The 72,089-nt window shown below is 40.0% G+C and overlaps 2 protein-coding genes across 3 annotated transcripts in view; one reads left to right on the plus strand and one right to left on the minus strand.

Moving 5' to 3' along the window:
• The first annotated feature begins 5,043 nt into the window (after nt 1-5,043).
• znhit6 (zinc finger HIT-type containing 6) lies at nt 5,044-56,762 on the plus strand. Of its 2 annotated transcripts, XM_079801806.1 has the most exons (10): nt 5,044-5,228; nt 5,508-5,573; nt 6,049-6,155; nt 6,233-6,321; nt 14,533-14,636; nt 39,617-39,682; nt 40,521-40,601; nt 46,955-47,035; nt 49,757-49,881; nt 56,177-56,762. In XM_079801806.1, the coding sequence occupies exons 1-10, from the start codon at nt 5,137-5,139 to the stop codon at nt 56,425-56,427; spliced, it is 1,062 nt and encodes a 353-aa protein (XP_079657932.1). In that variant the 5' UTR covers nt 5,044-5,136; the 3' UTR covers nt 56,428-56,762. The 2 variants fall into 2 exon arrangements, with proteins under 2 accessions (XP_079657932.1, XP_079657933.1); XM_079801807.1 differs by lacking the exons at nt 49,757-49,881; nt 56,177-56,762 and adding an exon at nt 47,570-48,212.
• Nucleotides 56,763-71,377: 14,615 nt separating this feature from the next.
• The window catches only part of ccn1 (cellular communication network factor 1), a 2,379-nt gene continuing 1,667 nt past the window's right edge, over nt 71,378-72,089 (minus strand). The window contains exon 5 of the mRNA XM_079802589.1: nt 71,378-72,089. This exon is cut by the window's right edge and continues 155 nt beyond it. Coding sequence (XP_079658715.1) covers nt 71,942-72,089 — 148 coding nt within the window. The 3' untranslated portion in view covers nt 71,378-71,941.

The following is a 72,089-nucleotide window of genomic DNA, read 5'->3' on the forward strand; positions in this document are numbered from 1 at the left end:
AAAAAAGAGGTGTGTCAATTGTCTGTGCACAACAGGGTTGATGTTTTACAAGCTTTTTTAGTAAATAACACCAGGCGGAAAATTAATTGTAAAAATACCCTTAGGTCTTAAAGGGTTAAGAAAATGTATTTAGTTTCATAATGTTATTTATTTTAATGTCATCAATTGTTGATTATGAAGAGTGAACAGCATGGACACATCATAAGATGCACAATATGCTCGGAGACATGGAGTGAAGCTCTGACCACTTTATTAAGTTTTGTTGAAAGCCTTTCTTTAAAGTGAATTTTGTTTTGTATACATTTTTATCTTAATTTTAATCAATGTTTCATCAGTCAATTGTCCAAATATAGCAGACAATAATGGGTGCGATCACCTGCATTGCAGAACTAGAGCGCATCTCATTAGTGAACCAAAACTCCACTATTTGCCTCACAGACATGACATATTTCTCTATAGAAATGTATACTTTTAACCTCTGAACTGTCACCGTCCCACAGGGATCATTCGAAAGCTTACGAACTCAAAATTCATCCTGTGAAAACCGTTTTGAAATTGGACGTTGCGTTACCATGGAAATGCTACTTTAAATTATTCTAGGGGGCTCCTCCCCCTAGTGGGCGTCGTCCTGTTTTATATCACAACATTTATTTAAACTACTTTATAATCAAAATCTTTTCCAATCTTGACAAAACACATATCATTGGAAAGGTCTGAGTCTCAAGGGTCCATATTTGGTGACTGTTTTGTGATGGAAGTGACATTTGGACAGAAATTTACAGGAAAATGCATCAAAAAAACAATCAATGGAATGTGAATGACACCCGGTGGCTATTTTTGGTACAGCGGCTAAACAAAATCTCATGGGGACTTAATTTGTGTGATATCAACTTCAAATTTGGAACACAACTTGGTTAGACATATGGCTTTGATTTTATAGTAATTTTAGATTAAAACATTTTTGTAAAATATATATTTTATATAAAATAAAAAATATTTAGTACAGTATTTTTTATTTACAGTAAATGTAATAATTTAGTTATTTTGAATTGCTTCCGTAATCTGCCGAGTGTCGTCTTTAAAACGAGACCAAACTCAGGTCTATATTCCAAAGCATTCTTGAATTACAGCCCTTTAAGTTTGGAAAGTGCATTTTCATGTGTATTCTCAAAAAGGGGGGAGACAGTTAAGGGGTTAAATAAAACAATTCAAAATGAAAAGAAGTTCTGATTATGTAATGTGAATTTCTCTCTTGGTGCGTCCACTACTGCAGAGATGGCGAGTCGTCAACTTCAGAAAACGTGCTATTTTTGAAAATATTTCAACACAAAAGAAGATATTTTGAAGAGTGTTTAACCAAGCAGAGAGAGCAACCATTGACTACCATAGTAGGAAATAAAATACTATGGTAGTCAATGGTTGCTCTCTCTGCTTGGTTACAAACATTCTTCAAAATATCTTCTTTTGAGTTCAGCAGAACAAAGAAACTCATACAGGTTTACAAGTTGATGGTGAGTAAATGATGACATCATTTTTGGGTGAACTATCCCTTTAAATCAATATAGTATCTCATATAATATTTGCATGATTTAACAGGTTGACAGGTGTAATAGGTTCATCCATTTTTCTTCAGTATCACGCAGCTTTACCTCCTTCTACTGTTCCTGTTGTGACAGACATTTGCTTCTCCAAAGTGTCATAAGGTGGTGCACGAGTAGACTATCTTTCTGTTTTGTTTCTCTTTTTGTCATTATATCTCACTTTTACATCTTCCAATTTTTCAATGTTTTCTCCCTCTCTCTTTTTTTTATTTCCCTCTCCACTTTTTTCCCTCTCAACATGGTTTGATGTTGGTCTTGTGTTCTAGAGCAGAGACAGTTTTTTACAATCGCTATGACAAATTTTTCAATACTTTTAAAAATTTTCCTAAACTCTTAACGCAGTTAGCACAACATCTGTCTGTGTAGGCTATACAATTATAGTTTTTTTTTACAGATGCTAGGACACATTTCTCAATACTTAGGTCACTTTTGCAAAACTCTTCACACAGTGAGCGCAACAGAAGTCTATGTGGGCTAAACTGAGGATCGATTATCATCGCTTTGGCACAAAATGCACTCAATGACAACATCTCTCAAATTTCATCAGTTCTTTTCTCACTCAGACACAACAACTGCCAAAACTCTCTGTACGTACATACTGTTTTCAAAACTGTTACTGTAATATACCACAATTTACTGTAGTATATTTACTATAGTATGGTTCAACAACACTATAGTATTTACTAGAGTCATTTTACTGTAATTTTACTATAATATACTATAGTATTTTTTCATGTGGGGATACAGAAGTGGAACGACATGAATCAGAAAATGGAAGTATAAATCGCAAACACTGCAAAAATTCTCCAAATGTTTTCTATGGAATCCAATTTTCGGTACATGTGACATCTCTAATATCAGACCCTTATGCATGATGAAGAGAAGGTTTCATCATATTCCTCATTTCTTGGTAATTTCAGTCACACCCACAACAACATCTCTGACTCTAACGATTGCTATGACAATTTTTTCAATACTTTTAACAATTTTCCTAAACTCTTAATGCACCAACACACCTACATCACACAATTGCCAAAACTGTTAATTTCATGCTCAAAATCACACATTGTAAACTAAACTGCAGCACTAGTTTGCCAAATACAACAATTCACTAACACATTATGTCTACCAAAACCCAAACACATGTTCTCTTCCAACAGGAACATTTAGTCAATCATAGCACACTGTCATAAAAACACTAACACTAGATTGAATTATAGAATCTGCATTATTTTATGTGCCCTTATACAATAGACTGTATATTTTATTGATCATAGATTGTGTGTCACATGTTTGTTTTGTTGGGTTTAGTAAATGCATGCATTTTGTTTCTTTTGCTGCAGAAATTCTCCCTTGCCCTTATCCTGGTGCTCATCTTCCTCTCCCTCATAAAGGCATTTTTCTGACTTTCTTTGTGTTGCTCTATATTGTTCCTTTTTCACAAAAGCCCAAATATGTCCTCTTTTACTGTAAACCATATGGTCATGTGAAAGAACAGCAACACCTGAACAATTCCTAGATGGGAATCAGCTGTGATTTATATATTTGCATAACTTCACTCAGCTGTTTCTCAGTACCAATGGAATAAAACACAGGGGATATATTTGTGTTTCAATTCTCAACATAAAAATCTGTTCACCTTGACTTTAGTCTATAAGGCTAGGTTTAGAACATGATGTTATCTGTTCTGACACACAGTGTTAAAGCATTGGTGAATCTGGCAGTAAAAATCCAGTGTTTTGGTCTTGGTTGAGCTTGTGCGTAAAAGAAGTTCAAGCATTTTAAATTTGTGTTACATTTTTTCTCAATTGTTTACACACAAATACTGGTACTTGAGACCCAATGGCCACAACATGTAACTCATTCACCAACCCCCTGAACTAATTCTGCTAAACTACAAACACAATTCATGCTTTACACTCAAATTGCAGGTCTAAAACTCACTTTTTTCAAAACACTACACACAATTCTCTGCTTTTGGCACAATGTTCATGCAGAAAATCTCATTTTCAAAAGGAACACACTGCCATTCAAATATGCACACTGACTCTTCACATGGGCAAACAGTTTTACAATTAGCAAACAGAGCTTTAGCATCAAAGGGCAACAGGTGAGAAACCGAAGAGAGGATGCAGCATAGTTTAAAAAAAAATGTTTTTACTGTAACTGTACAGTAAATTCTTCTGTTGTTTTGTATGTAGACCACTGTATGTGCAACTTTGTGATGGTTGGGGTGTACACTGTGTACATTGTTTTTGTGAGATATATTTGTTACCGTGTATTTGTGTGATCTGAGTATGAAAACAATATTCTTAAATATTTTACAAAACACTTATGTATGTACTGTCTGTTGTAAGTGTAACACTGAACCAAAAAAAGACCCAAGTCATTATGATGAAGTGTTTTCCATTCATCATAGAGTTTTACATTGAGCACATCAGTGTTCAACTGGTTCTTATAAATGTCTATACATATGATGGTTTGTGTGTGTCCTTTGAAAACAAAATACCATTTTGAGAAGAAATAACATTGTTTTGAATGTAAAGTTGCATTTTGCAGGAGAATTGAGGGGTTTGCCCATTGTGTGTGTGTTTTTGGATTTGTGTGTAGAGTTCTGAGAATATGAGGCATGCAAAATGTGTGTTAACAATCGAGAAAAACTGTATAGTAAAATGACTCTAGTAAATACTATAGTGTTGTTGAACCATACTATAGTAAAGATACTACAGTACATTGTAGTATAGTATTTACTACATACTTTGTTAATTTACTGTAGTATATTTACTATAGTACGGTTCAAAAACACTATAGTATTTACTAGAGTCATTTTACTGTAATTTTACTATAATATACTATAGTATTTTTTCATGTTGGTCTGTAGTGAGAAGCAGGTGTTTTTGTTGCTCTTGTTCGCTTATATCCCTCTATGGTACGCAATACGATATCAATGAGGGAAAACATTTTGTGGTGTTTTTCCTGCTTAAAATTTGACACTATAACAATATCAATGTTTGACGACTCCAATCTTTCGGATAATCCAATCTAATATGACCCCTGACCTGTAAAGTTGTCTGAATCATGGGGGTGCTGCATCATTTTTGTTCATTTACATTGATTCAATTCATTTATTTGTAGTAAACACTTTAAGTGGCCCATTTAAAAGTATTATGTACAGGTTGAATTATGTTTTTAAAACCCAGAACTCTCTTTGTGACATGCTGGATCAAATATAGGTATATCTGAAATAAATAGTTAGGGCTGCCCCTGACTAAAGGTTTTTCTTTTTCTTTTTTTCTAGTAGTTCACTCAGGCCTTGTCCCAAATGGCACACTTCATGTGCACTTTCGGTCTTGTGGAGACCGCAGGGTGTCCCATTTGTCATTTCACTAAGTGGACTTAGTAGACCGCGAGGGTTTAGGGTGCCATTTTGGAACAGGGTTTCAGTGGCGTAAAGTGTCGTAAAGGGAGCACGGAAGACGGCAGGCGTGTGTGCGGAGCGCAGCACATGGTCAGTGTTTTGGTCAGATAGACTAGCATGACTGTGGTGAACATGTTTCCTGTGATGGACAACAGCAGTGGAGCAGATGATGACCGGAGAGGAGTTAAGCGCAAGATCGCTTTGGCCAGGTCAGTGTAAATACGCACAGTTTACGGCAACTCTCAGTGACTGTGTTTGTTTACATCTGTGTTTCTGCTGGTGTTGTCGTGTGTAGAGTTAAAACCACTGTATATTTAACGCTTCACCGTTTACTAACACACTACTGTAAGCACATGTGTTCCGTGTATCTCGTGTGTCGATCATCTGACAGATTTAAAACACACATTCGCTCATTTAAATATCGACTAAACTCATTTGTTGTTGAAAATGAGTAAAATCCTCTTGTGTTTGTGTCTCGACTTCTTCAGTTGTGATGTTTGTGAGACTGAAGAGGCCAAATACAGATGCCCCAGCTGCATGAAACACACCTGCAGGTGAGACACACACACTCTCTCTCACACACACACACACACACACACACACACACACACACACACACACACACACACACACACACACACACACTCACACACTCATGTTTGTTTTTGTGAAATGTGAGGACATTCCATAGGCGTAATGGTTTTTATACCGTACAAACCGTATTTTCTATCCCCTTACACTGCCCCTGCCCCTAAACCTACACACACACACACACACACACACACACACACACACACACACACACACACACACACACACACACACACACACACACACACACACACACACACACACACACACACTGCCCCTAAACCTACCCATCACAGGAGACATTCTGCATTTTTACATTTTCATAAAAACATCACTTAGTCTGATTTATAAGATGTTTTCTTTGTGGGGACATTTTGTGACATCAAAATAAAATGTGTGTGTGTGTGTGTGTGTGTGTGTGTGTGTGTTCTCGTGTAGTTTGGCTTGTGTCAAGCAGCACAAGATGGCGTCTGGATGCTGTGGTGTCCGGGACAAGACGGCGTTTGTGCCTCTCTCTGACTTTAATGAACTGAACCTGCTGAGCGGTGAGGATCTGTGTTTACTGAAGCCCTGATGGTGAACGCTGATGAGTGTGTGAGGATTGACGGAGTCTCTGGTGTAGATTACAGGTTTCTGGAGGACACCGCTCGCCTGAGACAGCAGTCCAACAGAGACGCCGTCCTGCTCAGCAGCCGCAGACACCCCAAAGAGGTCAGTCTGTCCATTATGAAAGCACAAAGCTGCGATTTTAATGAAATAAATAAATGCCCAGTGATCAGGAGGAAACGCTGCTCCGTCTGAAAGCACTGCGAGTTTGAGCAACACGTGTCAAACATCTTCACAAACTAGTTATGCGAAGCGTTCATTAACCTGTTGTCCAACCAAATACAATGTTTAACCCTCTGGTGCTCTTCTGACCGGAACATTTTCTGTTTTGAAATGTTAAACATTACAGCTTCATCAGAATGATATGAAACTTGGTGACTTTTCTAGCATTATTTATGTAAACACAACAAAAAAATTGGGGTCATGATTCGAGGATGCTAATTGGTCGTAAAAAAAAAGTAGCGTTCATTGTCTTCGGTCATAGGAAATGAATGGGAAATCAGCAAAAACACAAAAATTCTCTGAATATTTGTGTGTACAATCTACAAATCGACCACAATGCTAAAACAAGTACACAGCAGTGAAGGGGTGACACTCTAAAACATCACAAGTGTGATATTGACTCCACACACACACACACACGCCTATGAAAAACTGAACCTATGAACCACATTTTGAATTTTTAAAAATCACAGCTTCATCAGAATGAAATGAAACTTGGTGACTTTTCTAGCATTAGGAATGTAAACACAAAAATAAAATTGCGGTCATGATTCGAGCATGCTAATTGGTCGTAAAAAAAATACTCCCTCTTGAGCTTCGGTTAAAAATGACCACCATAGGAAATGAATGGGAAATCTGCAAAAACACAAATTCACAGAAAAAAATCTATATTTCTAACAAACAAACAAATCTAAAACTTTATAATAAATAGTCTTTGAGATTTTTTTAATACATATTCAAATCCATCAACAAAAAAAAAATCATTAAAGGAACTGTATGTAAGAAATGTATTTCAATTAATCATAAAATGGCCCTGATATGTCACTAGACATTAAGAAATCATGTTAATTTCAAATACTTATATCACTGACAACGGTTGTCCGGCCAAGATATTGTCATTTTAAAAGTGAAGTTGCAGCCCTCAACTGATGTTGATGTTGACATGTTGTGTTTTGCCCCTCCACCCTCCACCTGTCGACCAATCACGAAGTCAGTAGTGTTTCTGCATTCGGTTTGCCAGCTCTGCTCTAGTTAACACAGATGCAGCTACACACTTTTTGGATAAACAATGTCTAACTTTACGAAACCTAAACGACCTCGTTATGAATCAGAAAAACGTCGTGACAGTGTCCGAAATAAAACCAGGATTTGTATAAGATGCCTTTGAAAGATGGAGACGGCTGAAAACGGAGAATAATTTGAAGACTGATGCCAACGTTGCTAATTTTCTCCTGGACAGGTAAGGTTCATCTATTTTTGGCTAACTTGTACTTAATGTAAATGGACATTTCAAATATCCATGACAGTCGAACAAAGTTATGCATGTTCGTGCAAAGTAACGTTAGGTTAGCGCAGATGGAGGAGGTGGGTCATTGAATTGAAAAGGTAACGTTAAGGAATTGTTTGGTAGATAAAAACGGCGAGTCGTCATTGCTAACATTAGTAATGCATTATCAGAGCCCGTTTCTCTGTCATTATGCTGGGACGCTGAGGAAAACAACATTAGCACGCCTATTATGGCAATGTGAAAACATATTTGAGACAGTAGCCTAACGTTACCTCGGTAAAAATGATTCCTCATTCGTTCTTCGCATATATAGTGGACAAAACATGCTGCAAGTTGTATTTTTTCATGTGGGAATGTAGTGTCACATACGAGCGTTCATATTTACGATTATATTTGGCTAATCGCCATTAGTAAATTTTTGCGATTCATAATTACTTCACAAAACATCGCTCTTGAAGCATAAACATAATTAACAGAAAGAAAAAAAACGTACTGTGTACGACTCGTCACTTGCCATTGAAAGCTCCTAGCAGCCTATGTTCCTGCTGGATCCTGCAGCCTATCTGGCAACCTCGAGTCAGGGGGAGGGGGATACACCGCTCTACAGTCATTTGAAAGTGATTGCAGTACCAGTTTTGGCCACAGTCCTACATACAGCTCCTTTAAATGTGTTCAAAAGAGAACTAGTGAACTCAAGCCTCTCCATAGAGACCTCTAGTGGTTACACACATGGTTGCATGATTTCTTAAATAATTCCAAAAGAGGCGCTAATCTGCCTTCAAAAAAAAATATTTTGAAGGCCTAGTCTCTATTTTAACCTGAAATACTGCAATAATTAAAAAAAAATAATTTAGATTACAAAATTTTTTTGGTATAAATTTCAATGGCAAAAATAGACCATAATTATTGAATAATATTAAAAAATACCATAAAATCATCTCAAAATACAAAATTAAAAAGAAAAAATATTTATGAAGAAAAATAAATTGCATTGGTTTTACTGGGGTGGAGGAAGTTACATTTTTAGGTGTCCGGTCACTAATGACTGGGAAGACGACCAGTGCAACCCCTAAACCAAGAGCACCAGAGGGGTAATAACAGCACTAGGTAACTTTTCAACCTTTATAATATATTTTCAAACCTCTTGTGATGATACATTGACTTACAATAGGTTGAATGACACGTCTGCCATAGCCTGACGGGGTCTGTATCGTTTTTAATCGTACTTTTAAACTTCGGGTTTCGGGTAGTAACTAGGGCTGTCAAAATTGCTCAAAAATGACGTTCAAATATTCCCTCTAAAAAAAGCACGAATATTCGAACTATTCGAACATCTGGTTGATGTTATTGGCATTACGTCAATAACAGGACAAATGAATACAAAGACACATAACTACTTATATAGGTAGTCTATTTAAGTTTAAACATATTTGACAACGTATTACCTACACAAAAACAAGTAAATCAACTAATGGCTAAAGACCGCAGACCTCACTCTCTCTCGCCCTCTCGCTCTCTGCGCATAACGGTTTAAATGAACAAACACATTTTGAGGCTGATCAAGAGTTTTGTGCAAGCAATTTAAGGTTGCGACTCTTGTCCCAAATATAGCAGGCTTCACTCAGTGATTGAAACAATTATTAATATAAGTTTTACAGCATATTATTGAACGCTCCGAGCGAGCTGTGCTGTGGTAAACATGGAACTTTTCCTTGACATGAAACGGTAAATAATCAAACCAGTGGAAGCAGTGCATTTATCCTTTATTCATGCAATATCTCTTCAGTCAGTACCTCGGTTCCACTGCTTGACAGAACTCCTGAAGCCGCCCCATCCACGACACTGATCGCTCTCATGTCCTTACAAATGAACAAAATTAATTTCTCCGTTATGGACTCTTGTCGTGTTGCAGACAGAGAAGCTTGTGGCGGCGATGCAAAGTAAGGCTGGTCCAGTTTGCACATACAAATTAGTTGCTTATATTTACAAAACGAGCCTACAAAAGCATAAAAAAGCCCGTTTAATAAAGAAAAGTTCACGAAACTAAGTGAAAACTCACTAAAGTGTTTAGTGAAATTAGGAAACATTTAGATATCATAAATTGAGTTGTATAAGTTAACGTTACATTTCTACATACATTTTGTTCTCATGTCACAAGTAATATCAAGGTTTATTTTGATCTGTTTTACATGACTCTTTTGTAGTGTGGTTTTCGGTGAAGTGTACTAAAATAAATATCGTCACCTGTGTACATTAGCCCACTTCTTCTCGACGCTTTTCCTGATAGTTTATAGAACAATTACTCCGAGTCGCCATCTGTCCTTTCAAAGAAAAGCACAACAGCGAGCGCGTATAAACACGTCGTCCGTTTGGGGAGGAGCGCGCGCAGTCAGCGGAGGAGACAGGCCAAAGTACACAAGGCTTCAGGCGCGCTAGTGCGCCTACTCGCAAACCAGACAGCCACGCCTCTACTACCCCGGGCGTTTTTTCCCCACATTTTTTATGTATTCGAATATTAATTTTCACCTTCGAAATTCGTTGTTTAAAAACTATTCGAATATATATTCGAATTTAGAATATTCGTTGACAGCCCTAGTAGTAACCCGAGAAAAAAAAGAACTACAAAATTTGACTGCTTTACGGCCTATAAGTCACTTCCACCACCACCCCCACTTCCTTAAATTCGGACGTGCGAGCCCAACTATCGTTTGTTTGCTGGATGTTATAGTCATGGCCAAAGCAGCACAGAAAAATAAGAAAGCAAAGGTTTTGTCGGAGGAAAGCAAAAAGAGGAAAGGAGAAAGTGATGGGATTAAAGGCAGGAGGATCAACATTGGTCAGCGTTTGCTGGTTGGCGTGAGCTGGAGGAGGAGGGGCTTCATTCTTGCAAGTAAATACATAAGACGTACAAAATCATATTTTAGGATACCTAACATGTCTGTGATATTGGTTTATTTGTCTTGCCTCAAGCTATAATGCAAATCGATTTTTCAAATTTGCAGATTCATCTAGGGTAGCTTGATGTTATAATATTGACGATATATGGTTATTTCCTACCACTCAAACATTGAATTGAAGTATCATATAGATTCTGTAAAACAAGAACCAATAGACTAGGCTACTATAATGACGCTGGCTTGTAAACGTGAGCATCGCGATCATTTGGCGTTTGAAAAAAATAAAACCCATGAAATGATATTCATATGACATGCTGAAACATATGCCACTGTACCTGGGATGAAGACATTTCACACGCGACGCAAGCAGAACACCTGCATGTGAACTCCTGCAGTGTTCAGGGCTATCGTAGTTGTCATGTCAACAAATGCATGTGCGATGCATCCCCTGATATAAGATGATAAGAGTTTACGACAGTAGTAGAGGACAATACTGTTTCCCAACTGTAGGGGGACCCGAGAGCAAAACCTACCTAGTGCTGCTTTAACTCGCTTCATATAGTCAGTCGAGCTGATGTGGCTTCTTATCACAGAATGTCAATCAGCACTGAATACTTTATTATTATGAAAATACCCGAGAAAGCTTGAAGAACTCAAATGCACCATATCTTGTCGCAGTCGTGTGTTTATTATCTTCATGTTTAATCAGTCAAAGCGTTTCTATCTTGGTTTTATTCAGCTACAGCGCGAGCTTCACATTAGGGATTTCATGAAAACAAATGATTACTTCTCTGGTGCAAATGTGCTGTTTCTGCTCGAGGGCGCCCTCTGGCCTCCAGTATGAATTACACTTTTGGGTAGAAAATAAGAAAAATAAAACTTCTCTAAATAAATTTATATGACTATCCATATGTTTTTCTTCAAAGTACAGGAGTTTTAATCCCCACAGTGGATGCATAAGAGGCTCATATTTCAAATTAAAGACATAGACTTGATATCACAGATAAAAAGCACAGATTTGTATAATAATAATTGTTTTTTACAATAAATCCTTAGACCTTTCTAATGATTTTTAGTCATAGGCTGTCTGCATGCTAACAGGTAACACATAATTTTTAGTTTTCTGTAAAATATAAATATTATTATTATTATACTGTTATATTTATTCTTAAATGCGCTATTTTATTTTTTTAATAATGAATGTTATTGTAATAGTAATATTTCTTATTTTTATTTAGCAATAATAATAATCATTATTATTATTATTAGTCACATTAATATACAAACAAAATGTTATATACACACTTTTCATTTGTAAAAATAATAATAATCGCATTTTAAATCGCCATTCTCAATTTTAACCAGAATAATTGCAATTAGATATTTCCCCCAAATCGTGCAGCCACAGTCTGAAGCATGTGCCTAAACACACACCAAATTCATTGGCAGACGTCACACACACGTCTAGGGCTGGGTATTGAGTTTGATACTCTTTAGGCGCCGCCCGAATTGCCTCGATAGTATCGTAAAAGGTCTTATCGTTACTTTATGGTTCGTTTACACCGGACGCGAATGATGCGATTTGCTTGAGTGATTTACATGTTAAGTCAATGCAAAGACGCGAATAGACATTCTGCGGTGCGATTCGCGTGAATTGAGTGTTTGACGCGTATGCCGCGAATCGCCTGAGTTGAAAAATCTGAACTTTGGCGGATATTCACGCCGCGTTAACCAATCAGGAGCTTGCTCTAGTAGTGACAGCAATGAGGAGATAATCTGTATGTTATGCTGCGCTCCAGGCAGGTTTTTGAGCCCGTAAATTACATCTTCAAACCACGAGTCACGACTTCGTAGCGTTCCAGGCAAAGTCACGTCAAACTGCCTGAGCGCAAGGAATCGTAAGATGTAAACAAAGCATTGCGGACCGTATGAGGCTTATGCTAAATTCACAATAATTTCTATCACCAAAGGTGCTTACTTGCTTATTTGAGAAGATAAACGGCGCATACGGCAAGAGAAGCTGTTATACCTTTTATTTAACATTAAAAAGGTATAATAAGCTATACATGAAATAAAGTAAACAATTCAGTCAAACATTCAAAGTCAGCGCTAGTCAGCTGTTACGGTAACGTAAAGTTATAGCCTTAAAATAAAAAAGTAATGAAACTTCACTTTTCCCTCAGCCTAAACGATTTGCCAGGAAACAAATTATAGATCCATGAAGCGAGTAAACTCAAAATGTTCAAGCGTCCAACTTCATGCAAATAGCGCGAATTATTCACGTAATTTGCGTCCGGTGTGAACGCTACATAAGGGGTTAATCGTGTCAACGTCGGTGAGCCAAAAAGCACACAGTGGTGGAAAACACATTAGGCGGTGTAAACTTAGGCATTTACGGCGGTTACGCCCAGGGGTGCGGCTCGCACGTGAAACTGCAGTGTGTAACCCCGTCATTTCACAACATCTGCCTCGACCAAATGCGTCCCGGGGATGAATTTTAAATGGGCCACAGCGTGTTTATTAAAATGTATTATATGTGGCCCGCCACGCATAATTTACAAATCCTGCAGTTTCACGATGTCAGGTGGCAGTACTCGATTTTAGGCCAGAGAAACATTAACCCACCAAAAGCGGAACGAAACAGCGCTACAACTCGCGAGCTCTGACTCTGAACAAATGTGTTTACTTGCCAAGTGTCTCGATCACATGACCACTAAACAGCCAATGAGAAGCGTTCGAGTTCGCCGTAGAGGTCTCCGTTACGAGCTGCGAATCTCTCTGTGATTTAATTTAGTTTAAAGCCAGTTAAACAGCACTGACGTAATCAACAACACTACCGATCCGGTTAAAATACTTTTCAAACAACAATTCACCATCATTTATCATGTTTACTATGATAACACTACCTTTAACCGTGGTAATTTGCCAGAAATGTAGGTTAATATCTAATTTTATTTAATTTTTAATGTATTAAATGAGTAATAAAGGCCAAATTACAGACTATTTTTGTCATAAACTTGCAGTTTTGTGCATTTGTATCTATATAGTACCATAAAGCCATTCTAGATATAGAAATAATATTTTTTACTTTTTACCCTGTGCGCACTGCAAAAAAATGCTCTTATTTAGTATCTTTGTCTTGTTTCTAGTCTAAATATCTAATAATTCTTAAATCAAGATGTATTTAGTAGATCATTTAAATGACAAGATATTTTGTTTTGTTTTCTGGAAAATAAAATGAAATTGAAGTGAGTTTTTGCTTAAACAAAATTATCAAACAGAAACCAGATTATTTTTCTGACCCCATTGGCAGATAATTTTGCGTGTATTAAGCAAAAACGCACTTCATTTGATTTTTTTCCCCCCTCAGAAATCAAGAAAAAATATTACATGTCATGATTTAAGAATGTTTAGATATTTGGACTGGAGAAAAGACAGAAATACAAAGTAAGAAAAGCAGTGTGATGACTCAATAGAGCACTCGTTCATTTAAATAAGAATAGAGTTCAAACTCACTAATAATATTTACATTTCACCCATTAAAACTTTTTGGATGATGAACGTTTTACAGATATTGTTGTATTAAATGTACATCTGTGTCCCATCTCAAGCTACTGTCAGCTCAAGCTTTTGTCAAATCTGTCATGTTTCCAAGAACAAAACTAGAGATAGAGATAGAGATAGAGATAGAGATAGAGATAGAGATAGAGATAGAGATAGAGATAGAGATAGAGATAGAGATATATGTGTATATATATATATATATATAATAATAAAGGAGCCGGCCCCCGGTGTGTCCACAACATGGAATCTGGCCCCCTTTTAAAAAAGTTTGGACACTTCTGCCATGGCGGAAACACCAAGTTCCACCTCAAATAGGGACTCACTTTTTTCTCTCTCTCTTTTAAGAGCATGTGGATGATCAGGAAGGCAAAAGCAGTCAAAGTCACCCTGAAGCTTCTCCCCAAAATGTTCAGCAAACACCGGGAGAACCGCACCGTCTTCAGAAGCGCGTGAGTAATGGGTGGAATGTGTGATGGTACCTTTTTTCTGTACTTTAGGGATGTTTACATCAATAACTGCAGAAACTGTAAGTCATTTATAGAAGTGTTATTGACATTATGCCGGAGTCTGTGATGTTTGTTTACTGTAATATTTACTAGTAAATAGTAGGCTACTAGCTACTTAATTTAACTCATAAAAACAACAATGTTATTATTTTTTCTTTTTAATTTAATTTCTATGAAAATTATGTGTTGTGTATTTTCTGGTAATCAAATGAAGACAAAAGACATTTATTTATCTTTTAATTTAATAACAGACTTTTTTTGTTAAACAAAGTGTTGCACAACTGAGCTTTATACGGTTAAAATTAAATGTTTAAACTTACAAAATTATGTTTTGGTCATTTATTATTATTATTATTATTATTATTATTATTATTATTATTATTACATTGAGACGTATCTAAATACTACTGTTCAACAGTGATGTGTTTGTCAAGTTAACCAAACTTTTATTTTGACGGGTTGCCGTGTGTGTGTGTGTGTGTGTGTGTGTTAGTGATGTGGTTTGTGGTTATATCAACCGATTGGACGTGCCAAGTAATACAAAAAAAGCATTCCAATGAATTGCGGGTGGATGAGAGATAAATCATTGTGTTTGTTTGATAAAGACATTTTGCGAGCCCTGTGGACGAATCATTCCGGTTTGTGTGTGTGTTTATAAATATTATATTTAGCTAGCTACTGTTATGTTGTAATGCTTACTATTTGAAACAACCCAATAAATTTGTAAAACCGCTTACATTTGGGTATTTAAGATGGGTTGGAGGTTATCCTAACTTTAAGAAGTTATTTAAGAGGATTTTAAAGAACATTCTTTTCGTGAATATGAATACTTCTTAAATTTTATCTTAAGAACCATTATAAGCAAAAAAGATAAGAACATTCTTAAGAAAAGTTAAGAAAGACGAATCTTACGACGAACGAAAAGTTAAGGGAACGACGTTGTTGTGGCCTGTGTGCCGAAAGACTGAATTACAGGCCGATTGAAAGATTACTTCTTCATTATGATGTTTCTGAAGGTAAAAACCACGCAAAAGTCATGAGTTGACCTCGGACAACAGTATCAAAAAATGAAAAAAGCCAGTTCATGACCCCTTTTTAAACAAGCCTGACTCAAAATGGGGCATCTCAGGGCTCCAGACGGCGACTAAATGGTGGCATTTTGCAACCTTTTTTCCTGCTGGAATTTGGTTGGAGGTCACACTAGTGCCCGACTGATAAGAGCTGCCATTTCTGTTACATCGCAAGCTCACACACGGGCCGATCTCGATCACGCCACACCATTACTGAACAGTGCTGGAGATCCAGTGAGAGAGAGTTTGAGTTCACCTCAGTGTTAATAACATCGCTACTGCGAGACCTAGAGGAAGCGTTCGGTGTTATAAACCACAGATCTCAGATCAGAGCTGACACAGAGACCAGGAGAAACATCTGAAACATTCAGTCCACAAATCATAAACACTCACCATGGACTTAATGTAGGAACACCCCATGGTATTGTGGAAGAAATAGTCAAATTACATTTTTACATTATTCATCTCAGGGTTTGTACAACCTTCTGAGAGTGAAATTCAAGCACTTTTCAAGTGTTTCACACTTTTTCCAGCACTTCAAAGCTCTAAATATTATCCAATTTTAATATTATTTTTAGTGTGATGATTTGTAAAACTAAAAGTTTAAAGATGCTGGTCACTTTATGGCAAAAAAACCCAAACAAAACTCCACTATAACCAGTAGGTGGCGGCATAGGAGCACTTATTTGACTTATTAGACATTTCCAGTCCTTAATATATGGAAAGAAGTAGAAACTTTTCTTCAAATAGTGACTGGATTACACAGAAAACAAGTAAAGAGTGCTCCTTTTAGTTCAGTGTGATGCTATAGAAGAATAATAGTACTTTTAATAAGAGTGGAATATTACAATTTTAGGTTTTTGCACATTACTACTGTTAAAGGATTAGTTCACTTTTAAATAAACTTTTGCTGATAATTTACTCACCCTCATGTCATCCAAGATGTCCAGGTCTCTCTTTCTGCAGTCGAAAAGAAATGAAGGTTTTGGATGAAAACAGTCCAGGGGTTTCTCCATATAATGGACTTCAATGGGCTCCAAACGGGTCAAGGTCCAAATGACAGTTTCAGTGCAGCTTCAAAGGGCTTTAAACGACCCCAGACGATGAATAAGGGTCTTATCTAGCGAAACTATCAGTTTCTGTGAGAAACCCAGCAGTATTTATGCTATTATTTTACCTCTTATCAGACGAACATGATCATCTCTGAGCTCAGCCATAACTTCCGCTAAGTGAGGTCAAAATACGTATACGTAGATGCCTCATTAGCGACTGCACGGATCAATAGAATGAGGCATCTACGATCAATACATCTATGACCATGCTCGTATTTTGATCTCACTTAGCGGAAGTTATGGCTGAGCTCAGAGATGATCACGCTCGTCTGATAAGAGGTAAAATAATAGCATAAATACTGCTGGGTTTCTCACAGAAACTGATGGTTTCGCTAGATAAGACCCTTATTCATCGTCTGGTATCGTTTAAAGCCCTTTGAAGCTGCACTGAAACTGTCATTTGGACCTTGAACCGTTTGGAGCCCATTGAAGTCCATTATATGGAGAACAATCCTGGAATGTTTTCATCAAAAACCTTAATTTCTGTTCAACTTTAGAAAGAAAGACATGGACATCTTGGATGACATGGGGGTGAGGAAATTATCAGCAAAAATTTATTTAAAAGTGAACTAATCCTTTAATAAAAGTACATTTTTTTCTGCATAACAATTCAAGCTCAGCGCTTCACTGTTAAATTTCCAATAAACAAACATGGACTATTATTAGTAACTGCACTTATTAATAAAACAATGCAAAACAATAGTACATTTTATGATTAAATTAACCATATGATAATTTTTCCTCCAGCGCTGGTGCCACTGCTCTCAGATGATAGTCTGGAGCCCTGAATTACCAAAGTATTATTAGTAGGGCTGTCAAAAGATTAATCGCGATTTAATCGCATCCAAAATAAAAGTTTGTGTTTACATAATATATGTGTGTGTACGCTGTTAATTATTATTTATATATAAATACACACACATTCATGTATATATTTAAGAAATATTTGCATGTATATACTGTATATACATTTATATAATATATATAAATATAAATGTTTTATATATAAAAATATTTTTTTCTTAAATATATACATGTGTGTGTATTTATATATAAATAATAATTAACAGAGTACACACACATATATTATGTAAACACTTTTATTTTTATTTTGGATGCGATTAATCGCGATTAATCTTTTGACAGCCCTAATTATTATTAATACAGCGGACATTAGTAGATTTGGTTAGCATGTTGATTTACGGTGTGCGCCCCTACATTTTCTAAAATGTGCTCCTAGTGAAAAAGGTTAGTCTGGAGCCCTGCATCTGTTGTGATGCTTAATATTTAAAACAACCCAATACATTCATCAAACATCTTACCTTTGGGAAGTCAGAGGCTATCCCACCTTTTAAGTTTTGTCTTTTAGAAAATGTCATATTCTAAGATGAATCCTTTGCCTGTAGTTTTGCATTGAGCCACATGGTGGCGCTCTGGGTAAGTGCAGTGATGTCTCTGATGGACGTGGCTCCTGATGAATGTCCGAGGGTCCCAGCCGGACCGTTTCTCAGTGGGATTGTGTTGTTGAGTGTGTGTGTTTTCAGTGTGACGGCAGAGAGCTGGCAGGACAGTGTGTCAGGCTGCGGGATCCTGGACCGAACATAATTACTCCCTGTTCTTTTTAATAGCGTAATTAATGTCATTGAAGAGGAGATGGAGCTCTACCTTCCCTGTGTGACGTCACCTCATTCCACATATGGAAGCCGAGTGGGCACTGCTGATTGGCTGATGCTGTCGCAGGGATGCTTGTGATTGGCCGAGTTAGTTCCAGGGACGCAGTGATTGGCTTAGCGTGTGCTGATTAGGACTATCAAACGTACAGTTGATGCAACTAAAAATTCGAAAGTGTTCTGTTTACATATCAATAATATTTATTGCCATTTATAGAAAAACAGACTGGAAAAACCTTGCTTTCCTTGTTTCCATGTCAAGTTTGTTGACTTTAGGCAATCTGATTGGCTGTCAGAGTAAATGTTGTGAATCTTTTTCGTTTTCTTGCCATGTGTGTGTGTTGTTCAAGTTTCTAAAACTCCAACAAACTTTGTATATATTTAACATCTGATATCCAACAGTAAACTGGTTATTTTTGAGAAGTTTGGTGACGAACCATTTTTTTGTTTTTTTTAAGTTTGTTTGAGGCACTAAACTAGTTAACTGTGTAAATTAAATAAACATTTATTCTTATTTAAGTTACAAAAGAGATTCAGTCGAGCAGTGAGATTTTCTCTCTTTGTGTTTGATTAGCGTTAATAACGGCGTTATTAATTTGGACGCTGTCACTTTAAGACCGACTGCACGGATCCGATATACTCATGCGTTTTCCTTCTCAACTGTTTACTTTCAGTTATGACATAAATTACTGTGTTTACTTGCAAATATGACGGATAGATGCACTTTTATGACGGATAGATGCACTTTTATGATGGATGGATGCACTTTAATGATGGATAGATGCACTTTAATGATGGATGGATGCACTTTTATGACGGATAGATGCACTTTTATGATGGATTGATGCACTTTTATGACGGATAGATGCACTTTAATGATGGATGGATGCACTTTTATGACGGATAGATGATCTTTTATGACGGATAGAGGCAATTTAATGATGGATAGATGCACTTTTATGACGGATAGATGCACTTTAATAATGGATAGATGCACTTTTATGACGGATAGATGCACTTTTATGACGGATAGATGCACTTTTATGACGGATAGATGCACTTTTATGATGGATAGATGCATTTTTATGATGGATAGATGCATTTTTATGATGGATAGATGCACTTTTATGATGGATAGATGCACTTTTATGATGGATAGATGCATTTTTATGACGGATAGATGCATTTTTATGACGGATAGATGCATTTTTATGACGGAAGGATGCACTTTTATGATAGATGCACTTTTATGATGGATAGATGCATTTTTATGACGAATAGATGCACTTTTATGATGGATAGATGCACTTTTATGATGGATGGATGGAGGGATGCACTTTTATGATGGACGGATGCACTTTTATGATGGATGGATGGAGTGATGCACTTTTATGGACTTCAAAACAGAAACCCATTCACTGCCATTATAAAGCTTGGATTAGTCAGGATATTTTTAATATAACGGTGTTCGTCTGAAAGAAGAATGTCATACACACCCAGGATGACTTGAGGGCGAGTAAATTTTTGGGTGAACTATCTCTTTAAGTTCATCCAAATGAAAGGAAATGAGTTCATATGATTCAAAACAATGAAACGGATCAGTTTACCTGAAATATGTCAGTGCTGTGAACTCAAGAGTTTGAGTATGTAGAACTTTCTTTTGAGTTTGTCCTACTCAAACCAGTTAAGTATTTTGAGCATCAGTGATATTTAGCCAAATTAATCAATATTGAATTAAGATCAGAATCAAATCGCACGCTTATGAATTCCCATCCATAATTCTCACTCCAAGCTAAACTCAAGAGTTGGCAGCTCTGATTTTGTGTGTGTGTGTGTGTGTGTGTGTGTGTGTGTTTCTCAGTGCATTAGATGACATTAAACTCATTGAAAGGCTGGTATGAGCAACAGAAGCAGGACAAATGAGGGAGAGGAATCGGTTTCAGAATGTACCAAGTACACAATATCAGAAGCAGATGTTCTGCAACTGCACATGGTTAGCGACACGCTGCGCTTTGGCCAGATACTCGCGGCTCGCCAGGGTTTGCCGAGGGATGGGCGTGACGCGGACGATGTGGCCAGATTCAGTGGCTTGAAAAAGTGTGTGAACCGCTTACAGAATCTGGGAATAATTTGAACTGAGAGATCATACAAAATGCATGTTATTTTTTATTTAGTACTGTCCTGAATAAGAAATTTTACATAAAAAATGTTTACATAAAGTCCACAAGACAAAAAAAAAAGCTGAATTTATTAAAATAATATTGATTCTCAGTGCTGTGTGTCGTTCCCTGGATGATCCACGGCTGTGTGTTTGTTTTGTGATGGTTGTTCTCGAGTCTCTTGTTTGTCCTGAGCAGTTAAACTGGCCAATGTTCTTCAGAAGAATCCTCCAGCTCCTGCACATTCTTCAGTTTTCCAGCCTCTTTTTCATATTTGAACCCTCTCCAGCAATGAATGTATGATTTTAAGATCCATCTTTTCACACTGAGGACGATTGAGGGACTCAAACACAACTAATAAAAAAGGTTTAATCATTCACTGATGCTCCAGGAGGAAACACGATACTGAACTCACGATACGATACAAATCACGATACTGAACTCACGATACGATACAAATCACGATACTGAACTCACGATACTATACAAATCACGATACTGAACTCACGATACGATACAAATCACAATACAGAACTCACGATACGATACAAAACACGATACTGAACTCACGATACGATACAAATCACAATACTGAACTCACGGTACGATACAAATCATGATACTGAACTCACGATACAAATCACGATACGATACAAATCACGATACTGAACTCACGATACGATACAAATCACAATACTGAACTCACGATACGATACAAATCACAATACTGAACTCACGGTACGATACAAATCATGATACTGAACTCACGATACAAATCACGATACGATACAAATCACGATACTGAACTCACGATACGATACAAATCACAATACTGAACTCACGGTACGATACAAATCATGATACTGAACTCACGATACAAATCACGATACGATACAAATCACGATACTGAACTCACGATACGATACTGAACTCACGATTCGATACAAATCACGATACTAAACTCACGATACAATACAAATCACGATACTGAACTCAATATTCGATACAAATCACGATACTGAACTCACTATACGATACAAATCACGATACTGAACTCACGATACGATACAAATCACTATACTGAACTCACGATTCATTACTAATCACGATACTGAACTAACGATTCATTACAAATCACGATACTGAACTCACGATACGATACAAATCATAATACCGAACTCACGATACGATACAAATCACGATACTGAACTCACGATACGATACAAATCACGATACTGAACTCACGATACGATACAAATCACGATACTGAACTCACGATACGATACAAATCACGATACTGAACTCACGATTCGATACAAATCACGATACTGAACTCACGATACGTTACAAATCACGATACTGAACTCACGATACGATACTGAACTCGCGATTCGATACAAATCATGATACTGAGCTCATGATTAGATACAAATCATGATACTGAACGCACGATACGATACAAATCACGAAACTGAACTCACGATTTGATACAAATCACGATACTGAGCTCCCGATTAGATACAAATCACGATACTGAACTCACGATACGATACAAATCATGATACTGAACTCACGATTCGATACAAATAACGATACTGAACTCACGATACGATACAAATCACGATACTGAACTCATGATACGATACAAATCATGATACTGAGTTCACGATTAGTTACAAATAACGATACTGAACTCACGATACGATACAAATCACGATACTGAACTCACGATACGATACAAATCACGATACTGAGCTCACGATTCGATATAAATCACGATACTGAACTCACTCTACGATACAAATGACGATACTGAGCTCACGACATACGTCCCTCAATTGTCCTCAATGTGTAAAGATGGATCTTAAAGTCATTGCTGGAGAGGGTTCAAATATGAAAAAGAGGCTGGAAAACTGAAGAATGTGCAGGAGCTGGAGGATTCTTCTGAAGAACATTGGCCAGTTTAACTGCTCAGAACAAACAAAAGACTCGAGAACAACCATCACAAAACACACAGCCGTGGATCATCCAGGGAACGACACACACACACACACACAGCCGTGGATCATCCAGGGAACGACACACAGCACTGAGAATCAATGTTATTTTAATAAATTCAGCTATTTTTTTGTCTTGTGGACTATATGTAAAATATCTTATTCAGGACAATATTAAATAAAAAAATAACATGCATTTTGTATGATCCCTCTTATTTAGTTACAATTATTCCCAGTTTCACAGATTCTGCAAGCGGTTCACACACTTCTTCATGCCACTGTGTGTTTGTCCCCGTCGGCGTGTTGTTTACTGCGTGAACATGTGTTCTGGATGAGGTTTAAATCACTGTAATCTTGTTCTGGAGGATCACTGTCAGCCCCTTAACACGCCACTTAGCAGAATTCGCAAATTCTTTCGGGAAAATGAGAAACGGCGTTAGTTTTGGCATCGCGGGTGAAGACGCCCATCTGTTGAGTTTACATCGAGGACACAAGGATTTATCGTTTCATCATCGCCGCGCGTGGTTGCACCGTCATTCGTGCAGATCTCGATGTCCTGGTGGCCTGGTTTCCTCACTGCTTTCAGACGTTATGCAGACTTCACTGCGCAACATCTGCCTTAGGTGAAGGGCCAGCGTGTGTTTGAGAGTGTACATGCCGTTACCTTCGAGATGTCATGTACAATCACCAATTCATTATTGAACAGGACGTGTTGTCCATGTGTGACGGAGAGCCAGCACTCTTTGACTAGTTGACTCGTTGCTGTTGGGGAAACGAGTCCTTGCAGGTTTTTGGGCCTCTGAACAGATTCTTTACAGCCTTTTTAATACGTTTCTAAAACGTGCAAAACTCACCTAAAGTGCTCTGGATGGATGCCACGGCATTCTGGGTCTTCCAAAATCAAGTGTTTTCATTCAGTGTTCAGTCATTTTTCATGTTTGCGTTCACAAGGGTTTTAACACATCGACTCATTTCTCAGACATCACGGATCGCTTCTGGCTGCTTCCTGCGAATAAATGCCATTTGGTAATTTGAAAAGCATATTTAGTCTAGGACTTTCCAATGTGCCTCTTTCTGTTGATAATGATTTCCTGAGAGTGACATAATAAAAGCCTTGTTAAACGCCGACCGCAACTCTTACCCAACAGGCTTTGTTGTTCGAGACTCGTTTTGAAATTGCTCACTCGTGAGATCATCTGATTGAACCCGATCTCTGGCGTTTGTGGGTTTTCCGAGTCTGCTCAATGTTTGCATCCATTAACCTTTTGTGTTTTGCATTGAGCGGTGATTTCAGTGACTTTCGGTTCAAATTGTCTGATTTAAGACTTAAAGGGAACCCATTATGTATGTTCAAGTCTTAGGGCTGGACGATATTATCGTATATCGACGATGTCACGCAAGTATCGCAAACAGTAGCCTAACCGCGTAGTACAATACACATATTAATTCACATGCAATAGCGTGAATTAAATATTTTCTATATAGTTATTAGGGTTGGGAATAGGAGGTATATGGATTAGGGGTGGGGGGGGGGTCGATACAGCATAGTATAATAATATTTTGTGTGAGGAGCTGACTGACGAGACGGCGGAAGATTTGGTTTTGGCGCGAAATGTAAACGCGCATGTTTACGCGAGTTTGTCGTTGTTGTGTTTTTCATTAAGAATAACAACAAATCCACCATTCAAGACGTCCACGAATTGGCGCTAATTCTACAGGGTTCCCACGGGGCTCTTAAAAAGTCTTACATTTCAAAATCTAAATTTTAGGCCTTAAAAAGTCTAAACTTAATAGCCGTACTAACTATTAATAAGCAGTGAATTAGGAGTTTGAGGCAAAAGTCGTAGTTAATAGTGAATGTGTTCCTCTTACTAAAGTGTTACCTATAAAATATTATTTTATTAAAGAAAAAAAAACTTTATTCTGGCTTAAAATATCGTGATAGTATTGAATCGTGAGTTCAGTATCGTGATAGTATCGAATTCATGATTCGTGAGTATCGTATCGTATGTGTATCGTGAGTTCATGATTTATATTGAATCGTGAGTTCAGTATCGTGATTTTTATCATATCGTGAGTTTGTGATTTGCATCGAATCGTGATTTGTATCGAATCGTGAGCTCAGTATCGTGATTTGTATCGTATCGCGAGTTCATTATCGTGATTTGTATCGCATCGTGAGTTCAGTATCGTGATTTGTATCGAATCGTGAGTTCAGTATCGTGATTTTTATCATATTGTGAGTTTGTGATTTGCATCGAATCGTGAGTTCAGTATCGTGATTTGTATCGAATCGTGAGCTCAGTATCATGATTTGTATCGTATCGTGAGTTCAGTATCGTGATTTGTATCGCATCATGAGTTCAGTATTGTGATTTGTATCGTGAGTTCGTGATTTGAATCGTATCGTGAGTTCAGTATCGTGATTTTTATCGTATCGTGAGTTTGTGATTTGCATCGAATCGTGAGTTTGATTTGTATCAAACTGTGAGTTCAGTATCGTAATTTGTGTCTTATCGTGAGTTCAGTATCGTGATTTGTATCGCATCGTGAGTTCAGTATCGTGATTTGTATTGCATCGTGAGTTCAGTATATCGTGATTTGTATCGAATCGTGAGTTCAGTATCGTGATTTGTATCGAATCGTTAGTTCAGTATCGTGATTTGTATTGAATCGTGAGTTCTGTATGTCGTGGGTTTAGTATCATGATTTGTATCGTATCGTGAGTTCAGTATCGTGATTTGTATCGAATCGTGAGTTCAGTATCGTGATTTGTATCGTATCGCGAGTTCTGTATGTCGTGAGTTCAGTATCTTGATTTGTATCGAATCGTGAGTTCAGTATCTTGATTTGTATCGAATCGTGAGTTCAGTATCGTGATTTGTATCGAATCGTGATTTGTATCGAATCGTGCATTCAATATCGTGATTTGTATCGAATCGTGAGTTCAGTATCGTGATTTGTTTCGAATCGTGATTTGTATCGAATCGTGCATTCAATATCGTGATTTGTATCGAATCGTGAGTTCAGTATCGTGATTTGTTTCGAATCGTGAGTTCAGTATCGTGATTTGTATCGTATCGTGAGTTCAGTATCGTGATTTGTATCGAATCGTTAGTCCAGTATCGTGATTTGTAATGAACCGAGTTCAGTATCGTGATTTGTATCGAACCGTGAGTTCAGTATCGTGATTTGTATCGAACCGTGAGTTCAGTATTGTGATTTGTATCGTGATTTGTATCGAACCGTGAGTTCAGTATTGTGATTTGTATCATGAGTTCAGTATCGTGATTTGTATCGAACCGTGAGTTCAGTATAGTGATTTGTATCGTGATTTGTATCGAACCGTGAGTTCAGTATTGTGATTTGTATCGTGAGTTCAGTATCGTGATTTGTATCGAATCGTAAGTTTCGATACAAATCACAATAGAGAGTTGCCGCTTACATACAAATACACACAAAATGACGTCAAAATATCCCAGTAAACACAGTTGGTTTGGTCTTAAAGGGTTAGTTCACCCAAAAAAGAAAATTCTGTCATTAATTACTCACCCTCATGTCGTTCGACACCCGTCAGACCTCCGTTCATCTTCAGAACACAAATGAAGATATTTTAGTGTAAAGCTAATGCTGAGAAAGGCTTCAGACAGGCCTCCATTGGCATTCAGTACACTTACACTCCCAAGACCCAGAAAAGGCACTTAAAACGTCGTTACAAAGTCCATCTCACCACAGTGACTCTACAATAATTTTACGATACGACGACTAGTTTTTGTGCGCAAAAAAAATCAAAATAACACCTTTATCCAACTTGTTCTTGTCTTTCGTGTGTGCCTCCACGACGCATGCGCGAGAATATGACGCAGATCCGGCGTTCGGGAATCCATGAAATACACACTTAAGCCCCATTTTGAGCACTACACCGAGACCTAAAGCACGATCAATGTAGAATTCAACAGCTTAGATACGCGCGTCTTCCTCTGCTTGTAAACAAATCGCTTCTGGGTCATGTGTCCGAACGCCGGATCTGCTCATATTCTCGCGCATGCGTCGTGGAGGCACACACGGAAGGCAATAACAAGTTGGATAAAGGCGTTATTTTGATTTTTTTTTTCTGCACAAAAACTATTGTCGTCGCATCGTAAGATTATTGTAGAGTCACTGTGGTGAGATGGACTTTGTAACGACGTTTTAAGTGCCTTTTCTGGGTCTTGGGAGTGTAAATGTACTGAATGCCAATGGAGGCCTGTCTGAAGCCTTTCTCAGCATCAGCTTTACACTAAAATATCTTAATTTGTGTTCCGAATATGAACGGGTGTCGAACGACATGAGGGTGAGTAATTAATGACAGAATTTTCATTTTTGGGTGAACTAACCCTTTAAGTGAGGGTCAACAGTCGAGAAAGTGACCCCTTGTGTAACGGTCCCCACGAAGCCCTCCAGGCTCAAAGACGGGTCAGTCTGAGCTCTGGGGTCTTTACAGTACTCCATGTCCTTTGGCTTCTGCTCCATGGACAGCCTGAGAAGAGATCTGGACTCGAGCGCCCAGTCTGGGAGCTGTAGCTGAGGGCTAACCAGGTGTTGTGGAAGATAAGACACCTTTTTATTGGTTTTCCTCGCCCAGGGCCGACAACAGGTGTATGAGCGACTTGACCTCACCGTTGAAGAATCCTGGATCTCCTTCTGTATCCCAACATTATTATGAAAACAAAACCGGTGTCTATGGTGATTTAGAAATCTCGCACGTCTCTTCGTTCTCTACAATTTTTCCTGTCCGCCGGCGTCTCTCTCCAAACACAGAAACATCCCAAACATTTGCTTGAGATCCAGAAGAAGTCTTGTTTTCGGAGAAGTGGATCAAGATGAAGGGGTCGGGATAATATCAGCTGTGGGTTCAACACTTTTTGAGGGTTTTTTCCCCTTGGTTTGTCCTTTCTCTGAGATGTTCACGAGGGGTTCAGGGCATTCAGCAGCTCAAACTCTTGATCACATGATGTCTCTGACCACATTGGCAAATTTTGTTTTCATTTGAATCGCCATCATTCCTCAGAAAACAAGACCTCCTTTCTTATGATGTGTTGGATCCCAAGTGCTTCCGTTGGGAAAGAAGCCAAACATGTTGGAAGCAGTGCATCACATCGCTTTATCCATCCATCCCATCCACCCAGTTCACTCCATTCCATTCTATCCACCCATCCCATCCAATTCACTCCATCCATCCATCCACCCATCCAATTCACTCCATCCATCCATCCACCCATCCAATTCACTCCATCCATCCACCCAGTTCACTCCATTCAATTCCATCCACCCATCCAATTTACTCCATCCATCCACCTATCCAATTCACTCCATCCATCCACCTATCCAATTCACTCCATCCATCCACCTATCCAATTCACTCCATCCATCCATCCAATTCACTCCATCCATCCACCTATCCAATTCACTCCATCCATCCATCTAATTCACTCCATCCATCCATCCAATTCACTCCATCCATCCACCCAATTCACTCCATCCACCTATCCAATTCACTCCATCCATCCACCCAATTCACTCCATCCATCCCATCCACCCAATTCACTCCATCCATCCACCCATCCAATTCACTCCATCCATCCACCCATCCAATTCACTCCATCCATCCACCCATCCAATTCACTCCATCCATCCACCCATCCAACCCACCCATCCAATTCACCCAATTCACTCCATCTGTCTACCCAATTCACTCCCTCCATCCACCCAATTCACTCCATCCATCCATTTAATTCCATCCATCCATCCATTAAATTCCCTCCATCCTCCCAATTAACTCCATCCCTCCATCCATTAAATTCCCTCCATCCCTCCATCCATCCAATTCACTCCATCCATTAAATTCCCTTCATCCATTAAATTCCCTCCGCCCATCCATTGAATTCACTCATCCATTAAAATCACTCCATCCATCCACCTATCCAATTCACTACATCCATCCACTTATCCAATTCACCCCATCCATCCACCTATCCAATTCACTCAATCCATCCAATTCACTCCATCCATCCATCCATCCATCCATCCAATTCACTCCATCCATCCATCCATCCAATTCACTCCATCCATCCATCCATCCATCCATCCATCCAATTCACTCCATCCATCCATCCATCCAATTCACTCCATCCATCCAATTCACTCCATCCATCCATCCATCCATCCAATTCACTCCATCCATCCAATTCACTCCATCCATCCATCCATCCATCCAATTCACTCCATCCATCCATCCATCCAGTTCACTCCATCCGTCCATCCAATTCACTCCATCCATCCATCCAATTCACTCCATCCATCCATCCAATTCACTCCATCCATCCATCCAATTCACTCCATCCATCCATCCAATTCACTCCATCCATCCATCCATCCAATTCACTCCATCCATCCATCCATCCAATTCACTCCATCCATCCATCCAATTCACTCCATCCATCCATCCATCCAATTCACTCCATCCATCCATCCATCCAATTCACTCCATCCATCCATCCATCCAATTCACTCCATCCATCCATCCAATTCACTCCATCCATCCATCCATCCATCCAATTCACTCCATCCATCCATCCATCCATCCAATTCACTCCATCCATCCATCCAATTCACTCCATCCATCCATCCATCCAATTCACTCCATCCATCCATCCATCCAATTCACTCCATCCATCCATCCATCCAATTCACTCCATCCATCCATCCATCCAATTCACTCCATCCATCCATCCAATTCACTCCATCCATCCATCCAATTCACTCCATCCATCCATCCATCCAATTCACTCCATCCATCCATCCAATTCACTCCATCCATCCATCCAATTCACTCCATCCATCCATCCATCCAATTCACTCCATCCATCCATCCATCCAATTCACTCCATCCATCCATCCAATTCACTCCATCCATCCATCCATCCAATTCACTCCATCCATCCATCCAATTCACTCCATCCATCCATCCATCCATCCAATTCACTCCATCCATCCATCCAATTCACTCCATCCATCCATCCAATTCACTCCATCCATCCATCCAATTCACTCCATCCATCCATCCAATTCACTCCATCCATCCATCCAATTCACTCCATCCATCCATCCATCCAATTCACTCCATCCATCCATCCATCCAATTCACTCCACTCCATCCATCCATCCAATTCACTCCATCCATCCATCCATCCATCCATCCAATTCACTCCATCCATCCATCCAATTCACTCCATCCATCCATCCATCCATCCAATTCACTCCATCCATCCATCCATCCATCCAATTCACTCCATCCATCCATCCATCCATCCATCCAATTCACTCCATCCATCCATCCATCCAATTCACTCCATCCATCCATCCATCCAATTCACTCCATCCATCCATCCAATTCACTCCATCCATCCATCCATCCAATTCACTCCATCCATCCATCCATCCATCCAATTCACTCCATCCATCCATCCATCCAATTCACTCCATCCATCCATCCATCCAATTCACTCCATCCATCCATCCATCCAATTCACTCCATCCGTCCATCCAATTCACTCCATCCGTCCATCCAATTCCCTCCATCCGTCCATCCAATTCACTCCATCCGTCCATCCAATTCACTCCATCCGTCCATCCAATTCACTCCATCCGTCCATCCAATTCACTCCATTCACTCCATCCGTCCATCCAATTCACTCCATTCACTCCATCCATCCATCCAATTCACTCCATCCATCCATCCATCCAATTCACTCCATCCATCCATCCATCCATCCAATTCACTCCATCCATCCATCCATCCAATTCACTCCATCCATCCATCCATCCAATTCACTCCATCCATCCATCCATCCAATTCACTCCATCCGTCCATCCAATTCACTCCATCCGTCCATCCAATTCCCTCCATCCGTCCATCCAATTCACTCCATCCGTCCATCCAATTCACTCCATCCGTCCATCCAATTCACTCCATCCGTCCATCCAATTCACTCCATTCACTCCATCCGTCCATCCAATTCACTCCATTCACTCCATCCGTCCATCCAATTCACTCCATCCGTCCATCCAATTCACTCCATCCGTCCATCCAATTCCCTCCATCCGTCCATCCAATTCACTCCATCCGTCCATCCAATTCACTCCATCCGTCCATCCAATTCACTCCATCCGTCCATCCAATTCACTCCATTCACTCCATCCGTCCATCCAATTCACTCCATCCATCCATCCAGGACATCAGTATCTTTATTTACCCTTGCAAGACTTTCCCAATAAATAGGCGAGAATAAACCTGGCGTCCTCCATGATTCCTGTTCATTCCGACAACAAAGCTTGAATGCAACAAGCTCGTAATCACGACTTCAGAAGTGAGAATGAACACATTTCTGACTGGCAGCATTAGTCACAAGTTCTTTTTAATACCTTTCATTGGCTAAATATTTGTAAGACAGACAGACGGAGAGTAAAGGGTGACTAATAGCATTGATCTATTAAAGAAGAAAAACACCACCACCAAAGAAAGGGCACTTCAGAAGAAGGGTTTCAGTGCATTTAACACATTAAATAATTTCTCAGGCATGGATTGCATCGCTTTTTCTGACCCCATTGTTTGTTTTCATTTGAATCACCATCAATTTCTCCCTTTCTCATGATGTTTTGGATCCCAAGGAATCTTGATTTTAAGAATGTTTAGATACACTCACCTAAAGGATTATTAGGAACACTATTAGGATTCAATTTCTCATTAATGCAATTATCTAATCAACCAATCACATGGCAGTGTCTTCAATGCATTTAGGGGTGTGGTCCTGGTCAAGACAATCTCCTGAACTCCAAACTGAATGTCAGAATGGGAAAGAAAGGTGATTTAAGTAATTTTGAGCGTGGCATGGTTGTTGGTGCCAGACGGGCCGGTCTGAGTATTTCACAATCTGCTCAGTTACTGGGATTTTCACGCACAACCATTTCTAGGGTTTACAAAGAATGGTGTGAAAAGGGAAAAACATCCAATATGCGGCAGTCCTGTGGGCGAAACTGCCTTGTTGATGCTAGAGGTCAGAGGAGAATGGGCCGACTGATTCAAGCTGATAGAAGAGCAACTTTGACTGAAATAACCACTCGTTACAACCGAGGTCTGCAGCAAAGCATTTGTGAAGCCACAACACGCACAACCTTGAGGCGGATGGGCTACAACAGCAGAAGACCCCACCGGGTACCACTCATCTCCACTACAAATAGGAAAAAGAGGCGACAATTTGCCCCAGCTCACCAAAATTGGACAGTTGAAACCTGGAAAAATGTTGCCTGGTCTGATGAGTCTGGATTTCTGTTGAGACATTCAGATGGTAGAGTCAGAATTTGGCGTAAACAGAATGAGAACATGGATCCATCATGGCTTGTTACCACTGTGCAGGCTGGTGGTGGTGGTGTAATGGTGTGGGGGATGTTTTCTTGGCACACTTTAGGCCCCTTAGTGCCAATTGGGCATGGTTTAAATGCCACGGCCTACCTGAGCATTGTTTCTGACCAGGTCCATCCCTTTATGACCAACATGTCCCCATCCTCGAATGGCTACTTCCAGCAGGATAATGCACCGTCACAAAGCTCCAATCCATTTCAAATTGGTTTCTTGAACATGACAACGAGTTCACTGAACTAAAATGGCCCCCACAGTCACCTGGGGCCTCATTTATAAACGTTGCGTACGCACAAAAGAAGGCGCTCTCTACGCGATAATTGGTATTTATAAAAGCAAACTTGACGGGAAAATGTGCGGTCCTTCACACAAGCTCTGACCCAGGCGGACGCACAAAAACGGGTGAAATGAGAAATGGCGACACCGTCGGCAGATGGAAGAAACACGTGAAAGTGTGTGAAACTGTAGACCGTTGTGTAAAAGAAATACTTCCTCTCATAAATAACATGAAGACTTCACAAAGCAAGTCTTAAAATTAACAGCCTACACGAACACCCGTTTGATCGATCTGCAGTGTAAAACAAACAAAATCAAACAAAAATTACAACAGAAATGCAAATTAACACATATTTGCAAAAAGAAAAGTGAAATATGTTCTGCAATAATATTGGCATGTTATGCATTGCAATTCATCCTCATAAATATGGTAAACAGAACGAAATAGCTCATGTACAAAACTGATATTCTCGTCAAGTGTCCGTCTGGCGGAGCAGATATAGATGCAATTAGTTAGACAGATAGATAGATAATTAGGGAGATATATAGATAGATAGATAGATAGATAAATAGATAGATAGATATATAGATGTATTAATTGTCCACTGGGGAAAGTTGTTTTCATAGTAAAATGTCTTCATCAGCTACGGAATCATGCATATGCCTTTAGTTTTATTTTTGATAAAATAACTTATGACGTATGCTTCAACCATTCAGAAAGCTGCAAGACATTACATTTGCACTGAACTATTTCCCATTTTCACGTAGATGATAACCGACATCTGTAGCTTGTCAGATTCAATTAAATGGATGGAAATAAAATGCTCCATCACAATGCGTAATGACGCACAATGGCTGATCCTGCGCTCTTAGAAGATGTGGCGAATGGAAGGATTCGGAGTGAACGCATCTTCAGACAGCGAGAGGACACACTCTGGTGATGGAGCGCTAGATGCTTTTTTGCCTCGACTTTGATGTCCGACCATTTCTTTTTTATTTCGGTCGCGGTCCGAGGTTGTGAGGCTACAGCATTTACAGCGTCTACAACCTTTTGCCACTCAAGTGCCTTTTTGGCATTAGTAATGCCCACACTGTGCCCTCCAAAAAACATTTTTCTCCTCTTTTCCACCTCGCCAACGATAACTTCTTCACATTGAGTGAAGTTAAGTTTTTTTTATTTCCTCTCTGTGTTTGCCATGATCGATGAATATTAACTTGTGGGCATTTCACGGACTATTTATGGGCAACTATGGGCGTGACATGAAGCCGCAAAAGCTGCGCTACATTTAGAATTGATTTATTAAGGGAAAACTGTGTAGGATTAGCCTGGATGCCAGCCGAATTTAGCCCCGCCCACAAAATTTTTTGCTCTGGCAATTCGGTCTGGACTCGCTCCATAGAGGAGGAATTATGCCCGAACAGAAACTGTTCGGACCAATGAAATCATCAGGGCGGGCTTTAGACGATGATGGACAGATGATCAACAGTAACGTAATCATCCACGTCATCGAAGGCTCTTGGGTTGAATTTGCTCTCATCCTAAACGGAGAACTTGTTCGTATATGCGTTCACCTTCACTATTTCTCTCAGAAACGATGATCGTGTTGGTAAGTACTCTGTGTATCCTTAAATTATTTTATTACTGGCAAAGATCGTTTACACTCATCTTTTTCTTGTAACGTTACTTAATCCAGCGTGCGTGCAGACAGGGTTTCCAAGTGTTTTTGCAATGTCGCGCACAATTGCTACTCAAAACTATAGCCCAAAACAATAACTTTCCGGGGGGTTCTCCGGAAAAAATGGCGTTTGGTTGGCAAAATATGTTATTTTGGCAAGGTTGCCTGCTAAAATTCGCATTCCTGGGTTTATATAAATCACATAATTGGGGTCGCTTCAACCCGCAGACATGGAGAAAAACACGGACTTAGTAACAGTGCAGTTGAGTTCTGTTGACATTTGACAACTACCGTTACGCGTCGCTCCGTTGCTCTGATTGGTTGTGGGTCTATCCAATTGAGGTCTTTCCTGGCTCGGTTGAAACACGCCCCATAATCAAAGCTCAATGGAGCGGTACCAGACTCATATTCTGACTAGAATTGAGTATGGCCACGCCAGGCTAGTGTAGGATGTGCGTGCGCACGGTTTTATAAATCTGAATATTTCTGTGCGTACGCACGTCCTATGTTTCATCCGCACGCCACTTCTGACGCAAATCCTACGCAAAGTTTTATAAATGAGGCCCCAGATCTCAACCCAATAGAGCATCTTTGGGATGTGGTGGAACGGGAGCTTCGTGCCCTGGATGTGCATCCCACAAATCTCCATCAACTGCAAGATGCTCTCCTATCAATATGGCCAACATTTCTAAAGAATGCTTTCAGCACCTTGTTGAATCAATGCCACGTAGAATTAAGGCAGTTCTGAAGGCGAAAGGGGGTCAAACACAGTATTAGTATGTGTTCCTAATAATCCTTTAGGTGAGTGTATTTCTACTGGGGAAAACAAGCCCAAAATATTTGGGAAGCAATGCATCACGTCGCTTTTTCCTTTAGGAGCTTTAAAAAAAAATTTTTTTTTTAAAGTTTCCATTGGAGGCGTAACAATGCCTTCGCACCTGGTATCCCAGGCCTTCTCCGCCACGCCTCGTGCCCTGATCTCCAGCGGGCCGCCAAGTCTGTGCAAACTCATAAATTCCTGTGCCTGGAGGGCGGCTGGAGCGTCTTTACACCTGTGAAAGGAAAGCCTCCTCTGCAGCCGCACACCGACCAAACCCCAAACCTCCGCCCTGACCTGCTGCCCACCCCAGGCTGGAAATCCTCCACCGTTCCTGTGCTAGCTGCTCTGCCAGAGCCTTGATATCTGATCCCGCGTCTGAAGTGTGTGTTCTGGAGGGGGCTGGTTGTGTAACCGTGCCATCTGGATCGGGGTGTTCGCTCTGGGATTGGCACGCAGGGTTTTGTGGAAGCGTATGAGTCAGCAGATGATGGGCATATCAAAGATTCTTCATGTTCTAGTCATGTGACTCACGACGTGCATAGCAAATAAGTCAGCGCTGAGTGTTTTTTCCAATTCTCTTCTGGCCCGTCTTGACTCATGCACAGGTTAACAGGAACACGTTTGTCCCATTTCAAGGGTTTGTTAACTCCCAAAAACGGTCGTCAATTGCTCGCCCTGGTGTCGTTCTAAACCCTGAAGAGGTTTGTTCATCATCCAAACACAAGTTTAGACTTTTGTTATGTAATCTGAGAGGTTTCGGTCTATCGAATATCTAGTCACTGGCGCTTTAATAAGCTTCAGAAATCATATGAGTTGAGCGGTTTAAGCCGATTCCTCAGAAGAGACACGTCGCTTTTATAGTAAACGTGTTTAATTTGGGCTTTTATACACCTATACATGTTGATCACATGAAGATTGACCAAGTTTTCTCAATTTTATTTATTTATTTATTTTTTTTAAATGTAATCATTCATTCATGCATCAATCCAACCCATCCATCCCATCCTTCCAATCCACTCCATCCATCCTTCCATTTCACTCATCCATTTATCCATCCATCCGTTAATTAATTAATTAATCAATCCAACCCATCCATCCCAACCTTCCAATTCACTCCATCCATTCATCATCCAATCTATCCACCCACCCAACCATTAATTCATTCATCAATCCAACCCCTCCATCCATTTTATCCTTCCAATTCGCTCCATCCATTAATTAATTAATCAATCCAACCCATCCATCCATTTTATCCTTCCAATTCGCTCCATCCATCCATCCATTCATTCATTCATTCATCAATCCAACCCATCCATCTCAACCTTCCAATTCACTCCATCTATCCTTCCAGTCCACTCCATTCATCCTTCCATTTCACTCCATCCATTCATCATCCACTCATCCATCCTTCCAATTCGCTCCATCCATCCATTCATTCATTCATCAATCCATTTTATCCTTCCAATTCGCTCCATCCATCCATTCATTCATTCATTCATTCATCAATTCACTCCATCCATCCTTCCAGTCCACTCCATCCATCCTTCCATTTCACTCCATCCACTCACTCCACCCTTCCACTCCATCCATTCATCCAGTCCTATGACTCCACTCCATCCATTCATCATCCAATCCATCCAACCACCCAACCATTCATGCATCAATCCAACCCATCCATCCCAACCTTCCAATTCACTCCATCCATCCTTCCAATTCACTGCATCCATTCATCATCCAATCCATCCACCCACCCAACCATTCATGCATCAATCCAACCCATCCTTCCAATCCACTCCATCCATCCTTCCATTTCACTCATCCATTTATCCATCCATCCATTAATTAATTAATTAATTAATTAATTAATTAATCAATCCAACCCATCCATCCCAACCTTCCAATTCACTACATCCATTCATCATCCAATCTATCCACCCACCCAACCATTAATTCATTAATTAATTAATCAATCCAACCCATCCATCCATTTTATCCTTCCAATTCGCTCCATCCATCCATCCATCCATCCATTCATTCATTCATTCATCAATCCAACCCATCCATCCCAATCTTCCAATTCATGCCATCCATCCACCCACCCATCCATCAATCCAATCAAACCCATCCATCCTTTCATTTCACTCATCCATTTATTCATCCAATCCATCCACCCAACCATCCATTCATTCATTCATCAATCCAACCAACCCATCCATCCATTTTATCCTTCCAAATCACTCCATCCATCCACCCATCCATTCATTAAATCATTCATCAATCTGACCCATCCACCCCATTCTTCCAGTCCACTCCATCCATACATACATCATCCTATACTTCCAATTCACTCCATCCATCCATCTATTTTATCCTTCCAATTCACTCCATCCATTAATCCTCCACTCCATCCATCTTTCCAATCCATCCACCCACCCAACCATCAATCCAATCAAACCCATCCATCCCATCCTTCAAGTCCACTCCATCCATTCATCCAATCTATCCACCCAACCATTCATTCAATCATCAATCCAACCCATCCATCCATTCCATCCTTCCAATTCACTCCATCCATCCGTCTGTCCAAAAACCATCAATCCAATGAAACTCATCCATCCCATCCTTCCAGTCCACTCCATCCATTCATCTAATCCACCCAACCATCAATCCAATGAAACTCATCCATCCTATCCTTCAAGTCCACTCCATCCATGCATCTGTCCCAGAGTCCTGCACGGGTCCGATTTTAAAAACCCGCACCCGCCCGTACCCGCAGTGCTTAAACCCACATCCGACCCGTTTTCCGACAGCAGCACTAAATAAAATTCGCACCCGACCCGACCCGCTTAAAATAGAACCGACACCCGACCCGCACCCGCAATAAAATCAGTTTAGCATGTCACATTATAGACACACTTACAAAAATGTTTATTGCCAGCATACAGAAGTTATTACACGACCATTAACACAAGGACAACTTCTGCCGGGAGCTTAACGTGGCTTAATGTACTGTTATTAAGAGACCAAACTCAGTGAACATAATACTAATAACGTATACTATGTACAAAAAATCAGATGAGCCCAGAATATGAACTCAACGCGTATAATTACACGTTAAACGTTTTCCTACCATAGAAAACCATTATAAAAAACACTTAACGTGGCTTAATGTACTAAGACAGTGCTGTTCGATAGAACTGCTTGTGCTTGGTTTGTTACCACAGTTATCTGCGTGCTTCCTCAGCGATGAAGTTCCACATTTGCGGCTATCTTTTCTTCAACTCCTCATGATCCATCTCGACGAGTGCAGGCAGAGCGCGCGCGCGGTTGTGATTCTTCTGTCAGGGCACGCGCGCACGGCCACAGATAAACTGATATGGATTTGAAACTTTATCAACTTATATGCATATTTTTAGGAACACATCTACAATATACATGCATATATTGTTTATATATAGGCCTATATTCGTTTGCACGTGACTGTTTAAAACCCGTGTTTAGACCCGTGTTTCTCCCTTGTCCGACCCGCACCCGTATCCGACATACTAGGATGTTTTTCACCCGTTTCAGCAATATTCGCGGGTCACCCGTCGCGGGTACCCGCACCCGTGCAGGACTCTGATCTGTCCATCCTTGCAATTCACTCTGTACATTCATTAATTCACTCCATCCACCCATCCACTCATCCATCCATCATAATGCTGTGATTTGATAGCAGAGCTTGTAGTTTTAGTCTTAAAACTCTTTATTATAGCAAACATCTGAAAACTTTCTGGTCAATGAACCCGTGAACACAATCAATAGTCTGACAAGTTGCACCAAAAATCGATTGAGGTTAAGTTGTTTGGCGACCTCAACTTTGCTGTGAAGCAAATCTCGTGGCTTATTGCGTCAACCTTAATTTGACAAATTGCAGTGTGACATCTTCAGCAGTTTGCACTTGGCATCCATGCGCCCTACAGCGGCTCCACTGATTACAGCACTCATGGGGCTTGTATTTTCTTTCTATTCGTCCTCATATTGAAGCGGATCAGTGCCAGGATCATGCGGACAGAGCCAAGTTCTCTGGATCGTGCATGTTGCATTAGGAGCTCTTGAGTGTAAAACTATTAGCAGCAGCAGCAGCAGCTGTGGAAGCGGTCAGCGGTATTTCATGTTTTTTGGATCTTGTAAAGAAATCTTTGGTTTTATTGTCTGTACTCCAGTTCTGCCGCTCAACATGGCGTTTCGGCCAACTGAGTTATCGTCATCATAACCATGATGCCCAGCATTGATTCGTTCCCTCCAAACGCACACCTTCTCGATTGCATTAGCATTTGGCCTGTCAGTGTGGGCCACACTCCAGCATGTTGTTCCAGTAAATACTCACCATGATGCCAGACAGGCCGGGATCAACACATGTGCAATCTGAATCATGTGAACCGGGTTATTGTTGTACATAGTGATGTTGTCTGGACTGTCCAGCTTTGTCAAGTTAGAGTTTCATTCCTGGAAAAACGTTGCTGTTGGCCGTCAAACTGAACTTTTCTTCCTGTTAGAACATTGAGATTTCAGTGCTTCACGTCAATCTGATTTTCAAATGATCGCTCTGATGATGTGGGCATGTATAATGCAGTATGTTGTGGAGATGGTGTTTTGGGAACCATAACTCAATTGTGAAATATCTGTCTGGTTTTAATCCTGCAGGGAAGGACGATTCCACTGGCATCTGAAGATCCATTTTCCTCAGAGCAATGCGGTTTATTCAGAGAGGTAAAGAACACCCCTGTCTAATGCCTCACTATTTTAAAAGCATTTATTTGATGCTTTGGTTCATGACGTTGTATAGATTTCTTCGATGTGGTAAACGTGGCTGGAATCGCAAGATCCAGTCATAAAAATCGAATGTACAATATAATTGCCAAAATTTGGATGAATAAATCAAAAGTAGGCTGTACATATAATAAAATCGTAATTTTGCTTAGATTTTAAATGATTGGTTAATGTTTTATACCTTTTTTAATTATCCTATTTTTGATAATACATGTTAATTATATCATAAACCCAGAAACATTTTAACAGACAACCCATAATTTCTGTCAGAAATCAAACATTTCATAGGGGCCTATTAGTGTAACACAATTAATTAAATTGCTGTTTTATTCGTTATTAACATTTAATTAAACCATTAAAACTGAGAAACGGAATAAAAATGGATTTCATAGGGCCCTAAAAATATAATTTTCGATAAATTGTATAGGTTTCATAATTGATTAGACATGCATTTTGATTACTTAAATGTAATTTAACCATTAAAATGGAATCTAGATATGTTAAAACTGGGGAAAATAACATGCCAATAGTTATAAGTAGAATTATTAAAGCGATAGTTCAGCTAAAAATGACAAATTCTGTATTCACTTTCTCGACAATCAAAACGAGGCTTAAATCATTTCATGAAACGAGATCTTGAAGAACAATTCATATCTGTCAAGATTCAGAAAACACCACGGAAGTGTTTTGCCCCACTATTAACTGTTGTATGGACAAGAACTGCACAATGGGTGTCAGTTTTATTAGTTTTTCATTAGTTAATTTTCTTTTTCCTCAGGTTTCCTGATAACAAACAGCTCGATCAGATTCTCAACGACTACATTCATCCTTCAGAATCGGATCCGGTCAAACGGCAAAAGTATGTACCTCCTGTCAAACATCCCATCAGTGCCACATTTATCTGACTTTAAATGTGCGGGTTCATAGTGCGATTAACCGTATTTCCATCGTCATCACCATTTCAGTTTGTCTTGGTTAATTAAGCATAATCATTTGCCACATTGCTGTGCATTGGCTCAATCATTACTCTTCTGCTGTTCCTGTAAATTACGGGGTACCCCAGGGCTCTATTTTAGGGCCATTGCTTTTTTCTCTTTACATGATTAGAGCGGAGACTGCGAGCCAGGCCTTCTCGTCTAACATCAGTGCCTGACCTCACAAATGCGCTTCTTGAAGATTCCCCATAAACACACTCCTAAACCTTGTGGAAAGCCTTCCCAGAAGAGCTGAAGCTATTAGACCTGCAAAGGGTGGGCCGACTCCATATTAAACCCTACGGATTAAGAATGGGATGGCATTAAGGCTTATGTGCATGTAAAGGCAGGCGTCACAAAACTTTTGACGATATAGTGTATTGGTATCAAGTCTCCACGAGTGCTCCAGTTTGGGTTTGCCAGATATCAAGAGTTTCTCTTAAAACGTATAGATATTTTCTACTCAGTCTTTAGGCTGTGTTCACACTTTTTGGTTGGAAAAACGAATTTGATTGCTCTGTTAGTGCGGCTCAATTGAAATAAGTGTGAATGAACTCTGGTGTGGTTTTCCGCACACACAAACACACCCACACCGTCTCCATATAAGGGTTTTCCACACACCATCTCCATATAAGGGCTTTCTGCATATGTAAACACGCCCACACCGTCTCCATATAAGGACTTTCCGCCATATAAGGGCTTTCCGCACATGCAAACACGCCCACACCATCTCCCTTTCCGCACACGCAAACACGCCCACAACGTCTCCATATAAGGGCTTTCCACACACCATCTCCATATAAGGGCTTTCTGCATATGCAAACACACCCACACCGTCTCCATATAAGGACTTTTCGCCATATAAGGGCTTTCCGCACATGCAAACACGCCCACACCATCTCCATATAAGGACTTTCCTCCATATAAGGGCTTTCCACACACACAAACACGTACACAACATCTCCATATAAGGGCTTTACGCACACGCAAACACGCCCACAACATCTCCATATAAGAGCTTTCCGCACACGTAAACACGCCCATAACATCTCCATATAAGGACTTTCCGCCATATAAGGGTTTTCCGCACACGCAAACACATACCCAACATCTCCATATATGGGCTTTCCAAACACGCCCACAACATCTCCATATAAGGACTTTCCGCCATTATAAGGGCTTTCCGCACACGCAAACGCCCACACCGTCTCCATATAAGGGCTTTCCGCACGCAAACACGCCCACAACATCTCCATATTAGGGCTTTCCGCACACGCAAACACGCCCACATCTCCATATAAGGACTTTCCTCCATATAAGGGCTTTCCACACACGCAAACAAGCCCACACCGTCTCCATATAAGGGCTTTCCGCACATGCAAACACGCCCACACCATCTCCATATAAGGACTTTCCTCCATATAAGGGCTTTCCACACACGCAAACACGTACACAACATCTCCATATAAGGGCTTTACGCACACGCAAACACGCCCACAACATCTCCATATAAGAGCTTTCCGCACACGTAAACACGCCCATAACATCTCCATATAAGGACTTTCCGCCATATAAGGGTTTTCCGCACACGCAAACACATACCCAACATCTCCATATATGGGCTTTCCAAACACGCCCACAACATCTCCATATAAGGACTTTCCGCCATTATAAGGGCTTTCCGCACACGCAAACGCCCACACCGTCTCCATATAAGGGCTTTCCGCACGCAAACACGCCCACAACATCTCCATATTAGGGCTTTCCGCACACGCAAACACGCCCACATCTCCATATAAGGACTTTCCTCCATATAAGGGCTTTCCACACACGCAAACAAGCCCACACCGTCTCCATATAAGGGCTTTCCGCACGCAAACACGCCCACAACATCTCCATATAAGGGCTTTCCGTACACGCAAACATGCCCACACCGTCTCCATATAAGGGCTTTCCGCACACGCAAACATGCCCACACCGTCTCCATATAAGCACCTTCCGCACACGCAAACATGCCCACACGTCTCCATATAAGGGCTTTCCACACACCATCTCCATATAAGGGCTTTCCGTACACGCAAACACGCCCACACCATCTCCATATAAGGACTTTCCGCACGCAAACACGCCCACACCATCTCCATATAAGGACTTTCCGCCATATAAGGGCTTTCCGCATATGCAAACACACCCACATCTCCATATAAGGGCTTTCCGCATGCAAACACGCCCACATCTCCATATAAGGGCTTTCCGCATATGCAAACACGCCCACATCTCCATATAAGGGCTTTCTGCACGCAAACACGCCCACATCTCCATATAAGGACTTTCCGCACGCAAACACGCCCACATATCCATATAAGGACTTTCCGTGCATGCAAACACTCCCACACCAAACACGCACACAGAAAGCCCTTTTATGGAGATGGTGCGGACGTGTTTGCCCACACCATCATTGATTGTGATGCGTGACTTTTTCGCACATCTTGACGTCTGCGTCTCATTTCTGATGTAATCTTAATGGCTCTTATAAGCATAAGCGCAGCATTGTCAGTCAGTGAGATTGTGTCTGGCTCTTTCTGAGTTTATTGATGACCGACTGCCAGGGAAAAAGTGGGACAGATTAATTTTTCTTTAACTTTTCCACAAAATGATGAAAGTGGCGTTTGTTTCTTCTTGGAACTGTTTTAGAGCCATTTGGGTCAGCACATAATTATTATGACTTGCAGATGAACGAAACGTCCGCCCTTTTATTCAGACTCGAGCGTGAATGCTGAAGTGAAGCTGGGGTTTGGAGATAGAAATAAACTCTTTACAGTGTGATAATGGGCCACAAAATCAACGCTGGGCGTCTCTGGGATGACGTGCTCTTGATTTCAAGGCATCTTTCAGGGAGGGTTTGATAGTTTTGCAAATGATTGTGAAAGTCATCGCTGGCTTTCAACAGTTTTACCCCAGAGATTCATGTTATTCCACAACTGTAGCTCATTAAACATGTACAGACGGGTCGGTTAAAGTGGTGGATATCATCTTTAAGCAGTAAAGTTAACTCTGTTTACTGTATTAGCACATGTCCCTGGTGTTATTCGGCTAATCTAAGACTTCCCATGTGATGGTCTTCTCTCTATGGAGTGAAAATAGTGTCAAAAATGATTGATTTGAAACATGTGTTTCAGAAATGTGTAGGGCTGGGTATCGAGTTTGATACTTGTTAGGTACCGACCGAATTGCCTCGATACTATCGAGTATCGTAAAAGGTCTTGTCGTTCGATACCTAAGGCGTTAATCTTGTTTTTTTTGCGAATAGGAATTCTGTATAATGTGAATAATGCATTGATTTTGGCACCGTTTTAACTCCATATCTCTGCTGGTCTCTGAGAGTATAGATGAGAGTTGATTGTTTCTGGAAAACGTCACATTAACTTTTCCTCGTCTCCTGACAGAACAGAGGGGGTTTGAATGATTCGCCGTCACGTCCAAACCCTTTTTCCGTCGTCTCCGTTAGTTACGCAACCTGGGGAGCAGCGGATGCATTGTTTTGATTTCAGGAATCAGCTGTCAGAACTTGTTCCACATGAGTGCGTTTGTGTTCTCCGCTGATGAACGGCTGTCGGATTCGGCTCCGATAAAAGCTGGAGTCTGTCTGAGACGGGTTGAAAGGAATGATGGGGTTTGTCAAGATAACCATCAGCTGCAGAAACACAATGGAAACGGCGGGTTGAGGCGCTGGACACTGGAGGGACGAGGTTTAGGGCAGTTTCACAAGCGCTCAAGAGTTTGGACACGCATACTAGCTCTTTATTCAGACTGTTTTCCACATGTTAGAAGAACAGTGCAGTCTATTACTTCAAATTAAATGCTTATTTAATTCATATTTATCTCATTTTATACCTTTTAAATCATACGTTTTTGAACTTGTGAGAAGCATAAATGTGTGACTGGCAGTATGTGTTACCAAACCAGCTAGTTTTAGTCTTATCAGGCTTGACCACTGTCACAAATCATGCCGATTTCTGTGTATGTATACACCATATTCCCAAATGTTTTGGGACGCCTGCCTTTACACGCACATGAACTTCCCATTCTTAATCCGTAGGGTTTAATATGCAGCTCTAACAGCTTCAGCTCTTCTGGGAAGGCTTTCCTCAAGGTTTAGGAGTGTGTTTATGGGGATTCTTCATTTGTGATGTTGGACGAGAAGGCCTGGCTCTCAGTCTCCGCTCTAATTCATCCCAAAGCTGTTCTATCGGGTTGAGGTCAGGACTCCATTTCCTCCACACCAAACTCGCTCATCCATGTCTTTATGGAGCGACGCTTTGTGCACTGGTCAGTCATGCTGGGACAGGAAGGGGCCGTCCCCAAACTGTTCCCACAAAGTTGGGAGCATGAAATTGTCCAAAATGTCTTGGGAGTTCCTTTCACCAAGCCCAACCCCTGAAAAACAATGTTGAACAAAAACCTGTGGCCATGAAGGTGTTGAACACCTGAACTCAGTGATGTGGAGGGGCGGCGCAACACTTTTGGCACTATAGTGTAGAAAATCCAAGCAGACGGTTTACTTTCTTAATGCACATTCCAGTGTCCAGCCAGTTTTACTCCCTCATGTCATGTTATGCAAGTAAAATGCTTTTTAACCCCAAGGAGTCTGAGCTGTTTATGCATGATTTGAGAAAACAATTTTTTTTTTTTTTTTTTTTTTTATTAAGGCCTCAAAACACACAATAGATCTGTGTTCAAGACTTTTGACTAATGGGTGTATTTGCCTAGAGTTTTTGCTTCAAACTGATGTGAGAATCATTGAGCCTACTCATTCACATAAAACAATATATTCATTTACAATTTGTAAGACAGTTTTTCTTCACAAAGCCAGTATGCGAGGAGGCGTGATATCTACTGAAAAATTATGGAGATCACCTGAGAGGACAAAAGAACATAATAGTCCGCATAATGAGCTGCATAATGAGGGAGCTTCAGGTAACTGTGACTGAGAGCAACAGGGCAAAGGACATGTATTATATATTGTCTAGTAAATGCATCTTGATTTAAAAATGTTTAAATATTTAGACTAGAAACAAGACAAAATTGACTAAGAAGAGCTTTTTTTCTACATTTTTTTTGTACTTATTTTGTTTTTGAAAGTCTCATGCTAAAAATTAATTATAAATAATTAAAATTAAGATACAATCTTACGGAATTCACTTTAAAGAAAGCAATTCACTTTCTACAAAACAAAAAAATTAACTTTCTACGATATTAGCTCTATAAAACAAACTTTGGTATTAAATTAAAAAAATAACATTAGGCTATAATATTTAAACATCAATATGAAGCAAAATACGTTTGACTGGTACTATATTTATAGCATCTGAGCAGACATTTGCGAATAAAAGCTTTATTGATGTGACACTAGGCTCTTTTACCATAAACACGTTATAATCTGTCCAAAACAGGCCAAATAAATCTTGTTCTAAACAGTCTTGCGTGTATGACATTTAATGTTGCAACAGGATTCATATTTAAACGGTCTTTGTGCGTTTAATATTCACAGATGCTAACAGAATAAACTGACCTTACAATCCGCCCTGAATCTGTTGCTTTTAGAAATGACCAGCTTTTCATGAGGTGAATTATTGCTCAACGCGTCTCTGATCGATGTAGCTGAAGTAACGTTACAGCGCTTCACTAGATGTGTGTGTATGAGTTGATGTGGCATTAGCGGATAATGAAGTGGCTCGCGGGTGACTGACATCTCTCTCTTTTCACACAGATTACATAAACACAGAATATTTGTTTTTGATTTGGTTTACATTATTTAAAACCTGACATTTCAACGTTTCTTTAGACATATGTCTCATGTTTGTGAGACAAGTATTCACTGAATAACTGAATGAACGTCTTTGACAGAGAGACTGCAGATCGCGCATCATGTTTGATTTCTTGGTTTTGCAAAAAGCAAAATATTTTGTTTTTATTGTGACTACACAAAAAAAAATTATATTTGAGTTATTTGAGTCTCTTGGGCACTGGTAAGAAAAAAAGCGAGCCGATCGCCGACTCGAGGGGGTTAAAGGCCTGTTTTTCTCTTCCACACACACACACACACACACACACATCACCACCATCAGAACTGCACTGACATGAGCTTAACCTCTCACACACACACACACACACACACACACTAGAGTATGACGTTGCTTAGTGTGCACTTGTCTGATCTCACGTGTTGCGTTTCCAGGTTAAAGGTCTACGTCCACAGTCCTCAGGAGGACATCAGAGTCTTTCTGAAGGCAGAGCAGAAACAGCCCAACTGTCTCAGGTAAGAGACTGTCTGTCTGTCTGTCTGTCATAAAATGGCCGCCGATGGTCTTCATTGGCTGAACGTCGTCGGTTTTGCCCCGCCCTCAAACACTGTAGTTTAGACTGGAAGAGTTTGCTTTGGTGTTGTTCATGTCGAGTATGAGTAAACCAGAGTTAGTCCAATCACAACAGACTGGGACCATCTGACCAATCAGAGCAGAGCAGCTCTCAGAGAGGCGGGGTTTAGAGAGATGGAACTGTTTCAGACACTGTGAGGAAAGAGATGGGCGCTTCAGCCATTATAAATATGGTCCAAAACATGAGAAATGTTGAGATGTGATGTGTGTTATTTAGTCCAGATGATCCTCTAGCGCTAGAAGAATAAGACCAGTAAAAGTTTTAGGATCCTGTTGACGTTCTCTTCGCTTTAGGGCCGATCCTAACGCGTGACGTGTGTGTTTTTCGGCTTCCTGTCCTTGTAAATGCCACTCGAGTGATATGTGTGTGTGTGTGTGTGTGTGTGTGTGTGTGTGTGTGTGTGTGTGTTTTATAGTGTCTTTGGTAAGAACTTGAACATACCCAGAGATAACGGAGGCTTGCGATTGGCTGAAGCCCTCTCCCTGATTTATTCCTGCAAAATGCCTTATGGGAATGACATCACCGCTCATAAATTCCCCCGGAGTTACGCAGTCGGAGCGCTTTGGGACTCGTCAGAGAATGGTTTTGTTTTCCTGTCAGAGCCGTGTGAGAGTCGTAAAGCCTGAGCCTGAACTCCCGGATCAGTGGCTTCACACGTGGCTCAGAAGTTCACACACACCCCAGTTCTGGAGATGCTCTGACCCAACACAATCTGGCCCTTGTCAAACTCGCTCAAATCCTTACGCTTGCCCATTTCTCCTGCTTCTAACACATCAACTCTGAGGACAAAATGTTCACTTGCTGCCTAATATATCCCACCCACTAACAGATCATCAGTGTTATTCACCTGGTCATAATGTTATGGCCTGATTGGTGTGTCTGTACTGTATTCACACACACACACACACACACATACACACATCTGTAATTTCATTTTCTGACAGCTCGCTGGTTTTTATGATTGAGTGTTTGTGCACAAAAGAACATGAGATTAAAATGGATCTGATTCTAGAGTCGCTCGGCTAATGACTGTTTTCCACTTAAGAGATGTTTGTGTGAACAAACCTGTGGTCCAGAGTCTCACACACACACACACACACACACACACACACACACACACACACACACACACAGAGACGCACAAACTCACACACAATCACACACACTCAGTCACACTCACTCACACACACATACACACATACACTCTCTCTCTCTGTCACACACTCACTCTCTGTCACACACACCATCTCAGTCAGTCTCACACACACACACACTCAGTCAGTCACACACACACTCACTCTCTCACACACACACACTCTCTCTCTCTCTCTCTCTCTCTCTCTCTCTCTCTGTCACACACTCACTCTCTGACACACACAATCACACACTGTCACACACACTCGCTCACACACACACACACACACTCTCTCTCTGTCTCACACACACACACACACACTCTCTCTGTCACACACACAATCTCACACACACACACACACACTCTTTCTCTCTCTGTCACACACTCACTCTCTGACACACTCGCTCACACACACACACAATCTCACACACACTCAGTCACACACACTCTCTCACACACGCACACACACTCTCTCTCTGACACACACACAATCACACACACTCAGTCACACACACTCAGTCACACACTCTCTGACACACACACAAACACACACTCTCTCTGACACACAATCACACACACTCAGTCACACACACACTCGCTCACACACACACACACACACACACACTCTCTCTGACACACACACAAACAAACACTCTCTCACACACACACACGCACACACTCTCTTTGACACACTCACTCACACACACACACACTCTCTCACACACTCAATCACACACAGTCAGTCACACACACTCGCTCACACACACACACACACACACACACTCGCTCACACACTCTCTCAGACGTGTGTGTGTGACAGGTGTATCACAGGAGCTCTTCTCCTCAGATCTGTGATGTTGTTGTTGTTGTTGTTGTTGTTGTTGTTGTTGTTGTTGTTGTTGTTGTTGTTGTTGTTCACACCCAGTGTGTGTGTGTGTGTTGTGTTCCTCGGCCTGAGGTTTGGCTCTCTTCGGCTTGTTTTCCTCTGGTCTTTGATTGGTCCTGGGAAGCAGAATGAGCGTGTGAGGCTGTGTTGACGCGGGTGTGTGTGTGTGTGTGTGTGTGTGTGTGTGTGTGTGTGTGTGTGTGTGTGTGTGTGTGTGTGTGTGTGTGTGTGTGTGTGTGTGTGTGTGTGTGTGTGTGTGTGTGTGTGTGTGTGTGTGTGTGTGTGTGTGTGTGTGTGTGTGTGTGTGTGTGTGTGTGTGTGTGTGTGTGTGTGTGTGTGTGTGTGTGTGTGTGTGTGAGGAATGGGCCGCTGATTTACGAGGCTCTGCTACTCATGATCCGCTGATGTCATGCGGGAGAGAGGGCGGCGTTTGCTAAAGCCGTTGCTGAGTGAGTTTCCAGCCGCGAGTGAGATTAGCCTCCGGTCGGCTTTAATGGAGCCAAGACGAGACGCTTCCTCTCACACCTCCAAACATGAGGAGGAAGATGATGATGATGATGATGATGGTGTGTTTTCTGCAGGTTTCTGGAGCTGGACCTGAGGAAGAGTCTGCAGGAGAACCTCATGCACAAGACCATCGTGGAATTCCCAGAAGTCTTTGTGGTTCTGAAGCAGCACAGCCAGGAGTTCCTCGCTCACATCCCGGGTACAAACACACTCCGAGGCGCTTCTGGACACACACACACACACACACACACACACACACACACATTGATACTGTACACACACATATACACACACACTGATACTGTACACACACACACACACACACACACACACACTGATACTGTACACACACACACACACTGATACTGTACACACACACACACACACACACACTGATACTATACACACACACACACACACACACAAACACACACTGATACTGCACACATCAATATATCAGACATCACAAGCGGAAAACGTTTTATTGATTCATTCAAAATTAATTGCATAATTTTTTTTGCGTATGGAATATTCTTGGGTTTTTAAATCATTTTGAGCAATATTTTTAACTACTTTACTGCAAAATGTTAGTTATTGATTTTAATTTTATTCATGTATTCTATGTTCGATGTATTAAAAATTATATTATTAATTACAATATTTTAAACGAGAAATCTTTTTAGGTTATTAAGTAATAATTAAGTAATAATTTGCTTGACAACTCATAATTTTATTATTATTCTTGCAATTACTAAAAATTTTCAGTATTTAATTAATATTAGATGTTTAAATAATCACATATTGTGAATTAGTTTTTTTTATAAATCATAATAATTTTTGCATATTTATAGAGCATTATTCCCCTTTATTTTTTTACTTTTTTAAGTTAAATACTTTGAAAATGTGTAGTAATTGCTAAAATTATTTAGTTTTTAATTAATATTAGGTGTTTAGGTAATCATATATTATTAATTATGAATTATATCCATTATGTTTTTTATAAATCATAATCATTTTTGTATATTTATAGAGCATTACCCCTCATTTAAATAGTTTAAATATTTATATTATTAATATAAAATTATATTATTAAATGATATTTTGCTTGAGGGAGATTTTTAGGTTTATAAACAATTAATATATTTTTATAGCATTATTGAGCCCTTATTTTACTTTTAATTCTAGCAATTACAAGTTTTCATTTAATTAATATTATATGTTTAACTATCCATCCATCCATCCATCATCTTCCGCTTATCCGGGGCCGGGTCGCGGGGGCAACAGTCTAAACAGAGATGCCCAGACTTCCCTCTCCCTAGCCACTTCCTCCAGCTCTTCCGGGGGAACCCTGAGGCGTTCCAAGGCCAGCCGGGAGACATAATCCCTCCAGCGTGTCCTAGGTCTTCCCCGGGGCCTCCTCCCGGTGGGACGTGCCTGGAACACCTCCCTGGGAAGGCGTCCAGGAGGCATCCGAAATAGATGCCCGAGCCACCTCAGCTGACCCCTCTCGATGTGGAGGAGCAGCGGCTCTACTCCGAGTTCCTCCCGAGTGAGTGAGCTTCTCACCCTATCTCTAAGGGAGCGCCCAGCCACCCTGCGGAGAAAACTCATTCCTTTCGGTCATGACCCACAGCTCATGACCATAGGTGAGAGTAGGAACGTAGATTGACCGGTAAATCGAGAGCTTTGCCTTACAGCTCAGCTCCTTCTTCACCACGACAGACCGGTACATCGACCGCATTACTGCAGAAGCTGCACCGATCCGTCTGTCAATCTCCCGTTCCATCCTTCCCTCACTCGTGAACAAGACCCCGAGATACCTGAACTCCTCCACTTGAGGCAGGAACTCTCCACCCACCTGAAGCGGGCAAGCTACCCTTTTCCGACTGAGAACCATGGCCTCGGACTTGCAGGTGCTGATTCTCATCCCAGCCGCTTCACACTCGGCTGCAAACCGTCCCAGTGCACGCTGAAGGTCCTGGCTCGAGGAAGCCAACACGACAACATCATCCGCAAAAAGCAGCGACGAAATCATGTGGTCCCCAAACCGGACACTCTCCGGCCCCTGGCTGCGCCTAGAAATTCTGTCCATAAAAATTATGAACAGAACCGGTGACAAAGGGCAGCCCTGCCGGAGTCCAACATGCACCGGGAACAAGTCTGACTTACTGCCGGCAATGCGGACCAAGCTCCTGCTCCGGTCGTACAGGGACCGAACAGCCCTAAGCAGGAGACCCCATACTCCCAGAACACCTTCCACAGGATGCCACAAGGAACACAGTCGAATGCCTTCTCTAAATCCACAAAACACATGTGGACTGGTTGGGCAAACTCCCATGAACCCTCCAGCACCCTGGAAAGGGTATAGAGCTGGTCCAGTGTTCCACGACCGGGACGAAAACCAGACTGTTTCTCCTGAATCCGAGGTTCCACTATCGGCCGAATTCTCCTCTCCAGTACCCTGGCATAGACTTTCCCGGGGAGGCTGAGAAGTGTGATCCCCCTATAGTTGGAACACACTCTCCGGTCCCCCTTCCTGAAAAGAGGGACTAACACCCCGGTCTGCCAGTCCAGAGGTACTGTTCCCGACCGCCATGCGATGTTGCAGAGGCGTGTCAGCCAAGACAGCCCCACAACATCCAGAGACTTGAGGTACTCAGGGCGGATCTCATCCATCCCTGGAGCCTTGCCACCGAGGAGCTTATTAACCACCTCGGTGACTTAAGCCCGGGTGATGGACGAGTCCACCTCTGAGTCCTCAGCCACTGCTTCCTCAACGGAAGACATGTCGGTGGGATTGAGGAGATCCTCGAAGTATTCCTTCCACCGCCCGATGATATCCCCAGTTGAGGTCAACAGGTGCTCATCTCCACTGTAAACAGTGTTGTTAGGGCACTGCTTCCCTCTCCTGAGGCGTCGAACGGTTTGCCAGAATGTCTTTGAGGCCAACTGATAGTCTTCCTCCATGGCTTCACCGAACTCCTCCCAGGCCCGATTTTTTTGCCCCCACGACCACCCGGGCTGCAGTCCGCTTGGCCTGCCGGTACCGGTCAGCTGCCTCCGGAGTCCCACAAGCCATCCAGGCCCGATAGGACTCCTTCTTCAGCTTGTCGGCTCAGCCAAACGTTCCCAACAGACCCTCACACTACGCTTGGGTCTACCGAGTCTGTCCAGCTTCCTCCCCCGCCATCGGATCCAACTCACCACCAGGTGGTGATCAGCAGTGTTGGGCACGTTACTTTAAAAAAGTAATTAGTTATAGTTACTAGTTACTTCTTACAAATAGTAACTGAGTTAGTAACTGAGTTACATCATTATAAAAGTAACTAATTACCAGGGAAAGTAACTAATGTGTTACTTTTTATTTTCTTCAAATGTTCAAATATATCAAATAACTTGGATGCCCCCAATATTAAATATGTTAAATGAATGAATTGGACACTAAATAGAATAAATTATTATTATAAAACATTGTACATTAATGTACACTATTGTAATGTTGCTGTGGGACAATGTGAGACACCTATCAAATTCAAAATATTATTGTAAATATTATCAGTAGACCTACTATAGTGTACATATTGTGTAAATATTATCAGTAGACCTACTATATAGTGTAAATATTGTGTAAATAGTATCAGTACTTCTTTACTACTCCTCTGGTAGTGGAGCTCACGTTATCACCTGGGTTTTTAGCCAATAATGTTGTGGCTGTGATGATGTGAGGCTTCATTAGATTAGAATTACTTGCCACCGACGTGGATAGACTCTTTCTTCCTGGGCATAAGCTGCACGTTACATAAACATTCTTACCTTTCACCTCAACGAGGGAAAAGTAGCGTTTATACTTTCAGTTTGCGAAAGCTACCATTGAAGTCGTTGGACTGCCATCGCTGACTGTGCATATGCGTGTGCGTCATAGGTGTGTGTGTGTGTGTGTGTGTGTGTGTGTGTGTGTGTGTGTGTGTGTGTGTGTGTGTGTGTGTGTGTGTGTGTGTGTGTGTGTGTGTGTGTGTGTGTGTGTGTGTGTGTGTGTGTGTGTGTGTGTGTGTGTGTGTGTGTGTGTGTGTGTGTGTGTGTGTGTGTGTGAACTCAACCTATCAACCTCAACCTTGTGTCCCACCCACCAATCATCATCAGTTATGTGTACCACCCAACCCACCCACCAACACGCATGGCCGGTGCACGCGCGCACACACACACACACACACACACATGCGCGCGCGCTGCAGGTCCGACTGACAGAGAGCCTGTTCGGATGAAAACCGCTTCAATGAGCTCAATTATAGTAACGCCGCATTTCTTTTCCTCAGTAACGCTAACGGCGTTGTAACGGAAGAAACAGTAATTCGTTTGATTACTCGTTACTGAAAAAAGTAATACCGTTAGTAACGCCGTTTATCTATAACGCCGTTATTCCCAACACTGGTGATCAGTTGACAGCTCCGCCCCTCTCTTCACCCGAGTGTCCAAGACATATACGGCCGGAGGTCAGATGAGACGACCACAAAGTCGATCATCAATCTCCGGTCTAGGGTGTCCTGGTGCCACGTGCACTGATGGACACTCTTATGCTTGAACATGGTGTTCGTTATGGACAAACCGTGGCTAGCACAGAAATCCATTAACAGAACACCGCTCGGGTTCAGATCAGGGGGGGCCGTTCCTCCCAATCACGCCCCTCCAGGTGTCACTGTCACTGCCCACGTGGGCGTTGAAGTCCCCCAGTAGAACGACGGAGTCTCCAGTCGGAGCACTTTCCAGCACCCCTTCCAGAGACTCCAAGAGGGCCGGGTACTCCGCACTGCCGTTCGGCCCGTAGCCACAAACGACAGTGAGAGACCTATCCCCGAGCCGAAGCCGCAGGGAAGCGACCCTCTCGTTCACCGGGGTGAACTCCAACACATGGCGACTGAGCTGGGGGGCTATAAGCAAACCCACTCCAGCCCTCCGCCTCTCACCATGGGCAACTCCAGAGTGGTAGAGAGTGCGTCCTCTCTCAAGAAGTGTGGTCCCAGAGCCCAAGCTGTGCATGGAGGTGAGCCCTACTATCTCTTTTCGGTACCTCTCGCACAAGCTCAGGCTCCTTCCCCGCCAACGAGGTGACATTCCACGTCCCTAAAGCCAGATTCTGTGTCCAGAGATCGGGTCTTCGGGGGCCTCGCCTTTGACTGTCGCCCGATCCACTATGCACCGGCCCCTTACGCTCCCTCCTGCAGGTGGTGAGCCCACAGGAGGGCGGCCCCACGTCACTCCTTCGGGCTGAGCCCGGCCGGACCCCATGGGGGGAGGCCCGGCCACCAGGCGCTCGCATACAAGCCCCAACCCCGGGCCTGGCTCCAGGGTGGGGCCCCGGCTGCACCATGCCGGGCGACGTCACGGTCCTTGGTGTAATTGTCAACATAAGGGTTTGTGAACTGTTCTTAGTCTGGCCCGTCACCAAGGACCTGTTTGCCTTGGGAGACCCTACCAGGGGCATATAGCCCCAGACAACATAGCTCCCATGATCATTCGGGTACTCAAACCTCTCCACCACGATAAGGTGACAGTTCAAGGAGAGCTATGTTTAACTAATAATATATTATTAATGATAAATTACATTTTAATTGCTTTTTTTTTTTTATATAAATCGTAAACATTTTTGCATATTTATAGAGCATTATTTACAGCTTAATTTATTTTTTAAAGTTAAATACTTAAAATTTTAGCAATTGCTACAAATGTTCAATATTTATAAATATTAGATGTGTTAAAATAGTGATAAATTATATTATTAATAATATTTTGCATGAGGAACATTTTTTAGGTTTATAAATAATTTTGAGAAATATTTGCATAATTTTTAAATATATTTTGAGCATTATTTACATCTTATTTTACTTAAGTTAAGTCAGTATTTAAGTCATCATATATTATTAATGATCAATTATATGAACTATAATGTTTTCTATAAATTATTTTTTAAAAATCATATTTGTAGAGCATTATTTTGCATTATTGATTTAAATATTTATTATTTGTAATGTTTTTATTTATTTAAATGTTTTTTTTTTATTTAATCAGATTTAGTTAGTCTTTTGCCAGAATTTGTATTATTTTAATCATGTTTTTATTTATTTGTTTAGTTATGTATTTATCCTTTAATTAAATAAATGTATTTGTATACGTATTAATTTAAATTAAATTATCTTATTTATAATGCTTTTATTTATTTAAAGCAACATTGTTTTATTTTTAATCTTATTTTTATTATTTATTTTTTTATTAGAATTTATTTATATTATTTTAATCATGTTTTATTCATTTATCATTTTAATTAAATATATAATTATATATTGAAATTAAAAATATTTAAATATAATTACATATTGATTTAAATACATAATAAACTATATATTAAACGTCAGATTGGTGCATATGGTTAATATATTTATGCTCAGGCCCCTGTTATGCAGATGTAATCAAGCGTCCATCATGCTCTTCCTCTCTTCTAGAGCGACCCCGTGCCGCCCAGTGTGAACCGCCCTCACAGGCTCCTGTGCTGAAGAGGTCAAAGGTCATCCCTGAGGATGAGGAGCTGGAGGACGGAGAGCTGCGGAGTGAAGAGGAGGAGGAGGAGGAGCAGCATCATGAGGAGGAGGAGCTTCATGAGGAGGAGGAGCTTCACAACACAGAACCTGGACTTCCTGACCTCAGTCAAACCTGCATGAGTTCATCATGTGATCAGTCACATGACACTGAGTAGAGCAAACCCTGACACTTCTTGCAGAGAAAGCCACATCTGTGCAGATGTTACACCAAAGTTGATAAGCCTGACGATGACATCAGGGGTTGTTGCCGTGACGACAGATGTTTTGAGCGGCGTGCTCATGGAGACGGACAAACGCACAAACATTTCTGCGAAGGTCCCGCTCTTGCACAACTGGTGAATTTCTGATCTGTTATCCTCCTCAGTTATGCTGAATATGATCTACTGTTTTATATATATAATAAAATCATTAGAGCTTATTTAGTGCCTCAGGACTGATGTGTTTCACACACACTGCATTTTATATTTCATGCTTGTTTTGCAGAGTTACGGCAAACACACTCTAAAATAATGCTGGGTTAAAAACAACCCAAGTTGGGTTGAAAAAGGACAACCCCAGCGGTTGGGTTGTTTTAAAGGGTAACTAAACCCCTGCTCAGAGCTTAACTCCACCCACTGGCAGCGGAGACAGAGGGATGAACCGAGGGCGGGGCTGAGCGGAGGGCGTGCACCTGAGACCCGCAGTGACGGATTGATTGACAGCTGTCAGACTCGCGAGTCACAAAGATGGAGAATGACTGGAGTGACGCCAGCTTTGCAACAGAGCGGTCATTTCTCCTACCTTCACCTGAAGTGGAGGAGGCTGGACTGTCTGTAGACACAAACCCGGAGCCTTATCAATGCGAGCCGCTGCTCAAACTGCGTTAAAGGGTTAGTTCACCCAAAAATGAAACTTCTGTCATTAATTCCTCACCCTCATGTGGTTGGACACCCGTCAGACCTCCGTTGAGGTCACAAATGAAGATATTTTAGTGTAAATCTGATGGCTCTGAAAGGCCTCCATTGGCTCAATGCACTTTACACTCTCAAGACCCTTAAAAGACACTAAAGACGTCGATACAAAGTCCATCTCACTACAGTGGCTCTACAATAACTTTATGAATCGGCGAGAATAGTTTTTGTGCGCAAAAAAACCCCTAAATAACGACTTATATAGTGATGACGATTTCAAAACACGGCATCATGAAGCTTCGAAGCGTTATGAATCAGTGAGTCGATTCAGCAGTTTGAATCGCCAAATTTCAGCAGTTTGGCGGTTTGATACGCGATCCGAATCATGATTCGACTCACTGATTCATAACGCTTCGAAGCTTCATGATGCCGTGTTTTGAAATCGATCATCACTATGTAAGTCGTTATTTAGGTTTTTTTTGCGCACAAAAACTATTGTCGCTGATTCATAAAGTTATTGTAGAGCAGCTGTAGTGAGATGGTCTTTGTAACGACGTCTTTAGTGTCTTTTAAGGGTCTTGAGAGTGTAAAGTGCCAATGGAGGCCTTTCAGAGCCATCAGATTTACACTAAAATATCTTCATTTGTGTCTGAAGATGAACGGAGGTCTTACGGGTGTCGAACGACATGAGGGTGAGTAATTAATGACAGAATTTTCATTTTTGGGTGAACTAACCCTTTAACTCCCGATGCCGATGATGCTAGTGAAGCAGCAGCGCAAGAGAACTGACCTGATCTATGAACAGTCAAATCCTTACACTGAATGCCACTAAAAATAGATCAGATATCTGATATACATACGATTTTCATTCAAATTAACTGAATCAGCGCAGCAGCGCAGGACCAATAAGTTCAGACCTAAAAGCCTACTATAAACAGATTTCCTCAAATAAGTTAGACTATATACACCAGCATGTTACGGTATTGTTGTCCGTTACCGCGGCAACCACTTGTGTGTCAGGATTTGAAAGAGCGTCTCATGTATGAAAATGATCTGTACACATGACGGGCGGCAATAATATCGCAAGAAAAGCCTGACGTGTACTGACAACTGCATTATTTAACCGTATTTTTTTCAATACAATGTTAAAGCAAGTGTCAAGTCAGTTTCATTCATAATGATTCTACAGTTCATACTGGAGTGAAGCCGTTCTCATCATGTGATTGGGGGAAACATTTCTGAGGGCGTGGTGAGCTCGTGCCAGGGGCGCGGATAGTGAGCCGTTGGAGGTACCATCATACGTCACGATGACCTACAACGTCCAATAGGAAAATTCAACTGCAGTAGCCACTGTTCAACCTTAAGAGGGCAGCACTTTGACGGTTTTACACCATATTTTATAGAATTAAAACACTTTATACTCAAATGTCAAAACATTTACTCGAATCAATGAACAGCATTAATAAAGCCCCAGTATTACAGATCATTAACTAAAAAAAGTTGGTTTAGGGTTTAGTTACCCTTTAAGCAAACATTTAACCCAATCACTGGGATAAAACAACCCAATCACTGGGATAAATATAAAATCCGCTGGATAAATCAACCCAACCCCAATCACTGGGATAAATATAAAATCCGCTGGATAAATCAACCCAACCCCAATCACTGGGATAAATCAACCCAACCCCAAACACTGGGATAAAACAACCCAACCCCAATCACTGGGATAAAACAACCCAATCCCAATCACTGGGATAAAACAACCCAACCCCAAACACTGGGATAAAACAACCCAACCCCAATCACTGGGATAAAACAACCCAATCCCAATCACTGGGATAAAACAACCCAACCCCAATCACTGGGATAAAACAACCCAACCCCAATCACTGGGATAAAACAACCCAACCCCAATCACTGGGATAAAACAACCCAACCCCAATCACTGGGATAAAACAACCCAATCCCAATCACTGGGATAAAACAACCCAACCCCAAACACTGGGATAAAACAACCCAACCCCAATCACTGGGATAAATCAACCCAACCCCAATCCCTGGGATAAAACAACCCAACCCCAATCACTGGGATAAAACAACCCAACCCCAATCACTGGGATAAAACAACCCAATCCCAATCACTGGGATAAAACAACCCAACCCCAAACACTGGGATAAAACAACCCAATCCCAATCACTGGGATAAATCAACCCAACTGCTGGATAAAACAACCCAACCCCAATCACTGGGATAAAACAACTCAACCCCAATCACTGGGATAAAACAACCCAACCCCAATCACTGGGATAAAACAACCCAACCCAAATCACTGGGATAAAACAACCCAACCCCAATCACTGGGATAAAACAACCCAATCCCAATCACTGGGATAAAACAACCCAACCCCAAACACTGGGATAAAACAACCCAATCCCAATCACTGGGATAAATCAACCCAACTGCTGGATAAAACAACCCAACCCCAATCACTGGGATAAATCAACCCAACTGCTGGATAAAACAACCCAACCCCAATCACTGGGATAAAACAACTCAACCCCAATCACTGGGATAAAACAACCCAATCACTGGGATAAATATAAAATCCGCTGGATAAATCAACCCAACCCCAATCACTGGGATAAAACAACCCAACCCCAATCACTGGGATAAAACAACCCGACCCCAATCACTGGGATAAATCAACCCAACCCCAATCACTGGGATAAAACAACCCAACCCCAATCACTGTGATAAAACAACCCAATCCCAATCACTGGGATAAAACAACCCAACCCCAATCACTGGGATAAATCAACCCAACCCCAATCACTGGGATAAAACAACCCAACCCCAATCACTGGGATAAAACAACCCAATCCCAATCACTGGGATAAAACAACCCAACCCCAATCACTGGGATAAATCAACCCAACCCCAATCACTGGGATAAAACAACCCAACCCCAATCACTGGGATAAAACAACCCAATCCCAATCACTGGGATAAAACAACCCAACCCCAAACACTGGGATAAAACAACCCAATCCCAATCACTGGGATAAATCAACCCAACCCCAATCACTGGGATAAAACAACCCAATCCCAATCACTGGGATAAATCAACCCAACTGCTGGATAAAACAACCCAACCCCAATCACTGGGATAAAACAACTCAACCCCAATCACTGGGATAAAACAACCCAATCACTGGGATAAATATAAAATCCGCTGGATAAATCAACCCAACCCCAATCACTGGGATAAATCAACCCAACCCCAATCACTGGGATAAAACATCCCAATCACTGGGATAAAACAACCCAACCCCAAACACTGGGATAAAACAACCCAATCCCAATCACTGGGATAAAACAACCCAATCCCAATCACTGGGATAAAACAACTCAACCCCAAACACTGGGATAAAACAACCCAACCCCAATCACTGGAAAAAAACAACCCACCCACTGGATAAAACAACCCAACTGCTGGATAAAACAACCCAATCACTGGGTTTATCCATTTTCAACCCAACTTGGGTTGTTTTTAACCCAGCATTTGTGTTTTATGCCACATGCTCTTTAATAAACTTCTGCATCTGTGTGTGAATGTTGGCAGTGTTGAGTCTTTTGTTGATGTGTGAAACACCGTTTTCAAGTAAAAACTGGAAACTTTTGATGCGTTTTAGACGTTCATTTACGCGACAACAGCGTTTTGAAAACTGTGCACGTTTTAAAGCGATACGGAGTAAACGTGTGTAAGGTGTTCAGTCTAGAGCTGCGAGGTGTTTCTTTACAATGTAACATCGCCATCTACTGGCCTGGCAGAGAATACTGCGCTTTCAGACGTTTCTGCGGATCTGTTCGCGAAAGAAACAAAAAGGAAAAACACGTCTGCTTTTAGTACATGAGTGGCGTGTAAACACACCCTTAAATTCATTCATGCATACGATGATATGACGTCACAGTTTTTATACCCACTGTATTTGCAATTAAATACTTGATTATTGTATGTAGTGTGTAAGTGTACTAATACTGTTTAGAGGAAAATAGTTTAATTAAAAAAATATTATATTATTAGGACTGTCAAAATATTAATCGCGATTAATCGCATCCAAAATAAAAAAATTTTTTTACATAATATATTTGTGTGTATACTCTGTATAATTATTATTTATATATAAATACACACACAAGCATGTATATATTTAAGAAATATTTGCATGTATTTACATTTATATAATTTTATATAAATATAAATATTTTATATATAAATATGATGCATTTTTCTTAAATATATACATTCTTGTGCGTGTATTTATATATAAATAATAATTATACAGAGTATACACACAAATATATTATGTAAACACAAACTTTTATTTTGGATACGATTAATTGGGATTAATCTTTTGACAGCCCTAATTATATTATATAAATATATACATGCATATGATTAAAATAAATACATTTTGATTAAAATAAATAAACAACAAACGCATGATAAAAAAATGAATAAAATTATACACAATTTTACAGGAGTCATTTTTAAAAATAATTTTAATCATGTTTTATTTATTATTAAAATCAAAGTGTATTTCTTTTAATCATATTGTATGTACATATTTATTATTTAAATTAAAAAAATGTTGAATCACTTTCTTATTTTAATTCAATGTCGTTAAAGTTGTTTTTTCTCTAAATATTTCCACAGACTCCTAGAAATGCTGTTCCAGTATGTCTTAAATATACATAATCGATGTTTTGCGCATTGCATCAATACATCTAACGAATTGATATCATCATACTTCCCTAGTTTATTGATTACTTCAAGATTTGCATTTTTCCACAAGTTTTCTGGAATGTTATGTTTAAATATCCAACTTATCTAATTAATACGCACTCATTTGCATACATTTCAAGAACATAAATCTGAACATTAGATAAAGCCAGATTCAAAAATCTTGTTTTGATTTTGTTTACATATAAGAGTTAAAGGATTTTACTGAAGGGTTTTTGGATTTCTGTTTCTATATCTGCATAAATCAGAAAATACTGTCAATAGACATGAAAAAATACATTTTCACCAATTTTAGTAATAAAATGCTATATAAACCAGCGTGAATGACATATGAACAAACCCCTCAGTACAAACCTTCAGAATATAGTCAGGAATAAAACTGTAAGTTTTGGTGTGTGTAAGTGCAGCTGAAGTAGAGAACAATCTCTTTAAAGATATGCATCATAATCCAAATCTACAGACGCTAATACATAAAGTGCAATAAAATAAGACTTAAATGTGTGTTTTGGATGTTTTTTCCCCACTAATCTGAAAGATGACATGTTATGGAGGCTAAATATCTTATAATTGACCAAAAAACATTGGCTTTGTCTGTAGTGTCTTGCCTTAAATCAGAAAATACTGTCAATAGACAGAAAAAGAAATACGTTTTTAGGAATAAAATGCTATATAAACCAGTGTGAATGATATATGAACAAACCCCTCAGTACAAACCTTCAGAATATAGTCAGGAATAAAACTGTAAGTTTTGGTGTGTGTAAGTGCAGCTGAAGTGGAGAACAATCTCTTTAAAGATATGCATCATAATCCAAATCTACAGACGCTAATGCATAAAGTGCAATAAAAGATACACTTAGAAGGGATTTTTGGATGTTTCAAAATCTCACAATTGACTGACGCATAAAAACAGTTTTTGCCAGTAGTGTCCTTGAGAAACTATCGGCTAGGGGAGTAACGATATATCGTTAATCGATATATCGCGATTTAAAAATGCGACGATATGTATCGCTGATGTAAATGATATGATTCACGATATTGTTCTATCTTAAATACTTGCTGTGTTTATAAGTAGGGGTGTAACGACACACTTGTGTGACGATTCGATATAAATCGCGATAATGAACTCCCAATACGATGTATAGCGATGTTTTAAGCCAAAAAAAATTTTTTTTTATTATTAAAATAATATTATTATTAGTGTATTATTATCAGCAGAGACTGTACTTAAGTATTTTTTCTTTCTATTCGTGAGTATATTTTATCAGTGTTTTTCTTTGGAAAACTTTTAATTCATAATCATAATCAATAATTTAATTCATAATCAATAAGCATCATTTATAAAGTCGTACTTTTTAATGCACTACATTTCATAAATAAAAGTTGTTGTTTTTACCTTGAATGCTTAATTACATTAAAAATGTAGTACTTTCTTACTTGTACTTGAGTAAAAGTATACAATACTAAATTTTTAATGTAATTAAGTATTCAATTATATTCAATATGAAACACAGTGCAATAAAAAGTTCAATTTTATGTTTTGGAAGGTTGTGAGGTAAATGTTTTCCAAAGAAGAACACTGATAAAGTACATATACTTGAAAAATAAAATTACTTGGAAAGTAAAATTACTTAAGTACTATCCGCCTCTGATTATCAGAACACTGCGTCTTATACATTACATTCAACATTATATATATTATATATATATATATATATATATATATATATATATATATATATATATATATATATATATATAAGCGCGAGTAATGTGTGAGAGAAAAAAAAGAAAGTTTACAGAGTTTCAGTGACATTACTACATTAAACGACTATATATAATGTAGAATGATGCATTGGGGGAATATTTGTGGATCCTGATAATAATATAATAATAATATTATTTTAATAATAATAAAATAAAATAAAACTTTATTTTGGCTTAAAATATCGCGATACTGAACTCATGATACGATATGTATCGCAATATTTTAAGCCAAAATTATTTTTTTTATTATTATTAAAATGATATTATTATTGTATTATTATCAGGACCCACAAATATTCCCCCACTGCATTATTATACACTATATTCAACATTATATATAGTATATAAGCATGAGTAATGTGTGAGAGAAAAAAATTTACGTTTACAGAGTTTCAGTGACATTACTACATTAAACGACTATATATAATGTTGAATATAATGTAGAATGATGCATTGTGGGGAATATTTGTGGGTCCTGATAATAATATAATTATAATATTATTATTATTTTAATAATAATAAAATACAAAACGTTATTTTGGCTTAAAATATCACGATCCTGAACTTGCGTTACGATATGTATCGCAATATTTTAAGCCAAAATATTTTTTTTTATTATTATTAAAGTAATATTATTATTATTATTATTATTGTATTATTATCAGGACCCACAAATATTCCCATATTGCATTATTATACATAATATACAACATTATATATAGTATATAAGCATGAGAAATGTGAGAGAAAAAAAATTACGTTTACGGAGTTTGTGACATTACATTAAATGACTATATATAATGTTGAATATAATGTAGAATGATACATTGGGGGAATATTTGTGGGTCCTGATGATAAAAATACAATAATAATATTATTTTAATAATAATAAAATAAAACAAAACTTTATTTTGGCTTAAAATATTGCGATACTGAACTCATGATACGATATGTATCGTGATATTTTAAGCCAAAATAAAAAAAAATATTATTATTAAAATAATATTATTATTGTATTATTATCAGGACCCACAAATATTCCCCCATTGCATTATTATACATTATATTCAACATTATAAATAGTATATATAAGCGTGAGTAATGTGTGAGAGAAAAAAATTAACGTTTACGGAGTTTCAGTGACATTATTACATTAAACGACTATATATAATGTTGAATATAATGTAGAATGATGCATTGGGGAATATTTGTGGATCCTGATAATACAATAATATTATTATTTTAATAATAATAAAATAAAAAAAACTTTATTTTGGCTTAAAATATCACGATACTGAACTCTACTGAATATTGAAAATATTGATACTGAAAATATTTTAAGCCAAATTTTTTTTATTATTATTAAAGTAATATTATTATTAGTGTATTATTATCAGGACCCACAAATATTCCCACATTGCATTATTATACATAATATTCAACATTATATATAGTATACAAGCGTGTGAGATGAGTGAGAGAAAAACGAAAATTAAACGACTATATATAATGTTGAATATAATGTAGAATGATACATTTGTGGGAATTTTTGTGGATCCTTATAATAATACAATAATAATATTATTTGAATAATAAGAAAATAAAATATCTTTATTTTGGCTTAAAATATCACGATACTGAACTCGCGATAGGATATGTATCGCGATATTTTAAGCCAACATTTTTTTTTAATTATTATTATTAAAGTAATATTATTATTAGTGTGTTATTATCAGGACCCACAAATATTCCCACATTGCATTATTATACATAATATTCAACATTATAAATAGTATATAAGCGTGAGAAATGACAGAGAAAAACGAAAATTAAACGACTATATATAATGTTGAATATAATGTAGAACGATGCATTGGGGGAATATTTGTGGATCCTGATAATAATACAATAATATTATTATTTTAATAATAATAATATTAAAAATACTTTATTTTGGCTTAAAATATCGCGATACATACCGTATCGTGAGTTCAGTATCGTGATTTATATCGAATCGTGACACGAGTGTATCGTTACACCCCTAGTATTGGCAGATATCATTCTGAACAATCAGCTTTTCACAATTTCACATCTCTAGTTTTACTTTTAGTTCAGAATATCGACACGGGACAGAGGAATTGATCAGATGGGGAAAAGCAAAATGGCTGAAAAATAAGAGGAATTGATGGTCAGCGTGCACTGATGAATACTTGAGAAAGTAAATAGTGTCCACTTTGATCTCAGCCGGACTGAAATGTGTTTATTCGTGTATTTGAGGGCATGAGCCGTGATGTTTTCTATCTATAGAGTGTGTGTTTGCACCAGATGTGTGTTTTCAGAGTGAGATTACACAGAAACGATCACCACAGACAGGAAGTACAGCTGCTGTGGTACGGCCATAGCACTCATGAGCGAGCGTTATCGAGAGGAAACCTCCCGTCCTGATGCTGGGGAACCGATCGAGCTGGTAGATGTGGCCCACGGATGACCCTCAGACGGGACGGGTTTGTTTTCCAGTACATCGGGTCCTGAGAAGCGGCCAGCGTTAATTCGGACCAGAGATGTCAGTGTAAACTCGTCCCTCTGTGAGCGCTTGTTTGCAAGCTCAACGATACGATCCTGCAAAGAATCCCAAACAAACATGAACCGCTTTATTTGGTGAAAGAGGTTTTTTTGTTTACAATATTTCAGAATGAGCTTGTGATTCAGTTTCTCAAATATGTGGGCTTGGCGTTGTGCGTAATTGCATTTGGCGACTCCCATTGCTTTAGAGAATCAGGTGCATGCTGGGTACGTCTTTAGACAAGTTTGTCTGTCTTGTTAGTGGTGTTTACTCAACCGTCAGTATTGCTATACTTATTATTACAGGCATCCCATAATGATCTAGTATCATTGACCTGGCCAGATGTTTTGGTTGTGTTTCTTGCATAAGTTGGACTCGTCTTTTGTTTGGTAATAAGCGTGTGTTCTTGCCCAATATGAACACATGACACTCTTCATATAAAGCATTATTGTCTGTTTTTGACCTATGATCATCATCCAAAACTAACGGACACTTTACAGTTTATTCTGACCCCCCTTTTTGAGAATAGATGTAAAAATGCACTATCCAAGCTTAAACGGCTGTAATTCAGGAATGCTTTGGAATATAGAATTAAGTTTGGTCTTGTTTTAAAGACGACACTCGGCAGATTGTTGCTGAAGTGAAAGCAATTTATATATGAAAGAATGGAAAAATTAATTAAGTTTAAATTTACTCTAAATTAAAAAATACTCTACTAAATATTTTTTATTTTATATCAAATATATGTTTTACCAAAAAAAATGTACTATAAAAGGATTATAAAATCAAAGCCATATGTCTAACCAAGTTGTGTTCCAAATTTGAAGTTGACATCACAAAAATTGACGTTCCCATGAGATGATGTACCAAAAATATCCACCGGGTGTCATCCACATTCAATTGATTGTTTTTTTAATGCATTTTCTTGTAAATTTCAGTCCAAATATCACTTCCATCACAAAACAGTCACCAAATATGGACCCTTGAGACTCAGACCTTTCCGACGGTATGCATTTTGTCAAGATTAGAAAAGATTTTGATTATAAAGTAGTGTAAAATGAAACCTGACACCGCCCACTAGGGGGAGGAGCCCGCTTTTCGCTTTTTCGAGAATTTCGAGTACCGTTTCCATGGTAACACAACGTCCGATTTCAAAACGGATTTGCCCGGATGAATTTCATGCAGAACCCGGGTCCGCCTGCATGAGAGTCAGATGCTCTAACAGGAGGCTAAATGCTGCAACCCCTAGTGTCAGTCGCTAGAGCGTCTCTTGAGATCAGAGGAGTGAGGTTTACTCGCACAGCGACTACTAGCTGGCCTCCGTTACACAAACACATTGGTGTTCAAAATGTTGGGGTCGGTAAGATTTTACAATGTTTTGATTACTCAAAAATACAGTAAAAATAGTGACTAAAATGACATACTAAACAATTTTGGTGCAGCCAGCCAATCAGATTCCAGCTGGTCGTTTCAGTCGGGCACGTCTGTAGTTGTTGCGAGGGTTTCTAAGCATCCCTGTGGAGTTGAATCCATGTGTTTTCTGTTCATGTTTCAACACCCGGGGTCCATCTCAGCCTGGCTCTCGAACCCTTTTCCACAGACAGCAGCACTAACGCTTCGTTTCCCCATCAAAGAGCGCTTTGTTCCAGCAGATAAACAGACGTCTTCGCCCCCCCGGACGGGCCGCTGACGCCTTCTCTGGAGCGCGGGCTGATTTTCGTTAGCTTCATCATTAGCGCTTATGTAACGCGTCTGCTCATGTCGTCATTGCTTACATCCATGGCCGGTGTGAGATGAGGTGTCTGTCATGGCTAGTTAAGCGCTCTAATGGTGACTATTCCCCATACTCTCCGTTTGGCAGAATGTCTCTCACACCCGTTTTGTCTCACTCAAGCTATTCATCATTGTACACAAATGTTCTCAAGACACATGGACATGCAATTCCCCAAATGTGTGAGCTGTGCTGCTGCTGTAGGTGATCAGATGCACCTTTTTTTATCGTTTGGACCATAAAACAGGTTTAAAAAATCACACAGACCACATCTATAGATCATATTAGCACATGGACTTAAGTGAGCAACACCCTACTTTTTTTAAGTAGTGTATGCATTACAAGATGTGTTTATATATATATATATATATATATATGCATTTGGCAAACACTTTTTTCCAAAGCGACTTACAACACTTATTACAGGGACAATCCCGCTGGAGCAACATGGAGTAAAGTGCCTTGCTCAAGGACACTGGTGGTGACCGCTGGGTTCGAACCAGCAACCTTCTGCATATCAGGTACATGGTTTAACCCACTGGACCACCATCTCACACAGACCACCATCTCACACTTTAGCTGTTATTTCAAGAGTTAAAGTCCATTCACACTAATAACTCATATCGGCCTTGGTGTGAACGGGCCTTTAAAGAGAAAGTTCACCCAAAAATTAATTTACTCACTCTTGCACCCTCAGATTCCAGATTTTGGATGGACCGCTTATTTATTCATAAATCTCAAAACATTGACCCTTATGACTGGTCTGGTGATCCAGGGTCACATATTTTGAAAACAAATCTTCATCCAAGTCGATGTGGTTGGACCTCAACGTTCTTCAAAATGTCTTCTTTTGTGCAGTTACTCTTTAGTTTAGGGTCCAGTTCTCACTATTAACTAGTTGCTTATTAGCATGCGTATTACTAGGATACTGGCTGTTTATTAGCACTTATAAAGCACATATTAATGCATGACCATATTCTACATCTCATTGAATGGGTTGTTTTATCCCAGCGGTTGGGTTGTTTTATCCCAGTGAATGGGTTGTTTTAACCCAGCGGTTGGGTTGTTTTATCCCAGTGAATGGGTTGTTTTAACCCAGCGGTTGGGTTGTTTTATCCCAGTGAATGGGTTGTTTTTGGTTGTTTTATCCCAGCAGGTTGGGTTGTTTTAATCCCAGTGAATGGGTTGTTTTATCCCAGCGGTTGGGTTGTTTTATCCCAGTGAATGGGTTGTTTTAACCCAGCGGTTGGGTTGTTTTATCCCAGTGAATGGGTTGTTTTTGGTTGTTTTATCCCAGCAGGTTGGGTTGTTTTAATCCCAGTGAATGGGTTGTTTTTAATTGTTTTATCCCAGTGAATGGGTTGTTTTAACCCAGCGGTTGGGTTGTTTTATCCCATTGAATGGGTTGTTTTATCCCACTGAATGGGTTGTTTTATCCCATTGAATGAGTTGTTTTATCCCAGTGAATGGGTTGTTTTATCCCAGTGAATGAGTTGTTTTATCCCAGTGAATGGGTTGTTTTATCCCAGTGAATGAGTTGTTTTATCCCACTGAATGGGTTGTTTTATCCCAGCGGTTGAGTTGTTTTATCCCAGTGAATGGGTTGTTTTATCCCATTGAATGAGTTGTTTTATCCCAGTGAATGGGTTGTTTTTAATTGTTTTATCCCACTGAATGGGTTGTTTTATCCCATTGAATGAGTTGTTTTATCCCAGTGAATGGGTTGTTTTATCCCAGTGAATGAGTTGTTTTATCCCAGTAAATGGGTTGTTTTATCCCAGTGAATGAGTTGTTTTATCCCACTGAATGGGTTGTTTTATCCCAGCGGTTGAGTTGTTAATCCCAGTGAATGGGTTGTTTTATCCAATTGAATGAGTTGTTTTATCCCAGTGAATGGGTTGTTTTATCCCAGCGGTTGGGTTGTTTTAACCCACTGAATGGGTTGTTTTATCCCAGTGAATGGGTTGTTTTATCCCAGCGGTTAGGTTATTTTAACCCACTGAATGGGTCGTTTTATCCCAGTGAATGGGTTGTTTTATCCCAGTGAATGGGTTGTTTTATCCCACTGAATGGGTTGTTTTATCCCAGCGGTTGAGTTGTTTTATCCCACTAAATGGGTTGTTTTAACCCAGCGGTTGGGTTAAATGCTTAAAACAACTCAACCGCTGGGTTTGTCCATGTTCAACTCAACTTGGGTTGTTTTTAACCCAGCATTTTTAGAGTGTAATCCTACCCAATACCTAAACTTAACACCCACCTTACTAACTATTAATAAACAGTAATTAGGAGTTTATTGAGGCAATAGTCATAATTTATAGTGAGACCCTAATCTAAAATGTGACTGGAAATGCACAGAGGTTTGGAAGCACGTGATTAGTAAAAGTCATTTTGGCTGGACTGTCCCTTTAAAACATTTGACAGCTCTGTATTTGGCCACTAGGGGTCATCAGTGAAATGACAGACAGGTAAACCCCCAATGAGGGACTTCACTGAACAGAGACTAAGACAAAGACTGAATGTTTCATTCCTTTCGGATGCCAGAATGAAGGATTGCATAACAAACGACTCCATTAAAATTACAGTTCTCATTCCATTTGACTTCATCACCCTCAGCTGTTATAGGCCTTGTTTTTGTCATCTCATTCCCTTTTTTTTTGGTCTGCATCGTCATATCTGAAGGAAACGTCTGGACCTCTGTGCTACTCCGATAGAAACCACTTCCCTTGTGTGATATAACCATCCCTTTGTCCCTTGGGATGTCATAAAGCTGGGTCTGCTCCGGGACAGGATCTCTGTTTCTTTCAGAAGTGGCATATTTTTAGCAGCCCAAACCGAACAAGCCAAATATTTTCCAACATCTGCCGACCATCAGCGCGTCTGCATTCCTCAGCTGGATCTCCTTCACCTGGATCAAACCTCTGATGATCATGATTACGGAGCTATATCGAAGATAAGATCAGGACTCATTAAACCCATGTGCGACGTCAACGTGAATGTGTTGTTAGGGAGTTATATAAAGAATGAAAGCATCAGGGACGACCTTGTCCAATGCCTCTGAAAGCTCCTGTAAACACAGACTGGAGCTCCGTTTGGAAAAGCACTCAGGATTCCGGGCGCAGCTCCATGCTTTCTGCTATCGCTAGGTTTTATTGTAGGAAGCAAGTCAAGTCTTACGGTTCCCCAATAGCATTCCATTCAACAGAGAGAGAGAGAGAGAGAGAGAGAAAGAGAGGGAGTGATGTTATATAACCATCCCCTCATCCAATCAAAGTCATGCGTGAGCACTCAAGGACGCAACTCAAGGGGGGTTTAGTTCATAAATAAATCTTTTATTTGTAACATATAAAATTAGATCATTTTACACTTTATTCCAGTATGACAATGTTCAAATAAAAGAGCTACATTTGCGATAAATAATATTAATAAACATTCATTCAACCGCTTAAGTCTGTTGTTGATCATGTGGTGGAGTTGGGATTGCATTAGCTGCCAAACAATGAGGATGCGTTCACCCACATCCGGAGGGACACGTTTTATCTACAATTGGGAATACACGCACGCACACACACATTGTTTTGTATTTAGACATCAAGATATACATCAGGACTTGTGATATTTACATCTTTTACAGGTTGCTCCGTAACGAAGCTATAAAACGTAGCGCTCCAGTGTGGAGCGAGCCTTTTTTCCAAAACGCTGACGCGGCCTCAGCAAACAGTGCACTTTAAAGTCCCCGCGATGTAAGTCCGTAATTCCGTGGGAATCTAGTTACAACAGGAGTCAATCTGCCCCCCCCCCCCCACCCCCGACGCCCCCCCCTCCCATTTCCGGATTGGTCGTCTCACTCGTGACGCGTTTCCGGGATTCCCAAGCGCTCAGTCTCTGAACTTGTGGATGTCGTTGAAGAGTCTGTAGAAGGGGTAGGTGGCGTCGTTGGCATGGGCGCAGTTGAAGGTGCACTTGCAGGACTCGATCATCATGACGTTCTTGTTGAAGGTCTCGCCGTCCTCGCAGCGGAACTTG

Source organism: Gobio gobio (assembly GCF_949357685.1).
Source record: "Gobio gobio genome assembly, chromosome: 21".
NCBI lineage: Eukaryota > Metazoa > Chordata > Actinopteri > Cypriniformes > Gobionidae > Gobio > Gobio gobio.

Excerpts from the sequence above, each read along its gene's own strand:
- znhit6 (XM_079801806.1), top strand. The coding sequence starts at position 5,137 with ATGACTGTGGTGAACATGTTTCCTGTGATGGACAACAGCAGTGGAGCA. Across the intron at positions 14,637-39,616 it reads CGCACCGTCTTCAGAAGCGC|GGAAGGACGATTCCACTGGC; the intron begins GTGAGTAATGGG and ends TTAATCCTGCAG. Across the intron at positions 40,602-46,954 it reads GATCCGGTCAAACGGCAAAA|GTTAAAGGTCTACGTCCACA; the intron begins GTATGTACCTCC and ends TTGCGTTTCCAG.